Source organism: Gossypium arboreum, chromosome 1, assembly GCF_025698485.1.
Source record: "Gossypium arboreum isolate Shixiya-1 chromosome 1, ASM2569848v2, whole genome shotgun sequence".
Lineage (NCBI taxonomy): Eukaryota > Viridiplantae > Streptophyta > Magnoliopsida > Malvales > Malvaceae > Gossypium > Gossypium arboreum.
The window spans coordinates 21,687,765-21,759,853 of record NC_069070.1 but is presented as its reverse complement, the minus strand read 5'-3'; the positions used below and the strand labels follow the sequence as shown (position 1 = coordinate 21,759,853).

The window sequence follows — 72,089 nt, the reverse complement described above, 5'->3', positions numbered from 1 at the left end:
TTTTTTGGCTCATTTACTTTACCTCTCTACCGCCCCTCTTCCCTGTTTCTTTCTTCTTTCTTCTTTCTTAAATTATCTTTTCTTTTATCTGTTTTGCTGTCCCCTAAACTCTTGTTCAACTTTTTTTGTGCTGCCTATCTCTTCACTATAGCTGCCGAATCTAGCAGTCAATATTGGTCGAATCTAAGTTGGTTTTTTTTTCAAGTGTTCATTCGTTCTCTGTTTCATCATTCGTATCTGAAGCAAAATAAGATTAAGTGCCATTTTTGTGATATTTAAATAGTTTTTCTTCGTTTTTATCCTGTTATGGCCGAAATCTCCATGTGTTGGGTGTGTGTTCGTATCCAAGTTTCACATTTGAATTGGAGAGTTATCTTGGATGATTGTTAGTGTTTCAGAATTGTGTTTCTAGGTATGTATTCTAAACATTTGTGATCGATAGGTATTTTTGTGCTATAACCATTGAAGTGTAGGAAAATTGAGTGTGGAATTTGGACCACATAACTTGTCCACACGGGCGTACACTGCACACGGGCAGTTGGCATGGTCGTGTGCCACTATTTTGTTAGGGTTAAAGTAGGGGCACACGACCTAGAGAGGGTTACACGACTTGGCACATGACTGTGTGACCAGTGTTGGGAAAATTTATCATTTTACATGTAGTAGCCCATTCTTGCCCGGACTTTAAAACCTAAAACCCAAAAACAAAAAATAAATAAATAAATATTTATTTATTATAGTCCATTTACAATACATGACCCACTAACCCGTAGGCCCAAATTAATTGGTCTAAACCCTATGCCCTGTTACAACCCAATAGCCCATACTCGATTATGCCATTACCCGGTACCCATTACACCCTTAACCCAAAACTCAATGGCCCAAGCAGACTCAAAGCAGAGAGGCCTGGATGGCCCAAATGGTTAGCAGAACTTGGAAGACCTTGGATTTTAGAAACCCTAGGCACCGTAGTCAATGTTTCGTTCCATCTCGCGTCGATCCAGCTACCCACCATCAGCGCCGTGGCTCCAGCGCTATATCGCACCATAATCGGGGCATTCACCGACGAGATCTCCTCACGAATACCTGCAAAAGAAACCCACAAGACACAGAGCAAAAAAGGGAACCAAACAGTAGCAGATAAAACCAGTAAGGAAAGAAATATTTCTTTCCTAAACATGTATAATTTAAAGGCTATAAAGCCTTTCTTCCGATTTGTAAAAGGAGGGATTCTTATGTTCTTAGAATACACGCAGAGAATCAATAAAAAGAGAATATAGAGATCCAACAAAAATTTTATTCTTGCATACATATACAAAAAAGCATCACAATCGATTGAAATATACAAAGGTGAGATTTTCTTTTAAATATATGCACATATATATATTGCGAATAATAAAAAGGAAAAGGGAGACGAACCTTTTCTGATCTGTGCTAAAACGGGAAATTTTCCAGTTTCCGACCGCCACGCGTGGCGATGTTCGCTGTGGCGCGTGGGCACATGAACGCTTGAGAACGGAGCCTCGATGGAGCTCTGATGCCGGTCCCAGATCCTCATTCAGAGGATTTCTCTTCTTTTTTTCTCAGAACTGGTTGCAAAATGATTTTAGAACTAAAAGTTTGACTTATATAGTATAAATGAAACGGTGCCATTTTGGTTTAATCCAATAAGCACAAAACGACGTCGTTTCAAGGCTTAGGATCCGCGTGCTGACCCGATGACCCGGGGAGGATCCACGTTTTTCGATAAATGGGCAAATTGCCCAATTGACCCTTCTGTGTTTTCAAATTTTTTAATTTCATTTTATTTTTATTTTAATTTAGCTTCAATCTTTTATATTTATTTCAATTTAATCCTAGTCCCCTTTTAAAAATCAGCTCTAGAGAACGACATCGTTTTGGGATTAGGGTTTAATTACCCAATGAGTCCCTCGGTTTTAGCTTGTGTTTTAATTAAGTCCAAATATTTTTATTATTTTGCAATTAACCCCAGATTCTTCAATTAAATTCAATTTTAATTCCTTTCTTTTTATATATGTTTTAATATTAATTATAAAATAATATATATTATTTTTATTATCCAAAATATTATTATTTTTAAAAAATATTTGTTTATCATATATTTTTTGTTATATTTGCATCTTACTATATGTTATATGTATTTTCATTATATATTATTTATTTTACTATATTTTATCTATTATATTATTATACATTTTAATTTTTATCATATATTTATTATATATTTATTATTTATATTTATATTATATGTTTTTAGTACATATTATTCTATAATTATATTATTCATATTATTATTCATTTTATTTATAAATTTAGTATATACTATGTATTTTCCTATATGTATTAATTATTTTACTATATTTTTATATGAAAATACTTATTAAATTATTATTATTTTATACGTTCTTCATATATTGTATTATATATATTTTATTACATATATTTTTATTGCTATATGATTTATATTATTACATATTTTATTTATAAATAATATTATATTTTACCATATTTCCTTTTTACCTTTATTTTATCACAAAGTATACATTGTTACTTATTAATTATATACATTCTTTTCTAAAGAATAGCAACATCTAGTACACTATTTTTCTTATATACTAAGTTATTATATCTTATAATATAATCTATATATGTATATATCATTTTAAAAAATAAAAAGATTCTCTTTTATTGTTTTTACATCGTTTAATATATTTCTAAATAGCTTATTTTTATATTTCATACATTTAATTTGCTTATTTATTTTTAGATTCTCTTTTATGTTGATATTGTTTAATAGGTTAAATATTACATATCATTTTATTCTTGTTTTTACATATTAGCGTAAAATTAGTTATTTATGATAATTTAGATATATTTACATAAAATGTTGTTATATATATATGTTATACAATTAAATCCATTATGCTCTATGTTGTATTGCGCCTATAACACCAATGCATCAACATTTATGTTATTTAAGATATATGCACAAAGTGATAAATTGTGTAATTTATGTCATTATTTTAAGCCATTATACTATCATATGATAAAGCATGTACATTGTAATTAGATTTATTTAATTCTTTGTAATATGTAAAACACATCATTATTTTTAAAACCAAAAGTTATATCTCACTTAATTCAAAAAAATGAATTTTAAAAAGTGAGGCAATGTTTTGATAATTAGGAATTCGGAAAGTAGTGCCCTAATATGCTGGGTTGCAATTTCTCGTTTGTCTAAATATCTAAAATATCCTTTTAAACAAATGTTATAAATCACAAAGATGACTTCAGTTATGAAAGTTTAAAGATATCGTGTCCAATCATGCTGGATGTGATGTTTGTACTCTTTTAAAACGAAGGAATCTTGTTTCTTTTTTTTTTTATCTCAAAGCATTACGATTTTAAAGAATCTTATTTCTAAATTCTTTCAAATTTCTGACATTAAGACAAAATTATTCAATTTGGTAACAATTTTGGGTGTTACGAGGATGCTAATCCTTCCTCGTACGTAATCGACTCCTGAATCCATTGTCTCGACTTTCGTAGACCAAAATTAATGTTTTAAAACAAAACATTTTATAAGGTGATCCAATCACACCTAAAAAGATTGGTGGCGACTCCCGTTTTCGTTTTTTTAAAAACCCGTTTTTAAAAGGAGGTTTTGACATTACACATGGTCATAGTGAGTTACATAGACTCCCCAAACGGCTGTGTGACCTTCTATTCCAATATTTCCCTCTATTTTGTACTACGTTTCATTTGAGTCTTTAAGTAATTTCCTGCATGTTAGAGGTCCTGTAAGTCGGATTCAGACACTGTTACTATTATTTGATTTTATGATTGTGTTTGACGTGTACTTGCTTGTATAGAAGCATTTGAATTGCTACTATTTATATTGTTTTCTTGAAAATCATGACACTGAAATTGTTGAATCAAAAGCATGCCATTGATAATGTTATTGTACTGTTTAGCATGATATGTGACATTCATGACAAGCCATATTGCATTGCATGGCGATTGGGATGATTGGAGTTGGAGGAGCTATATGGAGATTGGCGACAGTTAAAGTTTGAAATATTGTTGTCAATGCACCGCACTAGAGTGTTGTAGGAGATTGCTTATTGGTGGCTTGACCACATTATTGGCAGCTTTTATCGGTAAAATCATTGTGTATGCTCAAAATTAGCAGCATACTATCCTACTTTATCGGTGGCTTGACCACATGATTGGCATTTTATCTATACATTACTGGACACTAATCTATATTTACACTGGCAGTATATCTACATTACTATGGTTTATTTACATTATCGATAATTTGTTTGCATATTGTTATTGGTGGTTTATCCATACTGAGCTATGGCTCCTAATTGTTTTGGTGATTTGGTAGATAGGTTTTAGGGAATTCGTGGTGTGTAGCTGGTGGATAGGTAGGACCTTTACGCTGATATTCATTAGAACATGCCATGCATAATTGTTGCAATTTTCGAGTACTATGATGCTATAGTCTTCTGTGGTTTTTAGTTATTTTTTCGGGGTTTACTGTAAAATTTGATTGTTTAATTGTCACTACACTATTTACATATTTGTTCTCGACTCAAACTGAGCTTTATAGCTTACTCCCTTAGTTTAACATTTTTTAGGTAATCCACAAAAACTGGGCTTGGACTCAGCATTCGGAGGTCTCATTTGGGTTTTTATCTAAATAACGTTTCTTAAATTATGTAACTTTACATTCATTTGGGACTGTAATTATTTTTATATGAACTGTAGCATGGCGTTAATTTTGGGATATTTTAGAATTATCATGCATGGATATCATACATGTAACAACCCGTTTTTAGGGTTAATCAGAACAGTGGTTTCGGGGCCACTAAATCCGATGAGTAGGTTTGTAAATATTATATTTAATATTTATGAGTTAATTGTGAGTTTAAAAAAGGTTTTTTGATATTGTGATTTTTGTTCTATAAGCGATTTATTAAGCTCAAGTGGTATGACCCTAAGGTCAAGTGGGTTTAGAAAATGAGGTATCGAGACCTCATTTCTATAAACAGAGTCGTAAATATTTTTATAAATATTTACGGAGTGGCAATAAGATGATAATAAAGTTTCGTTGAAAAATTTTATTGTTTTGATAGTTAATTAAGCAAAAAGGACTAAATCGCACAAAGCGTAAAAGTTGTGTTCTATAAGTTAAAGATATTAAATAGCTATGGAATTAAATAGTGGGAGTACTTAAGTGGTAATTATTCCATAATTGTTGATAGTGGAATTCCATGGCTTGGACTCAGCATTCGGAGGTCTCATTTGGGTTTTTATTTAAATAACGTTTCTTAAATTATGTAACTTTACATTCATTTGGGACTGTAATTATTTTTATATGAACTGTAGCATGGCGTTAATTTTGGGATATTTTAGAATTATCATGCATGGATATCATACATGTAACAACCCGTTTTTAGGGTTAATCAGAACAGTGGTTTCGGGGCCACTAAATCCGATGAGTAGGTTTGTAAATATTATATTTAATATTTATGAGTTAATTGTGAGTTTAAAAAAGGTTTTTTGATATTGTGATTTTTGTTCTATAAGCGATTTATTAAGCTCAAGTGGTATGACCCTAAGGTCAAGTGGGTTTAGAAAATGAGGTATCGAGACCTCATTTCTATAAGCAGTCGTAAATATTTTTATAAATATTTACGAGTGGCAATAAGATGATAATAAAGTTTCGTTGAAAAATTTTATTGTTTTGATAGTTAATTAAGCAAAAAGGACTAAATCGCACAAAGCGTAAAAGTTGTGTTCTATAAGTTAAAGATATTAAATAGCTATGGAATTAAATAGTGGGAGTACTTAAGTGGTAATTATTCCATAATTGTTGATAGTGGAATTCCATGGCTTGGTATAATGGAAATTATTAATGTATATTAAGGTTAAATATGGTATTTGGTAATTATAATAAAATAAAATAAAACAAAAGCCAAATTACATGCTATCATCTTCATCAATAGCCGAATGTGAGAAAGAAAATAATGTTCTCAAAGCTTTGAAGGTTCGGTCATGGTTGTTCATGCATGTAAGTCCATGTCGTCTCGGTTTTTAATAATTTTAAGTTTTTGAGATCGTTGCTTCGTAATCTAGCTGGCCCGCACCTCTAATTTTAAAATTGTTAAAGTATTTGGATGATGCCATTATTGAATGTTTGAGTATCTTGTTGTTTGATGATGAGTAATAAATCTTTGATGTTTGATTTTCATGTTTGATTAAGTGATTTTTGATAAAATGTGTATTAAGGACTAAATTTAGAAATTTGTAAATTGAGGGTCAAAACATGAAATAAATAAAAGAAATGGGTTGCTAGAGACCTAAGGTAAATTCGGCCTAACATGGGTTTGATGAAATTTTGAGTAATTTGTGTTATTTTGAAATAGGGATTAAATTGTAAAAATGTGAAATGTTAGGGGATAAAATGCAAAATGCCCAAATTATGTGTCTTTAGATAAAATTTTCTGAAATGTTGAATAATTGAGTTAATTTTGATATTAATTAGATTGGCAAAAGTAGAATTCGGATTTGGATCGGGGGGAAAATCAAAATGGTCGATTAGTCGTCTCGTTTCGATTATCGTCTTCCGAGGTAAGTCCTTAAGTAATTATATTTGATTTGCTGCGCGCTTAAGATTATATAATATGATAAGTAATTATTTGACGTTTACAAGTTCGATTTGCAGTAAGTATATTGAATTTCGGCTATAAAGCCGAATATGAAATGGATGATTTATGTATATAATGTGGCCGAATGACTATTAAGTGATGATGTGAAAGTGTGTAATATGTGTATACAATTTTATAGTACTTGTTTGTATAAAGTCGAATGTGAATTGAATGGTATATATGTGGTGACAGAATAGCTATTATGAAACAAAGTCAAAGAATGGGATATTTGTATAATAGATGAATTGTGACTATTGTTCCTACTTGATCGAGGTTGTGTGTGAAATAATTTGTGAATATGGCATATAGTCGAATGGTTGTTAAAAGTGAAACTAGGATAATGAAAAGATTATGTGTTCCTTGTGTATGATTATTGAACCGAAAGTTAAAAGGTAGGTGTACATTTTGTGCTTATATTCGAATGAAGCAATTAAATTGCTAATGTGAAATGTTATGTGAAATGTGTTAACATGTGAATAAATATGCAAGACACTGGAAATGAATCCGGGCTAAAGTCTCGCAGGCTTCGTGTTGGAAATGTATCCGGGCTAAAGTCCCACAGGCTTCATGCTGGAAATGTATCTGGGCTAAAGTCCCATGAGCTTCGTCTTTGAAATATATCCGGCCAAAGTCCCTTGAGCTTAGGTATCCGGGCCAAAGTCCCTTGAGCTTCGTCTTTGAAATGTATCCGGGTTAAAGTCCCATGAGCTTTGTGCTGATAATATAATTTCGGGTTTTATACCTAGTAGGCCAAGTGCCGATGAATTTGATAAAAGTATACAATTACAAGATCCTACACTAAGTTGACAAATTGAAAGTGCATTACATATTAAGTTGGCCAGGTATGTATCATGTACTCGTATGGGATTTTGATTTGAATTTAAATTATAAATATATAAAGTGATGCATCTGTGAATAAGTGTTATGACTATAAATGTGATTGTGATATATTCGGTAAATGTGTGAAGTTATGTGAAGTGATTCTATGTTTATATTCAAATATAAACACTTGGTCCTTGTGGAAAGGTTTGTGGAAGTATATGATTTTATTTTTAGGTGATTACGATCTTGGAAAATTAAATGTGAATATGATATTTTATTTCATTCGTTTTAATTGAACTAAAGCTGATAGTGAAGCATTTTAATGCCTATGTTATATGAGTTCGATCTTGAATGACATGATATACATGTTTAGATAATTTGAATGCAAGGAATGTGTGAAAGAGCAAATTTGTAATAAATCTGCTTGGGACAGCAACTGTAGCGTGATTTTGGAAAATCACCATAAATTTTGGAAATTGAATTAGAAGCTGAATAAATTATGAAATTAAAGCTTAATGAGTCTAGTTTCTTATAAAAGAAACCGTGTAAGCAAAAGAATTTTTGATAATGAGATATTTGAAGTGGAGTGAAACAGAGTCAAAATGACTTTAAAATCCCCTATTCTGTATTTAGAATATCATTGTAAATTGTACAATGATGATTATAAGATAAAATTTATATTCTTAGACTCCTTAATGAGTCTAGTTTCAAATGAAGTAAACGATAACATATTTTGAATTCTGTATAATGAGAAAATTGATTTGTAGTGAAGAGTGGTCAGAATAGTCAAACAATGAAACAGGGGAAACTTCAATAAAAATATGGTATTGATTGGTCAAACCAAAAATTCTGAAAATTTTATGGATGGAAGATATATAAGTCTATTTTCAGGAAAAATTAACAGAACTTTATTTGGAGTTTCTTATCTCCAGTTATAAATAATTTAGTGACTATTGCTCAGGAAAACAGCTTGTAGTGAATTTGTGATTTTGTTGCAAACATGGTTAAAACTAGTTAATGAGATACTTTTCTAGTTCTTATGATCTTATTTGTGATTTCAATATTTGGTTTTAATTGAGTTTAGATTCAAGTGAGGTGAATTTGCTAAATATGCATTATGTTCATGGATACTTGGCCGAAATGGCAATTACCTAGGAATGATTTCTTGAAAATTTGAAATAATTGATCTATAAGTAAATTAATTGTTTGCATTGCTTAAAACTTACTAAGCATTGAAGCTTGCTCCGTGTTCTCTTTTCTATTCCTTATAGGTTTATCCTTTAGTTCGAGTTGGAAGAGCCGGAGATATCATCACACTATTGAGTCATTATGTGAGTTGAGAAGATGCTATATCATCATGATTTAAGGCATGTATAGGATAGACTATTGGTAGAATGATATTTTGACTTTGTATACATTATAGCCATGCGAAGATGGCTCGCTTATTTTGTTTAGAGAAGCCTTATAATTGACCTAATGTGTTGAAATGTTTTAGTTATAACTTTATAGTAGTTAATTTGTTATTAGATATTCGGTTATGTTTTGATAGTTAGTCATTTTGGAAATTTATAAGAGCTCTTATAAAAAATCAATGAGACAAGTTGCATTGTTGATAATTTATGTCTGGTAAATATCTTTGACCTTATAGAAGTTTTGTTCAGTCAAGTAATACCTCATAACCTTATTCCGGCAACGGATACGGGTTAGGAGTGTTACAATACAACTGAATTGTTTTTCTTTATATAACTAGTCACGATTGATTATAAATTTATGGATTTATTGACGAATTTAAAATGTCAAAATTTTCGCTACAAAACTATTTTTGAAACTCTGGACAATGATTTAACAATTAGAGAAGTTTGTAAAATTAATAAGCTACTTTTTAATCGAACTTTAAATAACTTGGAAAAAACTAAATTTTTATAGAATAAAGAGAAGCCCACTATCGATTTTTTTTAGATTATATAAGCAAATGATTTAGTATTTAAGTTGTTGAGAATTGAACCATTTTCACTAGGCCATTTTGGTGGCCTTGTAACCTTCAAAATCTGGCCATAAGTTCTTGGTTGGGTTAGGGAGGTTACATCATTCGTTCGACTATACTATTTTTCTACGGGGTACTTACAATTCCGCGGTGTCTTTCAATTCCTTCTAGTTTGTAGAAATTATTAAACTTAGTTGAACAAAACTCAAGCATAGTATCCGTTCTGAATTGCTTTATGGTCTTCTCTATTTGTTTTTCCAAGAAAGCCTTCCACTTTTTGAATATCCCGAAGACTTCTTTCTTATGCTTAAGAAAATAAACCCAAACTTTCCTGGAGTGGTCGTCGATAAAAGTTACAAGATATCTTCTACCTCCTTTGGAGACGACTAGAGCTGGACCCTATAAATTGAAATGAATATAATTGAGGGCCCTTTTACTCCTATGCACTATCGAATCGAAGCTAACTAGGGTCTACTTCCCATAAATGCAATGCTCATAGAAATCTAACTTTCCAACTCTGGTGCCTGTAAGAATACCTCATTTGCTTAAAACGGTCATATCTTTTTCACTCATATGACCGAGTCGTATGTGCCACAGTTGGATTGATTTAGAATTCGAAACTAGTGGATTTTATCGTGTCGTTGTAGCGCTAAAGACTTCTTATTGAGACTTTGTCACGTCGTCATGACGTCCCGTGTCTCCTCGTCGAGATGTGGTGACGGCTTCACCTTTGCTTTTGTAATTGCTGCTAAACCTAACACTGTTGACCTTGCAGAACGTATAGGTTGTTGACTTTTTGTCCTATCATCAGTATAAATAAAGGTTCCACGAGATATCTTTGAGCTGTTTGACTTGATGATGACTTTGCAACCAATCGAGTTTAAGATTCCAAATTATATGAAATTTTTCTTTAAATCAAGCACATGATTAACATTTGACAGTGTTTGAATATTTATGTCGTGCATCTTAATTTGAATTCTTCTGACTTCTATTATCTTACGTGGAGAATTATTCCCTATCAGCACAACTCCACCTTTAACTGAACTGTAAATAGAGAACCAGTCCCTGTTGGGACACATGTGATAGGAGTACCCTGAATCACAGATCCACTCAGATGTCGTAGGCACCAGCAAGAAATCATCGCATCTATCTTCAGCTATATTAACATTGGCTACATCAGCTTTCTGCTTTCCTCTCTCATCATTTTTGGTGGCCCTTTTAATTTTATTTTAGAGTTTATAACATTCTGTTTTAATGTGACCCTTCTTTTTACGATAGTCATATTCCTTATCATGATTCGTTGACTTAGATCTCGCCCTTGATCTTCTCTGACTCGAATCTTTAGATTGTTGCCTTCCTCTAGCAACCAAAATCGAGGCTTACCCATTTGATTTGTTCTTCACACCTAACTTGTTGCCAAGCTTTTTGCAAGCAACTTTGTCATATAAAGGGCTTCCAATTTCCTCCACAAGGCTGTTGCCATTTTTTTGAAAGTACCTTATGTAATACATTGTTAGTGAGGCACAACTGAACTATTCATAGAGCATTCTCATCAAGCTCCTCCCACTCTGCCTTGTCTGCATCCACAGGCTTTTTTCCTATAATTACCTTTTTTCAAACAGTTTTAAACCAAAATTTCCATCATTCGAACTTGCCACAAGATGAAATTTGTAATCCCATCGAACTTCTCGATATCATACCTCATTGCCATCTCTGAAGAAGTTGAATGCGGAAACTGAACCAAGCTCTATTACTAGTTTGTTGGGTCGAACATGAATTATGCAACGAACTCGAACAAAAAAAGAGAAAATCAAACATAAATATTCAACATAAAAAAACTCATCCGAAAATGATAAAAAAACCATAAGCAAAGAAAATTTTGACTAAAATAGAAAAAACCGAAAAAGGGAGTACAATATAGAGAAACAAATAAACCTCGAACCCAAAATACAAAGGTTTCCCAAAATTTCCATAAACTCTATTAACTTTGTTGTTATTCTGAACTATCTAGGGTTGCTAAGAGGCCTATTTATAGGCTAAAATTCCTGTACAATTATGACTTATACATCCTTAGAATAATCAAAGTTTAACTAGGAGAGAAACTTGATTGTGTAGGGAACACATCCCTACGTAGTAATGTGGCTATCTGCTCGTCTTGATGCCTGACTTCATGTTGAGGCGTTTCTTCTCATCGGGATATCGTGGTCACATCGTCCTGACAATACCTTTTCCTTGTCAGGACATCAACTCTGTTTCAGCCAAGAATGCAAGACACACTCTACAAGCTCTTTAACCCTCATATGGTCAATATTCGTTTTTTCTTTGATAGTTTTCAGATTGATTGAAAATTTCTCAAGCAAAGACCTTAGCACTTTTCACATAAGCTTTGGATTTGTCTATTAATCTCCTAGTGAATACTAAAGAAGCCTGATTTGAAATATCACAACTTTGCATTGAATTTTTGCTAGGTCTCATTCTCCTGTATCCTTAGAGTCTCGAACCTTGTAGTCAACATTTTAAGTTTTGATTGCTTCATTGTGTTTGTTCCTTTATGAATAGTTTTAAGAATTTCCCAAGCTTTTGTAACAATGGTTCATTTAGAAATTCACTTGAATTCTTAAGAGTCAACTCCATAGAAGATTGCATTAAAAGCCTTTTAATTACCACTGGTCAAATGTTCCTCCTCACTAGTCCATGTAACCTTAGGCTTAAGAGTCATTACACCAGATACATTAACTGGTTGGGGTTTCAAACTCGTTAAAATTGAGTGCTAATCATTTTCACCCATGGACTTTATGAAAGCCGTTCATCCTAGCCTTCCAATAGGCCTAATTTGAGCTATATAACTTAAAGGGTATGAAAACCTATAAACATTGACATAATTTGTTCCATCTAACATAAAGGATCTAGTAATTGATAAACCTTCCATCCCGACTACAAATCAATGTAAGATCTACACTTAGTATGTCAAGTGTTTAGCCTTGATGCATGAAAGTTTGTTGATTTTTGCCTGTCAAATATTCGTTTAGTTGCAATTCGATAAGTTATTACTAATTATTAAAATTGAGATGGACATAAAAAATTGTTCATATAGTTCAAAAACTTGTTCTGTTTGTGAGGCCTTGCCTAAGTGGAATCCATTATAAACAAGTATAATTTAAGTTAAATTCACTCACCAAGTTGCAATTCCACTTCTATACTTCAAACTAGATCATTCCCCCTTTAATATTTACTTCAAACTAGATCATTCCCCCTTTAATATTTTCTCCTTAAAAACATAGATGTAAACTGATGAACACAATTTAATTTACTTACACTTTTTGCTCGCGCACGTGCACACTCATACACACAAAAAATGAAAAATTAATTCCTAATTGAACGAATAAAACACTCTTTCTCATATCTAACCTACATAAGCTGTCAATATATATACATATAATGCTTGTTGAATTACAACTAATATCAATCTCTAATTGCATAAAATAACTTTAAAAAGTCTTAAATAAAATATATATTCAAAGAAAGCTTTTAGTCATCAAATTCCTTTAAAAGTCAAATCTCCTGTTTAAGGAAACTTGAAGACTATATCCAATCTTTATTTGACTTAATTTTTGCACGTAAAATCTTCACTTATCAACTACTAAAATCCTTAAAAGATTAACAATTAAAGGTTCAAATAGATTTAGTCAAAATATGTCATTTAAGCATGACAATTTAAATGATCTATCCTATGTTCTTTTAAGTTGCAATTGACAATTATAACCAACACTAACAAAGATTTTTGACTTGTTTTAACTGTCAAAAAAAATTCTTAGTTAAAACCTTTCACTTAAAGTTGCTTCAAATGTAATATCAGAGCTCGAATTATAAGAACCGAATTGAAAATCTTTTTGAATCAATACTGGAAAATAACATAGTCGAATGTGAATCTTTTGGCTTTGAAATCAAGTGGAACTTTTTGTGGAAAAGTGGGAACTTGTGGCTAAAATCTATAGAAAGTACATCGAAATGGGTTCTTTTTTATTAACAATCTGTTTCTTTCCAAAACACAATGTTTAAATCATTCGAATCTTGATTACGCAACATACTATAAATGTTTCATATACCGGTAGAAACATTGTCAAGATTTTTCCTCCTTCCTAAACTCATAATCTTTCTCAGTCTCAGGATATTTCAGACATTGGAAGTTCATTTTCCTGACATGTTTGAACCCGACATGAAACAAGCATGTTGAAAGTGAGCTCCGGTGAAGATGGTTATCTAAACAACTGGATTCATACTTGTGATTCATGTCAAGCAACCGCCTGCACACTTTACTGCCACACTGACTCCGCTTACCTCTGCCATGACTGTGATAAACGTATCCATGGTGACAATACTACCGCCTTGTCGCACCACCGTGTGTGGATTTGCGATGCCTGCGAGGCTGCTCCAGCTGCGGTCACTTGCAGTGCTGATGCAGCATCACTTTGCATCGAATGTGACATCCAAGTACTCTCGGTTAACCCTTTGGCTAGCCGCCACACCAGGGTCCCTATACCTCCGATCACAGGTCAAATATGTTCGTCCTCAAATGTTCAACAGGATGATCAGCTGCCAGGAACCATGTTCGACACCAAAAACGAAATCGCAGCCCTTACTATGGAGCTGAATCTAGAAATTGATGAAGACGAAACAGATTCTTGGTTATTGCTTGAGCCTGGAAACACTGACAACCAGACCATGAGTGGATTCACCTATGGTGAACAACTTGATGAGTACGTAGATGTTGTCGATACATGTACCGAGTCATTCGGCCCAGAACAGTCCTCTGATCAGCAGCAACTTGTGTGTGTGAATTGTCCAGAAGATAGTGGAAGTGATAGTGTTGTTCCTGTTCAAACTCCGAGATCTAAGAATCAACCACTACAAGAAGAGACACAACTGCAGAAACAGCAATTGCATAGTACTTACTTCAATTCAGAGCAGAGCGGATCAAAAGCTGCATTCACTAATTACCCTTCAAGCAGTCTAAGAGTAAGATCCTAGACATTCTAAATTAACTTTACATTTGCTTTTCCGATAACTTATGATTTGTCTGTTCTGTTCATAACTTTGAAACAAAAAGATCTATGCATATGTGTTTGATTCTTTGTTCCAATGGGAAATGAATTTTTAAGCTTTACTAACAGTTCATTAATTGTTATTGAAAATGTTGTTGTTGGGGGTGAAATACACTCAGGGAGCTCAGCTGCTTCAGGCTAATGGCATTTATCATATACATGTAAGTCCATTCCATTAATTCCGAAGCTCTCTGAAGCTTTCTCACTGGCCAAACACAGCAACAGAATTCAGGATAACGATGACTTTTCATTATTTTTTTCCTCAAAATTTACCGTTATTTCCCCGAATTATCAGCTCATCTTAAGCTTTTTAAACTTATTTGTTGCTTCATTTAGGTTCCCATGCTGATGATCGCTCCTGCTGGCATCCCAAATTCATTCACTGGATTTCCAACAACAACAACAACAACAACGACAACTGAAACCTTCCCAAATCCTTGGCTTCTAATGCCATTGCAATTCACATCAATGAATAGGGAAGAAAAGGTTCTAAGATATAGAGAGAAGAGAAAATCAAGAAAGTTTGAGAAGAAAATAAGATATGCATCCAGGAAAGCTTATGCAGAGACTCGACCTCGTATCAAAGGCAAATTTGCGAGGAAAACAGATAAGGGGATTGAAGATGATCAGATGTTCTCAAAGGAAGATAATGGATATGGTGTTGTTCCATCATTATGAACGAGTACAATAAAATATGAGGCTAGGATTTTAAAAGAAAAACTTTTGATAATGGAGATTAAAGTTATTATCTTTCTTGTTTAGTTCCTGCATCAGTGTATTGCTTTCCATGTAGTTCAATGAATGTGGGAATAAGTCATCAAAGTGAGTTATCAAACATTAAAATGCTAATTTTTTTTTTTAATTTTTATTTCGAAAGATGCTCCTTTCTTATTTGAGTTAAAAGTGAATAATATCTCACGCATTGAATGTGGAGTCCGGCCATGTGCCCGAATATATTTTCTTTATAGGTATGTACGGTCCCTATATAATTTCACTTCAGAGAGAATAAGCTTTAACCCCTTTTATGAATCAAATAAAGAAATATGTGAAAACGATGTTTGATAGATGATGATGTGATTAATCAAACTATATATAAATTTCCAGACTTATATCATTAGTTTAAAGAAAAATTTTGAGAATCCAGTCGTGATCTTTAAGAAAAAGTGATTGCACTTTTATACTTTTTTTTTCTGAGATATATGGACGTGGAAGAAAATTGATAGAAAGTAAAGAAATTGGATAATTGGGAAAAAATATCATGGTTGGTATTAAAAAAGTATGAAATGATTTGAGATGTAGAGGAGGAAGTGTTCATTTTTTTACCCACTAGATAGGTAATTTTTCATATTTTGGTTATTGTCAATTTATTGAACCATATCTATTGACTGAGCTGAAATTGTGGATTATATCTAGCCCATCAATGAAGATCATACCACTTGGATAAATATATTTGGAAAATCAAATCGATCGTGTAGTACCCCAAACCCGGCCCAGACATTAAGGCCGAATCCGACATGCCACTTTGAAGTCAAAAACCCGTGTTCCTTTTTAGTGTTTTAAAAAAGCGAATTTTGTCAAACTAACCAAGTGAATGGAAAGTGGGCACGGTAGGTATCCATAACAGAGGAGGTGAGCCATGAAGGTCGCTAAGTACCAAGCTCTCCGATTGGATCCAATCCTAGACATGTCCACATCCATTGCCACACTTGGTTATAACAAGTTGAAATTTCTTTGAGTGGTTATCTTTGGTAAATTGAATATTCGTGTCATCGTGTTATTTAAAAAATATCGTTTTGAAATCGTGCCCTAAGTCTAGCCCATTTGAATTATTATTATCCATCAATTTAAAGTTGTTTAAAATAATATAATCTCAGAAAATCAAAGAAGAAAATAAAGTTAAAATGGCCTTATTACAACCCAAAACTTAAATAGTAATTAAAAATAACTTAAGAAAACCAGTCTCTTTTTCAAACCCAAAAGTGTTCACAATGGCCACTGAATCCCTCCGGCTCCAAGTCACCCACATCAAGACTCACCTGCAAGGTTAAAGAAGGGGTGAGTTTGGGGAAACTCAGTGTGTAAGGAAAACCCATTCAAAGCCCAAGTCAGCTCAAGCCCATTGGGCCTAAGCCCATTCAAGTAACAGTGGTACTGGCTAGAGCCCTTTTCAGATTACAATAAACTGGGCCTTAGCCCTTATTCAGATAATAAGATGGCCCATAGGCCCATTTCAAAATACATGCAACATCAAGAAACATATGCAAGCCCATTTGGGAGACTACTCAACTCACCAACCACTACACTCCACCCGTACCACCATACACTCCATGTGGGGAATAGCTCAACCCACCCAAATTTAACACTCCACAGATTGCAGCCTTGCTTTGCTCGATTATCAAATAAATTGAGGCAAAGCCTCCAAGACGTGGACAAGCCACTTTCAGTACTTCCTCCGTCAATATCCCAATTCCATGCATCGATAATAACAACATGGCATGCAATAAATAACAACAATCAAACATGCATTTAGGTCAATTTAACCCTAGGGGTATTTGGTAATTTATCTCCCAGGGGTAAACTGTAAATTTTTCACTTTTAAAGGTATTTCAATAATTTATCTATTTTAGGGTTTTTCATGCATATTCCTACCTTTCACGTACTAACAGAATTACTACCGAGGGTTCTTCCAATTTTGGCCCATTAAGCCCAAAAATATCGAGGGCACAGAAATCATGCACTTTGCAGTCCAAACATTGCAGCTTACCAAAAACATTAATCGATTTACCTCACAGGCATTTGCACACTCGCAAATCTACAAAATACCGATTTTCGGCATTTCAGCTTTTCGGCTTTTGCCGATCTAGACTAAGAAAGAGGGTGTTAGTTACACACCTGTTTGCGACGATATGTTGACGAGATCCACACACGAACCGCCTACAATTGGATTACTAGCACGTTAATCTAACTATTCAAATACAAACTACATATTAACCCCTTACAATATTCGGTCAACCACACCTACAGATCATAGTGAGCTTATAAGAAATTAATAAGCAACTCATTAACAAATTTTTGTCAATGTTTACCACATAATCATAATTTCACTGCAAGCTGTCTTCCTGAGCAACAGTCACTAAATCATTTATAACTAGAGCTACGAAACTCCAAATCAAGTGCCGTTAATTTTTCCTGAAAATAGACTCATATATCTTCTATCCATAAAACTTTCAGAATTTTTGGTTTAGCCAATAAATACCAGATTTTTCTCAAAGTTTCCCATGTTTCACTGTTTGACTAATCTGACCACTCTTCATTACGAATCAAATTTCTCATTGTACAGAATTCAAAATATGTTCTAGTTTATTTCATTTAAAACTAGACTCATTAAGCTTTAATTACATAATTTATTCAGCTTCTAAATCATCTCCCACAATTTATGGTGATTTTCCAAAGTCACGTTACTGCTGCTGTCCCAAGCAGATTTATTACCAAATCACTCTTTCACACCTAACTTGCATGCTTGTTATTTAAACATGTATATCACCAATCAATCATCACATATCTATGATTTTACTTAAGTATAATCTCCATTTCATCATTTTAAAGCACAACATGTTAGCCGATTTTTCCCTTTAGCATCTAAGGCACATGCATGCTCATTTGTTTGGCTCAACTTCACCTATCTTCCATTTTTCATCAAAAGAACATGAAACAACAACCAAAAACTAAAATATGCTTCATGAGTTAGGGTAGAATCAAGAAGAACTCATGAACATCAAGATAGAAGCAAAGTACCAAGAACTTACCTTCAATTTTTCCTCCTCCTAGTGACCGAATATTCAAGGGTTTCCTCCCCTATTTACTCTCTCTCAAATTCAGCTATGGAGAACAAAGAATGAACAACAACCTTCCTTTACTTCCTTTTGTTATTCTTATCACTCAACATTTTATGACACATAAATGATATACTAATATTTGTGCCATACTCATGCCATAATTCCAATAAAAATATGCCCATAATGCTTATCATGCCCATCATCCATTAACTATTAAAATGCTAATGCCCATCATTCATTAACTATTAAAATGCTAATGCCCATCATCCATTAACTATTAAAATGCTAAAATGCATACATTATCAACTATCCATCACCTTGGCTGGCCACTACATTAAAAGTGGGGAATTTGACATGCAAATCCTCCTATTTTGCACTCCTATTTATTTGGCCACTACAAATTAGCCTATAGCATTTTCAAACATTTTCACATAGGTCCTATTTCATAATTTCACTCCCTTTTTCTTATGGAACAAAAATTAACTAAAATTACCGGGTTCTATCTTAAGCTTGGGCCTTCTAGAGGCCCACTAACATAATTAAACCTATGCCAACATTCACAGAATTCCCGAAAATTGGGGCGTTACAACTCTACCCCCCTTAAAGAAATTTCGGCCTCGAAATTTACCTAATCCAAATAGTTGAGGGTATTGTTGATGCATAGTCTCTTCTGATTCTCAAGTAGCTTCTTCCCCCCCATGATTACGCCACAGTACTTTTACCAACGGAACCGACTTCCTTCTTAGAACTTTAACCTCTCGATCTAAAATTTGTATGGGTTCTTCCTCAAAGGTCAAATCAGTCCTTACTTCAATCTCCTCCACTGGCACAACATGTGAGGGATTCGATCGATATCGTCTTAACATAGACACATGAAAAACGTCATGGATTCTGTCTAACTCTGGTGGTAACTCTAACTGATACGCTACTTGCCCTACCCGCTTAAGAACTCGATAAGGCCCTATAAACCGCTGACTCAATTTGCCTTTCTTGCCGAATCTCAAGATCTTTTTCCAAGGTGAAACCTTTAAGAAAACCATATCCCCAACCGCGAACTCTATCTCTTTGCGCTTTAGGTCCGCATATGACTTCTGTCTATCAGATGCCTCTTTTAATCGATCTCTTATCAACTTAACCTTACTTTCAGTATCTACCACCAACTCCGGTCCAAGCACTTGTCGTTCACCCAACTCTGTCCAACACGTAGGCGTACGACATCTCCGCCCATAAAGTGCCTCATATGGAGCCATCTGAATACTTGCTTGGTAGCTGTTATTGTATGCAAACTCCGCCAATGGCAAGTAGTCCTCCCAACTCCCACGAAAATCGATGATACAACCCCTTAACATATCCTCCAAAATCAATAACCCTCTTCGTTGTCCATCCATGCGTGGGTGAAAGGCGATCTTGAAATCCAAACGTGTACCCAATGCCTCCTGCAACTTCTTTCGAACCGAGATGTAAACCTAGGGTCTCGATCGGAAATAATCGACACGGCACTCCATGTAGTCGTACTATCTCGCCACATACAACCTAGCCAACTTTTGCGGGAGTAATCAGTCGAACCGGTATGAAATGGGCGATTTTGTTAACCTATCCACCACTACCCACACGTAATCTTTCTTGGTGGGTGTCAAAGGTAGCCCACTCACAAAGTCCATAGTGACTCTCTCCCACTTCCACAATGGAATTTTCACCGGTTGCGATAATCCGTAGGAAATTGATGTTCACTTTCACTTTGCGGCATGTCGACATTTCCCACGAACTCCGTTACTTCTCTTTTAAGCCCGTGCCACCAAGACAGTTCTCGCAAGTCGTGATACAACTTATTCCCTCCAGGATGCATGGCACAAAGTCCCCCATGAGCTTCCTTCAATATTGACTTTCTCAAGTTAGAGTCCTTCGGAACACAAATTCTTCCTCGAAAGCATAAAACTCCTTCAAGATTCGGTCCAAAATCCTCATTCTCACCCTTCTCAACTTGTCAAACCAAGAACCAACGAGTTATCCTTCAACTATTTTTCTTTAACTGCTCATCCAACTAGGCCTTACTTGCAATTCGCTAACAGACTTCCATCATCAAAGCAGACTCAAGCGTGCAAAAAGGCTCTTAAATCGAAACAACCCTTCGACTCAACGCATCACCACCACGTTAGCCTTACGGGTGGTACTCAATCGAACAATCGTAATCCTTAAGCAACTCTACCCATCTTCGTTGCCTCAAGGTTTAACTCCTTCGAGTTAACAGATACTTTAGGCTCTTATGGTCCGTGTATATGATACACTTTTCTCCATATAAGTAATGTCTCCAGATTTTCAACGCGAAGATCACCGCTGCTAGCTCTAAGTCGTGCGTAGGGTAGTTCGCTTCATGAGACTTAAGCTATCGGGAAGCATAAGCGACCACCTTACCCTCTTGCATCAAGACACATCCTAACCCCACATGTGACGCATCACGCATACGTGAAGTCCTTCCTAGACTCGGTTGAATCAACACCGGTGCTTCACCAATACCTTTTTCAAATGGTCAAAAGCTTTTGTTGACTCTCACCCGCATAAATGCTACCCCTTTCTTATGATTTTGTCAATGGTGCAAACAATCGAGAAAATCCTTCTACGAACCTTTGGTAATAGCCTGCCAAACCCAGAAAAATCCAAATTTTCGATACTGATTTTGGTGGCTTCCATCCCAGAACTGCCTCAATTTTTCGAGGATCCACTCCAATTCCTTCAGTAGAAACCACATGACCTAGAAAAGCCACTTCTCGCAACCAAAATTCACACTTACTAAACTTTGCATACAGTTCCTTCTCTCTCAGTACTTGCAGCACAATACGTAAATGCATCTCATGTTTCTCCTCGGTTTCCGAGTACACCAGAATATCATCGATGAAAACTACCACGAATTGGTCCAAGTAAGGTTGGAACACTCGATTCATTAGATCCATGAAAGCGGCAGGTGCGTTCGTCAACCCAAACGGCATAACCAGGAACTCGTAATGACCATATCAAGTCCTAAATGCTGTCTTATGAATATCCACTTCCTTTACCCTTAACTGATGGTATCCAGATTGAAGGTCAATCTTGGAAAATACCGAAGCTCCTCTAAGTTGGTCAAATAAATCATCAATCCTTGGCAGAGGGTATTTGTTCTTTATCGTCAGTTTGTTCAACCGACGGTAATCGATGCACATGCGCATTGTCCCGTCCTTTTTCTTCACAAATAACACCGGTGCTCCCCATGGAGACACGCTTGGCCTAATGAAGCCCCTATCCAACAACTCTTGAATTTGAGCCTTTAACTCCACTAACTCCTTCGGTGCCATCCTATACGGTGTGATGGACATAGGCGCCGTTCCAGGCAACAAATCTATTCCAAACTCAACTTCTCGGTTCGGAGGCAATCCTGGAAGCTTCTCCGGAAAAACATCTTGGAACTCCTTTATGGTCTTAACCTTATCCATTGTCGGTCCCTCCTCTTCTGACTGACTTACAAATGCCAAATAGACCTTACAACCTTTTCGAATCCACTTTTCGGCTCTTAATGCCGACACCACATTGGACAAATAATCCCTTAGCTCACCTATCACCATAACCTCCTCATCCTTTTTGGTCCTTAACACCATTCGTTTAGCAGCACAATCCAGAGTCGCTTTATGCTTAACAAGCCAGTCCATTCCCAAAATGAGATCAAACTCTCCGAATGGTAACTCCATCAGATCTCCAGGGAAAATCTTACCTTGAGTTTCTAAGGGTACATCCCTATACAGTTTGTCTACCCTAACTGAGTGACCCAAAGGACTTAGTACAGATACCCCACTCACAATCTCCTCAGAGTGCACACCCAATGACCTAGATATGGCACATGCAACATAGGAATGAGTAGATCCAACATCCACCAAGGCAGTATACGGCATGCTAAAAATAAAAAATGTACCAGTTATGACGTCGGGTGCATCACCCTCCTCGCGGCGACGAGCAGTATATACCAAAGCTGGCTAACGAGCCTCAGTGTTAATAGTACCCTTGCCAGGTGCCCCACGTCCATGGCCATTGCCACCGCGACCTCGGCCATGACCTCTCAACGGCGATGGTCCACCTCGCGCTGTTTCCACGGGTTGCACAGCCCTTTGTTCAACCACTTGAGCCTGAGCTGGCCTCTTAGGACAATCCCTGATCTTATGTTCCTTTGATCCACAACAAAGACAAGCCCCAGAACGTTTCCAACATTCCCCCAGATGCATTCTACCACAATCTCTACAAGCTTGTGGTCTAACAGTATTCACCGGAACTGCTCGAACTGGTTCTTCCATCCTAGCTTTCTTACCATTCCGGTTTGCAGCACCAGTTGGTCCAGCATCTCTCCTGAATCGATTTTGATCCCTGTCACGGTTCCCTCATTCAGCTTGCTTCACCTCTTCGGCTATCTTAGCCTTTTCTATCAGTGCAGCAAAATCACGCTCTCTTTGCGGAGCTATGAGCACCCTTAGCTCATTCCTGAGGCCATCCTCAAAGCGAACACTGCGCTCGTATTCAGTAGAGACAATACCATTAGCATACCGGCTCAATCGCAGAAACTCTGTCTCATATTCAGCAACGATCTTACCACCTTGGGTCAGGTTCAGGAATTCATTCCTTCGCGCATCCACATAGCTAGCTCCGACATACTTCGCCTTGAAGGATCTGCTTAAACAACTCCTGTGTTACCCTCTCACCGGGTACCTCTCTCACAATGATCCACCACTGATACGCCTCATCCCGTAGTAAGGATACTGCTCCTTTTAACTTTTGCTCTACCGAGCAGTCCAAGTCATCCATAATCCGCTCCGTGGCTTCCACCAAGATTACCACATTTGGGGCTACTCCAGATACACCCCTAAAAACTTCCACTCCGTTGGCCCGGAGTCGCTCAGAAATGGACCCCCTATTCATGGGCCCGATATTAGCTCCAGCCACCCTTTCCAAAACTCTTAACATGGCCTGGGACAGAGCGTCATCCCCTGCAGCCCGATCATACGGCCCATTCTCATCCACCGGTGGTGGTCGTGCTACTTCAGTGGGTATGTGTTCAGAAGACGAAGATCCGACTAGAGTACTACCTCGGCCTCGACCACGGCCTCTTCCCCGAGTAGCTCTCATACTCATATCGATTTATCTGATTACGAATTTTATGCAGTTAGTTTACTGTTTCCACTATTTATTACAGAATATCTTATGAATAGATAAGGTTTCAGGGTTGTTCTCGCGTAACCATAATTTTGCTACTGTCTCAATTTCCTAGGGCTTAGTTTACCCTACAGTCTCAGTTTCGTAGCCTTTACGCTATATTATCTATAGTACTATCTCTGAGGTTTAGTACTAACTACAGTACAGTTTCATAATATAAAAAGAAATAGTACTTACAGCCCTTGGTGTCGGGGATTCATGTGCCACCTCATCGTTTTCAGATAAACTCAAAAGATTTAGACTTTTTGAAATCCATTTTCCAAACATTTGTGTTAAAAAAATAAGTTCGGAGATTATCTCCTTTAAACAGAAAATTTTATTTTCAAAAGTCAGGTTTTTTCAAAAATACCCTCTATTTTTTTTTTGGCATAAAGTTTTGAAAACCCTTTTTGGACCCAATCCACAGTCGAGTTGTTGCAACCTAGGCTTTGATACCACTAAATGTAGTACCCCAAACCCGGCCCAGACGTTAAGGCCGAATCCGACATGCCACTTTGAAGTCAAAAACCCATATTCCCTTTTTAGTGTTTTAAAAAAAAGCCGAATTTTGTCAAACTAACCAAGTGAATGGAAGTCGGGCACCGTGTAGGTATCCATAATGAGGAGGTGAGCCATGAAGGTCGCTAAGTACCAAGCTCTCCGATTGGATCCAATCCTAGACATGTCCACATCCATTGCCACACTTGGTTATAACAAGTTGAAATTTCTTTGAGTGGTTATCTTTGGTAAATTGAATATTCGTGTCATCGTGTTATTTAAAAAATATCGTTTTGAAATCGTGCCTAAGTCTAGCCCATTTGAATTATTATTATCCATCAATTTAAAGTTGTTTAAAATAATATAATCTCGGAAAATCAAAGAAGAAAATAAAGTTAAAATGGCCTTATTACAACCCAAAACTTAAATAGTAATTAAAATAACTTAAGAAAACCAGGTCTTTTTCAAACCCAAAAGTGTTCACAATGGCCACTCTGAATCCCTCCGGCTCCAAGTCACCCACATCAAGACTCACCGCAAGGTTAAAGAAAGGGTGAGTTTGGGGAAACTCATGTGTAAGGAAAACCCATTCAAAGCCCAAGTCACTCAAGCCCATTGGGCCTAAGCCCATTCAAGTAACAGTGGTACTGGGCCGAGCCCTTTTCAGATTACAATAACCGGGCCTTAGCCCTTATTCAGATAATAAAGATGGCCCATAGGCCCATTTCAAAATACATGCAACATCAAGAAACATATGCAAGCCCATTTGGGAGACTACTCAACCCACCAACCACTACACTCCACCGTACCACCATACACTCCATGTGGGGAATAGCTCAACCCACCCATTTAACACTCACTGATTGCGACCTTGCTTGCTCATTAACGATAAATTGAGGCAAAGCCTCCAAGACGTGGACAAGCCACTTTCAGACTTCCTCCGTCAATATCCCGTCCCATGCATCGATAATAACAACATGGCATGCAATAAATAACAACAAATCAAACATGCATTTAGGTCAATTTAACCCTGGGGTATTTGGTAATTTATCTCCCGAGGTAAAGCGTAAATTTTCCACTTTTAAAGGTATTTCAATAATTTATCTATTTTAGGGTTTTTCATGCATATTCCTACCTTTCACGTACTAATGTAATCACTACCGAGGGTTCTTACCGAATTGGGCTGCTATTGGCCCATCATTCCAATTTTGGCCCATTAAGCCCAAAAATATCGAGGGCACGTAAATCATGCACTTTGGTCCAAACATTGCAGCTTACCAAAAACATTAATCGATTTACCTCACAGGCATTTGCACACTCGCAAATCTACAAAATACCGATTTTCTAAGCATTTCGCTTTTCGCTTTTGCCGATCTAGACTAAGAAAGAGGGTGTTAGTTACACACTGCTTTGCGACGATATGTTGACGAGATCCACACACGAACCGCCTACAATTGGATTACTAACACGTTAATCTAACTATTCAAATACAAACTACATATTAACCCCTTACAATATTCGCCAACCACACCTACAGATCATAGTGAGCTTATAAGAAATTAATAAGCAACTCATTAACAAATTTTTGTCAATGTTTACCACATAATCATAATTTCACTGCAAGCTGTCTTCCTGAGCAACAGTCACTAAATCATTTATAACTAGAGCTACGAAACTCCAAATCAAGTGCCATTAATTTTCCCTGAAAATAGACTCATATATCTTCTATCCATAAAATTTTCAGAATTTTTGGTTTAGCCAATAAATACCAGATTTTTCTCAAAGTTTCCCATGTTTCACTGTTTGACTAATCTGACCACTCTTCATTACGAATCAAATTTCTCATTGTACAGAATTCAAAATATGTTCTAGTTTATTTCATTTAAAACTAGACTCATTAAGCTTTAATTACATAATTTATTCAGCTTCTAAATCATCTCCCACAGTTTATGGTGATTTTCCAAAGTCACGTTACTGCTGCTGTCCCAAGCAGATTTATTACCAAATCACTCTTTCACACCTAACTTGCATGCTTGTTATTTAAACATGTATATCACCAATCAATCATCACATATCTATGATTTTACTTAAGTATAATCTCCATTTCATCATTTTAAAGCACAACATGTTAGCCGATTTTTCCCTTTAGCATCTAAGGCACATGCATGCTCATTTGTTTAACTCAACTTCACCTATCTTCCATTTTTCATCAAAAGAACATGAAACAACAACCAAAAACTAAAATATGCTTCATGAATTAGGGTAGAATCAAGAAGAACTCATGAACATCAAGATAGAAGCAAAGTACCAAGAACTTACCTTCAATTTTTCCTCCTCCTAGTGACCGAATATTCAAGGGTTTCCTCCCCTATTTGCTCTCTCTCAAATTCAGCTATGGAGAACAAAGAATGAACAACAACCTTCCTTTACTTCCTTTTGTTATTCTTATCACTCAACATTTTATGACACATAAATGATATACTAATATTTGTGCCATACTCATGCCATAATTCCAATAAAAATATGCCCGTAATGCTTATCATGCCCATCATCCATTAACTATTAAAATGCTAATGCCCATCATTCATTAACTATTAAAATGCTAATGCCAATCATCCATTAACTATTAAAATGCTAAAATGCATACATTATCAACTATCCATCACCTTGGCTGGCCACTACATTAAAAGTGGGGAATTTGACATGCAAATCCTCCTATTTTGCACTCCTATTTATTTGGCCACTACAAATTAGCCTATAGCATTTTCAAACATTTTCACATAGGTCCTATTTCATAATTTCACTCCCTTTTTCTTATGGAGCAAAAATTAACTAAAATTACCGGGTTCTATCTTAAGCTTGGGCCTTCTAGAGGCCCACTAACATAATTAAACCTATGCCAACATTCACAGAATTCCCGAAAATTGGGGCGTTATAGATCGAATCAAGTCTATCTAATCCCTTAAATCAAGAAAGTTGGATCAAATTAGAATGTTTAAGTCTTAGCCGCCAATCGTTCTTGTTTACCTTGTTTGTTAATATTATATTGTATTTAGCTTGATTAGGTATTGTTTAATAGGGATTGTGAGATCTTTATTATGTTAGTAAGTCTCAAAAACTTTATATAATTGAGAGACTTCTATAGGTTTATGGAATGATAAATGAGAGCACTTAATTTATTCATGTGAGGATCATTATTTTTGAGAGTGCATTTGATTGTAAGACCTAAGTGTTGTGGTTTTATAAACAAAGTTCTCAGGGAAGTATTTAGTAGTGAGAGTGCTAGTTTTTAGAGGTTCAAAAGTGAGAAAGTTTTCACTGGTGTGTGATAGATTTAGGTTCACTTGTTGTAAGTGTTTGACGGTAGTTTATATTTCTTACTGAGTTAGGATTCGCAAATGTAAGGAAACCAAACTACGTAAACAATCTTATTGTCCCTTGTTTTTGTTTTATGTTTCGAAGTGCTTGGAGAAATGTTGTCTTCCCAGTCACTTTTATCAGTACTTAGCTTGTTACTTAGCAACTACTTCAAGCCAACAATCGGTATCAAAGCCTCCCACTTAACATAACTAGTAGAGATTTCTGGTGTTGTTGTTCACAAGCTATGGAAGGATCATCAACCTCTCGAACCCTATGTTGGTGACTGGCCATTACCCTTATTGTAAGTCTTGTATTAAAGCCTATATCGAATCCATTGGTGAAAAAGCTTGGTATTTAATTCTTACTAGATTGGAGCCACCAATGATGGAGAATGAAAAAGGAAGAGTTCCTAAACCTACGGGTTAATGGACAATTGAAGAAGAATGCTTGACCAATTCCAACTTTAAAGCATTGTTTGTAATGTTCTATGGAATTGATATGCAAGAATTTAAGAGACTAGAAAAATGTAGTGTTGCTGAAATATCGTGAGATATACTTCAGACTACACATGAAGGAACGACCACTTTCAAATAGTTAAAGATGTAAATGTTGACTTCCAAACTCGAGAACCCAAAGATGTAAGAATTTGAAACTATTGGTGAGTTCTATTCAAAAATTTGTGATTTTTTAAACCAAGCCTTTGCTATGGGTGAAATGTAACGCTCCGATACCCGACCCATCATCAGGTTCAAGCTACAAGGTGCCACTTTTGTTGTCGGAGAAACTAGAATCCAATGTCATTATACGTATAAATACAAGTAAACCATACATAATAAACATTTCATTATCCTTTCCGAGTCTTATATGAACCTAAGAAAGCTCTTTTACTAACCCAGGGTCGAAATGGTTCAAATTATAAATAGTACAAAGTTTCAAGTTGACTTTACAACTTCAGGGGTTTTCTCTTTGCAACATGACTCTTTGATTTCATCGTGACCTCGAGGCTACATCGTCGAAAATTGAGCCTTAAACTAATTCTCACCGTGGCATTAGAGGCATGTCGCCGCGGCGTGGTCCTTGTTGTTCAACAACTTCAATTTGGTAGCTAAATAAATCTTACCAAAATTTCATCATTCAAATAAACACTAGTCTTGGATCTCCAATTTTAGCCATTTACCATAAAAGCAAGCTTAATATACAATGTTCAACCATTGACACATTGATTTATAAACCTAAACACTAATCAATTCATATGATCATCACATATACATTTACAACTTAACCATTTGTGACATTAAAAAAAATGTCCCTAAGTACATGACATAAAACCAAAATGAAACACACTATACACAATTTTTTGAGTCAAAAATGATAGTCTATCTGTTGACTTCAAGTCCTAGGGCTTTAAGGAATAATTGAACCTGCGCATGGAGAAAACAAACAACATGCTAAGCAATAAAGCTTGGTGGTACTTTCATGATTCAAGATATTATATATTAGTATAAATATCATGACACAAAGCATGTGAACTCAAAATGAAACTTGCATATGTTCATATATATACATGAAAATGTGCATATCCCATTAGGTAGCCCAATTTACTTAACATTTCAACATTATCATCAATTCTATACTTTTTCTACTCACTTTTCAATTACATACATATCAAAGGCATTACTTAAATCAATTCATCATGATCTATTCATTTACTTACCTTATTCTTACCTTTCAATACGTTTCTAGAGTCTATCGAGTCATTCACATTTGTTTCAACCCATATTGCTCGATTTCACTTATTTTGCATGATAACATACGTACTTCTCATTTCAAACTCATATATGAACATATTCAAAATCTCAAGCATTATATTAATTCATTTCTGTATAAGTTATCAAACTTATTATTAATGACCCCTATTTACCTATCTCGGACTCGGATGTATACACGGATTGTCTAACCAACACATCAAATTTGCATTGAAGTGCAACAGAAAAATCAAGTAAGGGAAACCGGTACGTAAAGTGAATATTGGCACAAGAAGCGCATTTTGGAGCACAAAACGCATACTAGCACACGTAGTGCATCATGGCGCATAAGCTCATAAACCTGTACAATCCAATTCTATTGTTTGTCAACTATATCCGACTTAGTTGGACTAGTTAATAGGGTATTAATGTTCAATTCACATTACATTATTTACAATTCATCATCAATATATCATGTAACATAGCATATTTCAGCTTAATTGCTTATCAATTATGATATGCCAATTAAATCATACTATCTATTCTATTCAATTTAGTCCCTATTTCGACATTCAATCTCAACCATAGCAATTCAATTGAAATATTTCATATTATCACAATAGACTCATCCCAATGACTCATCAATCAATAAGCATGCATACACAATCAAATATTTTTATCTCAAATCATTAAAGTACAAACTGAGGTTCCGTGTGTCACTAGTCGATGTTTTTTTCTTTTCTTTTCCCTCTTAGCTATTCGGTGTTGTTGTTAGCTATGAATAATCAGAAAACATATCATATAATCAATTTCCAACCAAATCAGAATCAAATAAAAAGTTATCAAAATTTTGTAATTTATTCAATTTAGTCTTTAATAGCAAGACAAGCATAACTTTTAATTTAGGGCAACAGATTAGAATTTAATTTCACCATGACTCATTTGGGGCCTTCTATTTTCTATCTCTACCAACAGTTCATGATAGTTTTGCATTTTATTCAATTTGGCACCTAATGTCGAGACCATTTTTAAATCGACTTTTGGAAAATGGGAATCGACTTTAAAAAAATGAAAACGAGAGTCGCCACCAATCTTTTTAGGTGTGATTGGATCACCTTATAAATGTTTTGTTTTAAACCATTAATTTTGGTCTATGAAAATCGAGAAAACGGATTCGGGAGTCGGTTACGTACGAGGAAGGGTTAGCACCCTCGTAACGCCCAAAATTGGTACCTAATTGATTATCAAGTGTCTTTAATGTCGGAAAATTAAAAATTTTAAGATGCAATCCTTTTTTAATATTTTTAATTTTGAAAATTAAGGTTCACTTGTATTAAATAAATCAAAATATTATATCCAATAAGTTAGGACATAATCTTTTTAAGATATCTGACACTAAGTTAGCCTTGTTAGAAATCCCTATCTCGAAACAATGAAACGCCATATCCAGTAAGTTAGGACACAACGTCTTGAAATTCCGAGACAGTTGCTTGCACTTAGAAAACCTTAAAAACTTAGAAGGGTGCTTGACTATTCGAACTCAACGAGAAAAGTTGCAACCCAATAAGTTAGAGCACTACTTTTCTCGAAATTTCCAAACACCAAGTATTGCCTTTATTTTTGAAAACTTTAAAGTCTCGTTTTTTAGATCAATGCATGAAGGAGCATATTAACATAACATACGGGATAACATGTTATAGTAATAGGTAAATAAAAGCACAATAGCATAAATATCAGACATTAACTAACATATACATATAAGAAACATGACAAATTTTAAATAAGTAAAATATACATAAAACACGATATATATTTAAGAAGAATAGGTAAAACACATAAACATGTAATTCATCGTATATTTAAATATGTTGATAATGAAAATGATGCATGATATATATATATAAAAATAACATAAAATAATAATATGTCAAGCACTCAACATTTAATAAAATTATGAGACCAACATCTAATGTATTGACATAATATAAAGAAAGGTTCAATATACATATTAAAATATAAAATAAAGTAAGTAATTATTGATAAAAAATACCTACAATATAAATTAAAAATGTTTAAAATAAGTTATATATAATAATATAATATGAATAAAATATAAGGAAATATAATATAAAATAATAAAAATATAATAAGTAATTTGCATATAAAATATAGTAAAATAAATAGTATAAAAAACAAAATAAATAATATATAAAAATATAAGAAAGATAGATACTATAAGGATAAATAATAAAATATAGTATGTAATAAAAAGTTCATAAATAATTATAATGAAATATACTATGGTATACGATATTATAAAATAAATAGGATATGAGTAATTTTCATAAGAATGTTGTAAAATAAATAATATACATATATAAAATATATAAATAAAGAAAAGGTGTAATATATATAAATGGAATATGAATACTTTTATAAATAAGGATAATATATACTATTATTTATTAATAATTTTTTGAAATTTATTTGCCATTTACAAATTTAGTAAATAGTAATACAATTTTATAAAAATATATAAAGAAATATATAAAAAATATATAGTATAATATAATTTATAGATAAAATATGTGATAAAATAATGTATTGGATAATAACAATATATAACTAATATTAATAAAATATATAAAGTATTTAAAGTAAATTAAAATATAAAAAGGATTAAAATTGAATTTAATTAGAAAATCTAAGGTTAGTCTGCAAAATAGTAAAAATTTTGGGCCTGGTTCCAAATGCGCGTTAAATTCGGAGGACTCACTGGACAATTAGCCGTAATCCTAAAAAAACGACGTCGTTTCCCAGAATAAATTCTACTGGCCATTGGGACTAAATTGAATTAAATGTAAGAAGTTAAGGCCAATTTGAATAAACATAAAATGAGATTGTAAATATTAAAAAGGAGGAAGGATCAACTGGGCAATTTACCCAATTCACAAAAACACACGGATCCTCCCCAGGTAATCGGGTTAACACGCGGATCCTCTCTGTTGAAACGATGTCGTTTTAGTGCTTATCAAGCTAAGCCAAAACGACACCGTTTTCATAGGACTATAAATGTTAAAATCTTAACCCAAAATTCATTTTAGTACCCCACTTAAAAAAAAAAACTTGAAAATTCTCTGAAAAGGAGAGAAGAAGTAGTCCAGCCTTCGGTCTCCGACTACAGTGCAGTGCCTGTACACGCACCTCACACGCCGTCGTACGCGGTGGTCTGAGGGTTTAAAAACCTTCGTTCTTCCACAGGTAACTCCTTTTCTTTTGAATATTACTAGTTTTCAAAAAAAAAAAAACAGTTTGTATATTCGTCTAAGAAAAGAGAAAAGAAACGAAATATGAGATAAAAAAAATCACATTCGTTTCTTGTGAAATATCTCTGATATATTATTGCAAAATATTTGATGTACAATATCTTTGTGGTATTTTTTCTCTCTGTATGTGTGTATCATATCCTTTTTTATAGATTCTCAGAAAGGCTTTATAGCCTTAAACTGACATATTTTAGGAAAGGAATCACAAGATTTCTTTCCATATCCTATTCTAATCTGCCTACTAATTTCTTTCCTTTTTCGCAGGAAAATCGCGAAGATCATGGTCGTAAACTCATCAGCGTTGATGGAGGCATGAAATCTGGTGGTGAGGAGCCCTGGGTATGCTGAAAAGTCCCGATTGGTAGCTGAGGAGTCGTCTGGGCTGTGCTGAGAAAGTACATTAATGGCCTCGATTTGGGGAGCTGAACAGACGCTCCCCGAGGCTTCCAGAAGATGTTGCGGCACTAGGAGAAAGAGAGCTAGGGTTTCTAACCCTATCTGAAAGTCATTTGGGCCCCTGCTGTTTGGGCCTTCAGGTTTATTGGTATTAAGTGGGTCTGTTTGGGTCTGTTGTAATGGGTCTAGTTTAAGTTTGGGCTACGGGTGTATTTGGGTACACGGGTGGTGGGCTAGTTGGGTTTTAATTTTTGGGCTGTAAAAGGACTTTAAAATAACTGGACTTTATTATTTATTATTTTTATTTTAGTTTAAGGCCCGGACGAATTTTTGGCCTACCACTTTGCTTATTGCTGTGTAATAGGAATCGAGCAAAGACTCATAGAAAGGCCAAATTTGCCTGGCCTTATCGGTTCATGGTCCTCAAGACTGTCGTGTTGATATCTTCAATCTGCTCTCCGTCAAACAAAAATGCCAAATCTGCTTCTTCGATTTGTTTTCTAACAATACAGAAATGCCAAATCATCTTAGGTCTGCTTCAGCCAAATTAGCTATGTCTTCGATTTGTTCCTTGTAAGCACAAGGATGCCAAACCATCTTGGATCTTGCTTCAGTGTAAACATCTGAAGGCCAGATCTGTTATGTGTCTGCTCTCCGTCGAACATGGAGACGCCAAACTTCGATTTGTTCTCTGACAATATAGAGATGCCATATCATCTTAGATTTGCTTCATCGTAAGCACGTGAAAGCCAAATTAACTATGTCTTCAATTTGTTCCTTGTAAGCACAAGGATGCCAAATCATCTTGGATCTTGCTTCAGTATAAACATCTGAAGGCCAGATCTACTATGTGTCTGTTCTCCGTCGAATATGGAGATGCCAAACTTCGATTTGCTATCTTACAATATAGAGATGCCAAATCATCTTAGATTTCCTTCATTGTAAACACATGAAAGCCAAATCAGCTATGTCTTCGATTTATTCCTTGTAAGCACAAGGATGCCAAATCATCTTGGATCTTGCTTCAGTATAAACATCTGAAGGCTAGATCTGCTATGTGTCTGCTCTCCGTCGAATATGGAGATGCTAAACTTCGATTTGTTCTCTGACAATACAGAGATGTCAAATTATCTTAGATTTGCTTCATCGTAAACATGTGAAAGCCAAATCATCTATGATTTCGATTTGTTCCTTGTAAACACAAGGATGCCAAATCATCTTGGATCTGCTTCAGTTTAATCATCTGAAGGCCAGATCTGCTATGTGTCTGCTCTCCGTCGAATATGGATACGCCAAACTTCGATTTGTTCTCTGACAATACAGAGATGCCAAATCATCTTAGATTTGCTTCATCGTAAGCACGTGAAAGCCAAATCAACTATAATTTTGATTTGTTCCTTATAAGCACAAGGATGCCAAATCATCTTGGATCTTGTTTCAGCTAGATCTGCTATGCTGCGGCCTATTATCCTACCGCTTAGGGTATTAAGGCGCGTCGTTTTTTATAACCTGTAGAATGATTATGGCTGAGGATTAGGATGCCATGATCGAAGTGAGTCAAATGTTTCTAATTAAACATGTTATGATGCAAAATGTTGTAAACATGACCCCTATCCTAGACGTCACCACTCGTTCCTTCATTTTTCTTTTCTTTTCTTAAAGTATTTTTCTTGCTTAGCCTGTAGGCCTGTACCCTTCCTCCAATGCTACGATCCACTGAGGATGTCTGTAAGATAATCTTTCCTTAGAATTGAATCGTTGGTTTTGTCCATTTTCCTTTTGGACTGGAAGAAAGAAATTCTTCAAGTTCCTTCATCCCTTACTTATGTGAATTTCTCGAACAACTGTCCTGTTTTAGTTTCTTGTATTATCAAGAAATTCCAGAGTAATGTGCAAAACTTTGTTTGTGAACATATTTAGTTCATCTATTATTATTTCAATGTAACATACTTAAAGAATAATGGAAGATAAATAAAACTCTAAGAATAATTGGATTTGAATGAATTATCAAAAAAGATACAAAGGAAATTAATCTGAAAGCCTATCTTTGAGAAGAGAGAGAAAAAAATCTAAAGATAGCAAACAGGCCAAAAATTAGATACTCTAGATATCGCCGCTTGAGCGCTTATACAACAATTTCATGAAGGCATGTGTTTAGAAGATTCAAAGTACTCTGTCGATGCCCCAGTATGCAACTAAAAAAGGCATGGTTATCCCCGTAATGATCATTAATTTCTTCCAAAAGGTAGTGATGCAAGCAGCTCGAGAATAGATCCTATCACTCTGAAACCTGGGACAACGAAGGAAGGTAGTGTACTCCTCCACGGTTGGTACCAAATCTACTTCCCCAAAAGTGAAACAACTGTACGCCAGGTTCCAAAACTGAGCAAGGGCTCGGAATAAGTGCTCATCTACCTGAATATCGAGCAAGTAAGGTAAATCTCCGTAATTATCGTAGAATAACTGCTTGGTCTCATTGCCCCATTGATCCCAAATTTCCTTAAGCTCTTGGAGATTATTCTGTGTGACACTAATACGAGTATAATCCGACAGCTCCGACACATATCCCATAGTTATACTGCCTCCCTTTTCTAGCTGAGTTTGCTCTGACCATCTATGAACATTGGTGTTGCCCTCCACTCTATCAAGAAGTCCGTTCTCCATAATAAAACTTCCTAACTTAGAAACTGACCGTAAATCGATACCTTTGTAAATGTAAAATGACATGCAAACAAAAGAAAAGAAATAGTCAGTATCACATGATATCAATAAATCTCAACGATAATTTATAAGGATAATATCTAAAGTTTAACTCTAACTAAGTTGGGTTCTTACGGTTTTTCTATATGAGGTTAGTTCTAAAGTTTGAGGTACTCGAACCAGTAGATTCCTCGATTCTCACCCATTATAGGCTCATTTGAAACGAGTTCATTTCAGGGGAATACATTTCCCTATGGCTACACGGAGATGAAAATCTCACGAAACCATAGGTACGGATGTATCCCGAAAGTGATCCACTATCCTGCACGGAGGCGAAAACCTCACAAAGGCGTAGTTTTTCACTCCCACTTAAGGATGTGACCACAACGGTCATGCAAATACAATGCGTATCAGAATATATAACATATGCAATAATACAGACACAAGTAATGCAAAGAGGATTGAATTTTAAAATTTTTCAAATTTCTGACATAAAGACAAAAGGTAATCAATTATACGGCTTGACTCTCTTATTAATCCCTAGTGGAGTCGCCAAGGTGTCGAGACCATTTTTAAATCGAGTTTTGGAAAATGGAAATCAACTTTAAAAAAATGAAAATGAGAGTCGCCACCAATCTTTTTAGGTGTGATTGGATCACCTTATAAATGTTTTATTTTAAAACAATAATTTTGGTCTACGAAAATCGAGAAAATGGATTCGAGAGTCAGTTACGTACGAGGAAGGGTTAGCACCCTCGTAACGCCCAAAAATTGGTACCTAATTGATTATCAAGTGTCTTTAATGTCGGAAATTTAAAAATTTTAATATGCAATCCTCTTTTAATATTTTTGATTTTGAAAATTAGGGTTCACTTGTATCAAATAAATCAAAATATTATATCCAATAAGTTAGGACATAATATTTTTAAGATATCTGACACTAAGTTAGCCTTGTTGGAAATCCCTATCTCGAAACAATGAAACGTCATATCCAGTAAGTTAGGACACAACGTCTTGAAATTCCGAGACAGTCGCTTGCACTTAGAAAACCTTAAAAACTTAGAAGGGTGCTTGACTATTCAAACTCAACGAGAAAAGTTGAAACCCAATAAGTTAGGGCACTACTTTTCTCGAAATTTCCAAACACCAAGTATTGCCTTTATTTTTGAAAACTTTAAAGTCTCGTTTTTTAGATCAATGCATGAAGGAGCATATTAACATAACATACGGGATAACAAGTTATAGTAATAGGTAAATAAAAGCACAATAGCATAAATATCATACATTAACTAACATATACATATAAGAAACATGGCAAATTTTAAATAAGTAAAATATACATAAAACATGATATATATTTAAGAAGAATAGGTAAAAACACATAAACATGTAATTCATCGTATATTTAAACATGTTGATAATGAAAATGATGCATGATATATATATATATATATATATATAAATACAATAAAAATAATAATATGTCAAGCACTCAACATTTAATAAAATTATGAGACCAACATCTAATGTATTGACATAATATAAAGAAAGGTTCAATATACATATTAAAATATAAAATAAAGTGAGTAATTATTGATAAAAATACCTAAAATATAATTAAAAATGTTTAAAATAAGTTATATATAATAATATAATATGAATAAAATATAAGGAAATATAATATAAAATAATAAAAATATAACAAGTAATTTGCATATAAAATATAGTAAAATAAATAGTATAAAAAACAAAATAAATAATATATAAAAATATAAGAAAGATAGATATTATAAGGATAAATAATAAAATATAGTATGTAATAAAAATTCATAAATAATTATAATGAAATATAATATGGTATACATATATTATAAAATAAATAGGATATGAGTAATTTTCATAAGAATATTGTAAAATAAATAATATACATATATAAAATATATAAATAAAGAAAAGTGTAATATATATAAATGGAATATGAATACTATTATAAATAAGGATAATATATACTATTATTTATTAATAATGTTTTTGAAATTTATTTGCCATTTACAAATTTAGTAAATAGTAATACAAGTTTATAAAAATATATAAAGAAATATATAAAAAATATATAGTATAATATAATTTATAGATAAAATATGTGATAAAATAATGTATTGGATAATAACAATATATAACTAATATTAATAAAAATATATAAAGTATTTAAAGTAAATTAAAATATAAAAGGATTAAAATTGAATTTAATTAGAAATCTAAGGTTAATCTGCAAAATAGTAAAAATTCTGGGCCTGGTTCCAAATGTGTGTTAAATTCGGAGGACTCACTGGGCAATTAGCCCTAATCTTAAAAAACCAACGTCGTTTCCCAGAATAAATTCTACTGGCCATTGGGACTAAATTGAATTAAATGTAAGAAGTTAAGGCCAATTTGAATAAACATAAATTGAGATTGTAAATATTAAAAAGGAGGAAGGATCAATTGGGCAATTTACCCAATTCACAAAAACACGCGGATCCTCCCCGGGTAATTGGGTCAACACGCGGATCCTCTCTGTTGAAATGATGTCGTTTTAGTGCTTATCAAGCTAAGCCAAAACGACACCGTTTTCGTAGGACTATAAATGTTAAAACCTTAACCCAAAATTCATTTTAGTACCCCACTTAAAAAAAAAACTTGAAAATTCTCTGAAAAGGAGAGAATGAGTAGTCCAGCCTTCGGTCTCCGACTACAGTGCAGTGCCTACACATGCGCCTCACGCGCCGTCGTACGCTGTGGTCTGAGGGTTTAAAAACCTTCGTCCTTCCACATGTAACTCCTTTTCTTTTGAATGTTACTAGTTTTAAAAAAAAAACAGTTTGTATATTCATCTAAGAAAAGAGAAAAGAAACGAAATATGAGATAAAAAAAATCACATTCGTTTCTTGTGAAATATCTCTGATATATTATTGCAAAATATTTGATGTACAATATCTTTGTGGTATTTTTTCCCTCTGTATGTGTGTATCGTATCCTTTTTTACATATTCTTAGAAAGGCTTTATAGCCTTAAACTGACATATTTTAGGAAAGGAATCACAAGATTCCTTTCCATATCTTGTTCTAATCTGCCTACTAATTTCTTTCCTTTTTCGCAGGAAAATCGCAAAGATCACGGTGGTAAACTCATCGGCGTTGATGGAGGCATGAAATCTGGTGGTGAGGAGCCCTGGGTATGCTGAGAAGTCCTGATTGGTAGCTGAGGAGTTGTCTGGGCTGTGCTGAGAAAGTGCATTAATGGCCTCGATTTGGGGAGCTGAACAGATGCTCCCCGAGGCTTCCAGAAGATGTTGCGGCGCTAGGAGAAAGAGAGCTAGGGTTTCTAACCCTATCTGAAAGTCATTTGGGCCCCTGCTATTTGGGCCTCCAGGTTTATTGGTATTAAGTGGGTCTGTTTGGATCTGTTGTAATGGGTCTAGTTTAAGTTTGGGCTACGAGTGTATTTGGGTACATGGGTGGTGGGCTAGTTGGGTTTTAATTTTTGGGCTGTAAAAGGACTTTAAAATAACTGGACTTTATTATTTATTATTTTTTATTTTAGTTTAAGGCCCGGGCGAATTTGGGCTATTACACCTAATGTACTAAACTAACAATTAAACTTTGCAATTTAGTCATTTTCATATACTAAGCTTAATTTCTAACAATTTAACACCAAATTCATTCAATTCTCAACAATTTCATGTAACACCCTATACCCAACCCAATCACCGGGTCTAGGTACTAAATGTCACAATTAAACTGTATTAATTTACAAAATTTTTAACGTGATTTATTCACGCACTTAGAATATAACAAAATTTCAAAATTTAACTTCTACCCTATTAAACATAATAGTTATTTACAAATTTAAATTTAAGACTTTAATATAGATACATCAAATCTAATTCTTGAGGTGTGGCCTCTAAGGGTGCCCCTCTGTATACAAGATACAATTATGGCATCGCTCGTGGAACTTGGCGGTGTTTAGCTTGGTCCCTCTATGATCCTTGAATCCTTCCTTGATTCTGCATTTAGAGTAATACAAGAGTAAGTCTAGATGAACTTAGTGAGATTTTGTACAACAATAAACAAATGACTCTATACTTCTGGAAATAAGGTATGTCACATCCCAACAATCGGGTTAGTAGAATTGGGTTAGTGAACCAAGAGTTGTTACACCCTGACTTTTAAGTTTTTCTTTGCATATTTAAAATAAGAATGTATAATTGGCCTAATGGTTAAAATTAGTGAAGTTTTCCTTGAGACTCGAGTTCGATTCCCTTTCCCTCGCATAATTTTTATTTTCTATAACTTTGCCCAAAACACTAGTATAAATATGTGTTTTTTTCTCTTTTGTTCAGCTTTTTGGCTCATTTGCTTTTCCTTTTTGTCGTCCCACTCTCTTCCCTTATCTAAAATTATATTATTCACTTTTCTTCTCACTCATCTTTACCATCTTTACTGTCGCCGCCATTGTTTTTCTTCTTTTCCTCCCATTGTCTTATATTGTTGCTGCCGAGAGCATCATATCAGCCTTAAGTCAAACCTGAGTTGGCCTTCTTGCAAGTACTTATTTGATCTCTATTTTCATCATTTGGATTTGAAATACTGGAAGGGTAAGGGATAGTAATCAAGAACTGATTTCGTGTTCCCTCTTTCTTCTTTTGGTAATGGGCGAAATTCTCATGAGTTTTCTGTTTATATAATTTGTAACCAAGTTTCAGATCTGAATTGGAGTGGTGTCTCAGACAATTGTTAGTGCTTTAGAATTGCATTTCTAGGTCTGTGTGTTCTAAACATTTGTGACTGATAGGTGTTTCTATGCTCTAACCATGTGAAGTGTAGCAAAATTGAGTGTGGATTTTAGACTACATGGCCTACCCATACGAGTGTGCGCTGCGTACGAGTGGTCGACATGACTGTGTGCCACTGTAGATGTTAAGGTTAATTTTTTAACACAAGTCCTAGTGTGAGTTACACAGTCATGTGACTACTTTTAGGGAATTTATCGATTGACACATGGCCTCAGAGAGTTACACGGCCAGTCCACATGACTGTGTACCTTAGTAACATGGTTTATACCCTCTCACATGGCCTAGCCACATGGTCGTGTGACCCCTATTTCACTATGTTTACCTCTGTCTTGTTAGAGATCTTATAGGTAGAATTGAGACACTATTATTGTTATTAGATTGTATGATCATGTTTGACATGTAATTGCTTGTATGGAAGCAAGTTATGGATTGCTACTGCTTATACTTTTTTCTTGAAAGTCATGACATTGAAATTGTTGAATTGAAAGCATGTTGAGCATGCCATTGATAATGTTATTGTATTATTTAGCATGATATGCAACATTCATGACATTATATATTGCAGTGCATGGGGACTGGGATGATTGGAGATGGAGGAGTTATGTGGAGATTAGCGGTATTTAAAGTCCGCAATATTGTTCTGATTGCATTGCACCGGAGTATTGTAGGGGATTGATTATTGGTGGCTTGACCACATTTATTAGCAATTTTTCTACAACATATTAGTGGATTGGCCACATTATTGGCAGTTTATATGCACATTACTAGCAACACTATCTACACATTATTGGCAACTCGTCCTCACTTACACTAGCAGTATATCTGCATTATGTGGTTCGTCCACATTACCAGCAACTTGTCAGTATATTGTTATTGGTGGTTTATCCACACTGAGCCATGACTCCTAATTATTTTGGTGATTCAATAGATAGGTTCTGAGGCACTCATGGTGTGTAGCGGATTGATAGGTAGAATCTTTGCATAGATATTCGTTAGAACATGCCATGCATAATTGTTGCAATTATCAAGTACTGTGATGCTATAGTCTATTGTGGTTTTTAGTTATTAATTTTTTTTTGGTTTATTGTAAAATTTGATTGTCTGATTGTCATTGCACTATTTACATATGTTTTCAACTAACACTGAGCTTCATAGCTCACTACCTTAGTTTAACATTTTTTAGGTAATCCAAAAAATTAAGGCTCTGACTCAGCATTATGAGGTCTCATCTTTTTTATTTATCTAAATAATGTTTTTTATATTATATTATTTTATATTTTTTTAGGACTGCAATTATTTTTATATGAACTATGGCATGGAGTTTAATATTGGGATATTTTAAAATTATCATGCACGAACATTATACAATTGGACAATTTTTATATATTTGGTCACGAATGAATTATAAATTTATGGATTTACTAAAAAATTTAAAACGTCGGACTTTCCACTACAAAATATGACTCCCTTATTAGTTCAACAACTATCTTCTTTTTACTTAGCCCTTGCATTGACCCTCCTTTAAGGAAGACCCAATTTTAACATTTTTCACTTGTAGTCTCGTATATGACACATAGCTTATAGATATACACCCCTTTGCTTGCGGACTTGTACTTCGTAGGATAGTCTTGTAGGATCTTTCCCCTTCAAAACATTTTACTATGACATTCTCCAAAGCAGATAACCCCAGAGGACTATCTATTTCTCAGATTTCTTTAGAGGATTTTCCACTACGGACAGTCCCACATGGACTCCTCTTACTAAAATAGACTAACATGTATCCTATTCTTTAGTTAAATTTTGACAGATTCTCTACTAAAGATAATCCTTGGCGAACCTTTCTCTTGAGAGAATCTTTGGCGGACTTACCCGTCTTTGGCTACCTCTTATCTGCAAACCCTTAGGGTTAAAATCCACTTGTTCGTCTCACTATCATAACCAATAATACTTTATTGCCAAACACTGGTGAACTTTTAATAGCAAATACTTAAATACCTCGAAGAAGGTATCCCTTCCATTACCACTACAACATTGAGACTGTTTATACTAATTCCTCTCACCGTCAAAAATTGGCGGATCCCCTTATTAACAGGCTTCCCATATTCTCAAACACTTCTACATTCTGAATTAGACATTTTATTCACTTGACTTAATTATGACAATACTAATTATGACTTAATTATTAGATTTGACTCTAATCTGGCAGATTTATATTGTCTTCTCTCTAGGATTGCATGCAACTTCGCTTAATTATGAATGATATACTCTTAAAAAGGGACTTTTGCTCCACTGAATAATCACATCAAAAACCTGAATTAATATCCTGGAATATTAAAGTAAGTGTTAAAACTCACAATTACGAATAAGAACAAGTATTTATCATATAATTCAAATAGTAATAAGATTCTTCTTAGGTTTCATCTCCCTTACGTATTTAGGGAGTTCAGTTCAGAATAATGGAAAGCATCTCAAGATTGGGAAAATAACAAAACATAAAGAACCCAAAGAACTTCTAAGGAAATTGAATGGAGATCTTCAGTCTTGAAGTAGATCCTGCTCCTAAACTGATTCCGATGGCTATCCTTGAGTATTTTCTGCCTTTTACTCTCTGTTTCCCACTTTAATCCTCTTCTAGGGTGTTTATATAGACTTCAGACTGCTTTAAAACCCTCAAAATTACCCTTTTCTGAGTAGAATTAGACTTGGGCTAGATAGGGACACGGCAGTGTGCCACGCCCATGTGAAGGTCCTCAGGCTGTGTGCAATTCTAACTTGGTTTTTAGTCGACATGGCCATGTTGTACGGCCGTGTAGCTTTATCGCAGGCCGTGTGGCTCGATACTTGGGGATTTTTTTTAGCCTTGTTTCTACACGGCCAAGGACATGCCCGTGTGTCCAGGCCATATGGGCCACTGTACCTGCATTAAAATATGAAAAATAGCTAAAATAAACTAATTAGTGGTGTTAGTGCTCGGGTTACCTCTCAAAAAGCACTTATTTAGAGTCTAAGCTCGACTTACCTCTTCATTTGCATGGTCAAGATGGATCACGGAGTCGAGACTCCTCTTTCTCATTATTAATTCTATTATCCACATAAAGTCTAAGTCGAGTAACATTTACCTTAAACGTGTCAAATTGAGAATGATTTACCTTGACTATACTGTATGGGAAAACATTCAGTACCGTGAAAAGAATCGCTCATTTTGTATTAAGCTTTGAAGTAGCAATTCGGGGGTCCTTTTCATCTAACGATACTTTATCCCTGACCTTAAATTATTTTATTTCATCCCTACGCCAATCATGGTGTCGCTTTAATTCATCGTTTACTTTTGGTTCCTCCTTGACATGTGTTCGTCATTCGTCTAATTCATCGATCTGAAGCCGTCGCTCATCGTGAGTCACTCTATTTTTGTCACATGGATTAGAATGTGGCTCCATCACGTTCTTCCTAGGAGTTCCCTGAAAAGAAGTTTGAGCCATAATGTTATTCATATCAACAGAACTTGTATAGGCATCTTGCTTACCAAATAATTTAGTCCAATTACAAGCTTAGAGAGGAATTGTGTCATCTCCTACACGAAGTATTAGTTCTCCTGTGCCAACATCAATGATAGTTCTGGAAGTTGCTAAAAAGGGTCGTCCTAAAATCAAAGGCACGTCACTATCCTCTTCCATGTCTAGAACAACAAAATCAATTGGGAATATAAATTTATCAAGTTTGACTATCACATCTTCAATGATACCCCTGAGAAACCTAATTGTTTTATCTGCTAGTTGAATGCTCATCCTAGTTTGTTTTGGTTTCCCAAGACCTAGTTGTTTAAACATTTTATAGGGCATAACATTAATGCTCACCCCTAGATCAGCCAACGCATTATTAATATTTAAACTACCAATTAAGCAAGGAATCATAAAACTCTCTGGATCTTTCAACTTGTTAGGTAGCTTATTCTTTAGAATGTCTGAGCAAGCTGCATTTAATTCCACATGCGACACATCATCTAACTTCCGTTTATTAGCCAAGAGCTCCTTTAAAAATTTCACTGTGTTTGGCATCTACGAAAGAGGTTCAATAAACGGTAAGTTAATATGTAATTTTTTTAATAATTTAAAGAATTTACCGAATTGTTCATCCGTGTGGTCTTTCCTTGTCGCCTTAAGGTATGGCACACGAGGTTTATACTCTTTACTTACCGGCTCCTGTGTACACTGATTCATCTTATCCTTACCATTACTTACCACAGCCTCGTGCCTCGTTTCAAATTTAGATTCAACTAACCTTTCTTCGTCATGCACAGCGATGGCATGGAGTTGCTCCATTGGGTTAGTTTCTGTGTTACTGGGCATGCTACCTTGTGGTCGTTCAGAAAGCAACTTAGTAAGCTGTCCTATTTGAGTTTTGAGCCCTTGAATTGATGCTTGTTAGTTCTCAAGCACTGTTTCAGTATTCTGAAAATGAGTTTCTGACACCAAGATGAATTTTGTGAGCATCTTTTCAAGGTCCAGTTCCTTCTCTTGTTGGTAAGGTGGTTGTTTAAAACCTGGAGGATGTTGTGGTCTTTGATTTCCTTGACCATTGCATGAGAAATTGAGATGGTTCCTCCAACCTGCATTAAACGTGTTACTATACGGATTATTTTGAGATCTAGAATTATTACCTATATAGTGGACTTGTTCCTCCTTGGTGCTAGGGTTGAAGGATGGATAGTATGTGTTATGCACTCCTCTATTTGAATCACACCTCATCAGTGGATGTACCTGAGTAGAACCATACAAACCATCAATCTTTTTATTTAAAAGTTCTACCTGGTTAGATAGCATAGTGACCGCGTCGAGGTTGAAAACACTAGCTGCTTTTGTCTGCTTTGTTCTTATGACTTGCCACTGATAGTTATTCAGCAACATCTCTTCAATAAATTCATAAGCCTCTTCAGGTATTTTATTGTTTAAAGTTCCGCTGGTAGCTACGTCGATAAGTTGCCTTGTTGAGGGGTTCACACCGATGTAAAAAGTCTGAACCTGCAGCCATAGAGGTAACCCATGGTGAGGGCACCTTCTCAATAAGTCTTTGTATCTCTCCCATGCATAATAAAGAGTTTCTAAATCCATCTGCACAAAAAAAGAGATATAATTCCTCAATTTTTCTATTTTGGCCGGCGGAAAGTATTTAAGTGAAATTTTTTTGGTTATTTGTTCCTAAGTAGTGATTGACCCTCGTGGTAAAGAGTTTAAGCACTGTTTAGCCTTATTCCTTAATGAAAAGGGAAACAACCGAAGGCGAATGGCATCGTCAGAAACACCATTAATCTTAAAGGTGTGGCAGAATTCCAGGAAATTTGCTAAATGAGTGTTTGGATCTTCGTCCTGCAAACCATCAAACTAAACAAACTATTGTATCATTTGAATAATGTTAGGTTTCAGTTTAAAATTATTTGTAGCAACAACAGGTCTAACAATACTCGATTCAGTTCCTGTTAAAGTATGTTTAGCATAATCATACATAGTACGAGGAGCAGGATTCTAGTCTATTGGATTTGTAGCAACTACAGGAGGCAGCGGATTATTTTGATTTTCAGCCATCTCTTCGATTGTAGTATAGATATCATCCTCTCACTCTTCCTCTATGTATTGTAGACTTCACCTTATTTCTCTTCGGTTTCTGTGAGCTGGGATCTCTATCTCACTATCAAAAAGCAAAGATCCAGAGGGTTCCTCCTAGTCATAAACTTGAGACACCTGCCAGAGGCAGACAAAAGAAAAATTAGAAAAGAAAAATTAGACTAAAAACAATAAGTAAATTACAATAAAAGTAAAATGACTAAAGTAATAAAAATCAAATGTTCCTAATATCTTAGTCCTCGGTAACGGTGCCAAAAACTTGATGGTTGTGAAACTAACTAAAAATTCGATTAAGGCAAGCGCACCTATCGAACAGTAGTATAGTTATGATGAGACCGAAAATATCGTATCCACGAGAACTAAAAGTATTAGTAATTACTATCTTTTTATTATCTAGCCTAAGAATTAAAGGATGTTTTTAATCTAAAACTAATTATCTAATTAACTAAGATTACGAAAAAGATTAAAATTGAAAAATACTTTTTAGAAAACCGATGGAGAAGACAATACCCAAGGAAGAATCCACCTAGACTTCACTTATTACTTCTGAATTAGACAATTTATTCACTTAACTTAATCCGTAGAAGTCCCTGATTTATGTTAATATCTCTCTCGAGACTAAGAACAACTGACTCTAAGTTGATTAATCGAAATCTCTTTCTAATTAAAACTCCTATTGTCGCGTTAACTCGATCTATGGATCCCCTTATTAGATTTGACTCTAATCCTGCAGATTTATGTCGTCCTATCTCTAGGATTGCATGCAACTCAGCTTAATTATGAATGATCTACTCTTAAACAAGGACTTTTGCTCCACTGAATAAGCACATCAAAAACCTGAATTAGTATCCTGGAATATTAAAGCAAGGGTTAAAACTCACAATTAAGAATAAGAACAAGTATTTATCATATAATCAAATAGTAATAAGATTCGTCTTAGGATTCATCTCCCTTAAGTATTTAGGGAGTTCGGTTCATAATAATGGAAAACATCTCAAGATTGGGAAAATAACAAAACATAAAGAACCCAAAGAACTTCTAAGAAAATTGAATGGAGATCTTCAATCTTGATGTAGATCCTACTCCTGAACTGATTCCAATGGCTATCCTTGAGTATTTTCTGCCTTCTACTCTCCATGTCCCACTTTAATCCTCTTCTAGGGTGTTTATATAGACTTAGGAATGCTTTAAAACCCTCAAAATTAGCCTTTTCTAAGTAGAATTAGACTTGGGCTCGATAGGAACATGGCCGTGTGCCACGCCCGTGTGAAGGTCCTCAGGCCGTGTGCAATTTTGACTTGGTTGTTAGTCGACATGGCCGTGTAACACGGGTGTGTGGTTTACCCATGTGGAAGTGCCTAGGCCGTGTGAAACACTAAATTAGGCCCATTTTGTCCCATTTTGGCCCGTTTCTTGCTATTTTCGCCTTCCTATGCTCTCCTGAGTATAAAACATTAATTTAAAGGATTAGGAGCATCGAATTCAATGAAACTAAGGAAAAATCATCCATAAATATGTTAAACATGGGGTAAAAATATGTATATATTATGGTTTATCACCTATAATTACATATTCACTATCAAACAATTAGCTAACATTCGATCATTCGAATAACTTCAATATGACTTTTAAAATTTTATTCACTCATTGATATTCATGACTGAACCTAAGTAGCTAATTCATAGGTAAACATGTCGTAAGCATACAACTTTATTTTGACTAGGTTTAGCCGTGTATAATCATGCATTAAACAACATACCATGAATACATATTTTTAATATAAGCTAAAACATGACCGAATTATCATTATGATTGACATCATTAATAAGCCACAACCTAAAATACATCCATTGTCCATATATCAAACTTACTTAAAGCTATTTATAAATTATTCATATCATTAACAAAATATAAGCATATAACCAAAACAGAAATCATTCATACCATTCAATATGCATACCAAAATAAACTCCAACCATGATTGAATACAACCGAATTTAAACATGAAAATTAAGTCATTTTTGCATAGCTATATATATACACTTTCAAAACCAGCCAAAACAAGTGCTAGACTATACATGCCATAGGTTCAAAATTCATGCTTTTAAAGTACAGAGACAATGCTCGATAGTGTGACGAACTTCCTTCACGATCCTCGAGCTCGTAACTAGCTTACAAAATCTATAAAACAACAAATGAATACATACAGTAAGCTTAAATAGCTTAGTAAGTCATAAGCAATTAAATCAATTCTATTCAATGACATTCATCATTCAGCTTAATTAAACCTAATCATAAAAACCATAACAACAAATATAATAATCAACCTTGCAACTTCAAATATCCATACATATACTTCAACATTATTTTTCCACTTGGCCGAATACACTTATAATTCTAAGCATATTTAACTCTCACTTCCAAAATACACATTTCATATATTTATATAAGTATAAACTCACTTTACTATTCAATCATTTAACTTAGTACATACCTGACTTTTTAGCTCGATTTCACATTCGATCTTAACTCGATATTGCCCGTTGAACCATTCGAAATTAATAAGGATACTCAGATAGTCGAAAACTCGTACAACACCAATGCCCCAAACGTGGTCTTACATGTAATCACATAACGATGCCACTGTCCTAGACAGGGTCTTACACACAAATCAAAAATTGATGCCAACATCCCAGACATGGTCTTACACGATATCACATATCGGAATACTATGTCATGAAATATGTATCCTAACTATTCCTAAGGTTCATAAGGGACTTTCGAACGTCGTAACTCGATCGATTCAGGCTTACAAATACTTCTCCATACTTAAAAAAATTCGGCTTGAACATATATATACAAGCAATAGTTCAATTCAGCACAAATATAATATATACAATTGAATTTAAAGACATATATTTACTTATGAACTTACCTCATACGAAGACGAACAGACTGGGTCGACTATTGAACAACTTTAGATTTCCCCCGATCCAAATGCGATTTTCTCTTTTCTTGATCTTGAATCAAGCTTGGACAAGGCCGAACCTATCTTGTTCTTTTTCTTTCTTTTTCTTTTGAAGTTTCGGCCAAAGATGAACTAAAATGCATGGCCATTTTATGTTTATTTTATTTAATAACATGTTATTTTACTTTTTACTATTTTAACCTTAAGTATTTAATTATAAAACTATTTAATGGTTGTCAATATTTGTCCATGCATTTTTCTAATGGTTAAATTACATCATAAGAACCCCACATTATAAAAGCCATAACAATGTAGCACTTTAACAAATAGCTAGCCACTTTTACATTTTACGCGATTAAGTCCTTTTAATTAAATCGAGCACACAAACGATAAACTTTTCACACAAAATTTTCACACATATAAATTAACATGCTGTAGACACGAAAAATAATATTAGAATATTTTTTTGACCCAAATTTGTGGCCCGAATACACTATTCTGATTAGGGTCTAAATCGCGCTATTATAGTCAGCTTCCTGGTTCACCATCCCAGCGTACTTCATTTATTGCCAAAGCCCAACTATGGTCTTACATAATATGGTGTCATGTTTACTATCATAGGGAACTTTATATGTTGCCATAGCCCAACTATGGTGTTACACAATATGATGCCATTGTTACTCATGGACTTCTGATTTTGAGGAATCAATAAACCTCTTTCAAGGTGTCACCCTAAAAGACTTATAAACTGTTTACACGGTGTCGCCTGAAGGACCAGTCGATAACCACTGTTCTAGTGTCGCATCATAGAGTCAATAAACCATCATCACGGTGTCACTCTAACGAGCAAGTAGATAGCCATTCCATGATATTGCCCAACTCCCTTGTCTTCTACAACAATCTGTCCATTCCTTCATTACCCCATCTTTCCCTATCTTTATCTACCTCGTCAAGGTAATTCTCTTCGCACTCCATATATAACATAATCATGTATTTCATGCAAATCAAAATACTTATGACATATAGTTTGCCACTTATTTAACATCATATCATAATCACATGATAGTCAAAAATCATACATACAAACGTTTGCATACTTGCACCAAGTGCGCATTCACAACATACTCATTCATCATTATCATACACAAGAATGGATTCAGACAACTCATGATAGACATAACTCAAATCATTCAAGCAGCACAGTTTCATTAATGACCCAAAGGTAGAGTACAGAAACTCACCTAAACTCCTTCATCCTCGTTAGCTTAGCTTTTCCAAATTCCAGAGCCTCCATCTTCTAAGCAGCTAGGCATGATAACCGTAGATCAGTTAGGTTGAAGGCATTCAGACCTTAAAACCTCGAACGCATGAGTATATAGAATCCTTTTAGGAATCCTTACATCTCTTATCTTCTAATTCACAAGTACAATAAGGATTAGGGTCTTACTAGCTCAAGAAATGCTCTACTTTCCACACTTGAATCTCACATTGTAAATGAAATTGTAAACGATGTAGATGAGAAGATGTAACACCCCTTACCCGTATTCGACGTTGAGACAGTGTTCGAAGCATTACCGAATTTAAACATTCACAAACATGCAAAACCGGCCCATAAAATTTTGTCCAAAACTAAAAACATTCAATCACATGCATAATGTCCCTTACATGACCTACCGAGGCTCTAAACATGCATTAAAGGTGATTTGGGACTAAATCGAGAACTTTAAAAAGTTTTGGGAAAACTTAAAAAAAATTTCCTAAAACAAGGCACATGCCCGTGTGGACACAGGGACATGCCCATGTGTCTCCAACACGCCCGTGTCCTTAGGCCATGTAACTCTCTGTTTATGACGTCAGCAAAAAAAATTTAACCACACGGCCAGGCCACATGCCCGGGTGCTAGGTCGTGTCCTCCATACGGTTGAGACACATGGCCATGTTTCTACCCGTGTGACTAGTACTTAGGCTATTTTCCAAGCCTTTTGTTATCATTAATCTCTCACATCTTTACACACATCAAAGATATACATCATTGCATCATTTTAATGATTTAACATATTTTACTAAGGTATATTCTTAACTTTAACATGCTATCATCCACTTATTATACGTACTCATATAATATCAAATCTAGACACAACAATTCTATATTCATTGACCTTATCATTTGATGACCACTTTTACCAAACTTTCATAACCATAAATTTATCATGTAGCTTCAATCAACATCAAGTATTCATGTTCAAACATTATCAACTTATTTCCATATTATACATTTACCACATGGCTATGACCATTTCGATCAGTCAAGAAGCACCCATCATGCATATATGTCATAATACCAACCATACATATCCCACAAGCATAAACACATCATCGCATCACAAGCATTAGAACTTATCATGGATAATTAGGCTTACAAGCCACAATCATTACACGCCACATCTCATGGCTATATACAATGAATCCATATAAGCCAATACATATGGCTAATCATAGTAGCATCTATCATAAAACTAAGTCCCTATACATGCCACTCACTTGAAGACATTAAGATTCATCAATGCTCCAAAGGAGGTGGCTTGATAGTGTGAGGTTGCCTCTGACAATCTCCAACCCCGAGCTAACCTGTCAACACTAAAGAAATGGAAAGGAGGGAGTAAGCTTAAAGCTTAGTAAGTCCATATGAAAATAATAAGCAAATTATCAGCATGATTCCATGGAAATATAATCATAATTACACTTTTACTTATTTTCTGGTCATGCTATTTTCTCGAGTCATAGTTACTAAATTATTTATATCTGGAGCTACGGCACTCCAATTTAATATCGATAAATTTTACCTGAAACTAGACTCAAATATATTTTTACCATAAAATTTCCAGAATTTTTGGTTTAGCCAATAACTAGAGTTTATTCTTTAAAGTTACCCCTATTCTGCTGCTTGACAGCTTCGACCTCTCTTTACTAAAAACCGATTATCTCATAGTACGGGTTTTGATTAATGTTTCCATCTATTTCTCTTAAAAATAGACTCATTAAGGATTTATTCATCTAAATACTAGCCTATAATAATTTTTGAAAATTTTTTAGTGATTTTCCAAATTTGAGACAGGGGAGTCCGAAATCACTCTGACTTTGTCTTACAAAAGTTCAAATATCTCATAGTATAAAACTCTTTTGCTTACAATATTTCCTCTATATGAAACTAGACTCAATAAGCTTTAATCTCATATCTTATTCAGTTCCTATTTCAATTTCCACAATATTTTGGTTGATTTTTAAATTCGCATAGGTCCTGCTGTCCAACACTATTATAGTGCAAATTCATAATAACTAACATAAGTTCATTGTCACATTGATCATGGACTTATCATTTCATGGATCCCTTATTCAATTACACAATGTAAATTAGCATGATATTGCAACAAATTTCATAATTATAGGCATAAGGATGGTTTACCATTCAACCCTTTTTACTTGTTTATCATATATATACACATACATATGCTTCCTCATCACAAGTCATCATTCACCGAAGTATTACTCATGAATTTAAGTACATACCTATGCTCATCGTAGTATATCATATAACCATACCTCTTAACATGCCCTTCTTAGGACTTTCATCACATTCATTACATATCAATACCCGTTTGAACACTTGGAATACTATTGGATACACGGAACCTTGCACATATAGTAACCAATCTAGGTGTAACTACACGGGCTGCTCATAAAAGCTGATAGGTATCCGACTGCTCAAGGATTACCTAGCCACTGGTAGAACACTCAAGATCGTTTCCCAGAACTTAGTCACAGACATCGCATCCACAATGAATTCAGACCACTCAACGAGCTCAGATACTCACATCCATAATGAACTTGGACCACTCAACAAGCTCGGATGCCACATATCTCATGAACTTGGGCCACTCAACAAGTTCAAAATCTCATACATATCATGAACTTGGACCACTCAACAAGCTCGAATAGATTAATTCTTAGCGACATGTCACTTGTATCCTAAACTATTCCTAAGGTTCAAGTGGGATTCTTTCTCACTTGCACATGGCATACTTGCTCGTGGTGTCGTATTTAATGGCCACATGTCATTCAAGCTTACAATAGTACTAATTTCCCTTTCATAGCATCAACCACATATTCATGGGAGAATCAAAACACATTCCATAATAAAAATTTAAGCATTAAACACATGGTACAACATTACATTAATTATGTATACTCACCATAGTAAAAGCTTTCATTTCAATCAATTCATCACAACTAAATTAACATACCAATTTAGATTTTAGCCATAAACAACAATAACATTAACAACTTGCTTATTTCATCATACAAACTTACCTCGGGTTCGGGTACAACTACTTATTTCGAATTAGTCCATAACCTTGTTAAACCTTGTTCTAAGCCCGAATCTTGCTTTCCTTGATCTATAATATCGCATTTAGCTCACTAATTAGTCACTTATTCATATGGGTCCAAAAATCATATCTTAAAATTTTGTATTTTGACCCTTAAACTTTCATATATTTGCACTTTTTCCCCAAGGCTCGTAAAATGATGTTTATTCAATTTTCCCATTCTATAGGCCTAGCCGAACCATTTTCATAACTATAGCAAACTAAAATTTTCATCATAACACCCTTTTATACCATTTTTACAACTTTTACATTTTAGTCCTTTTTAGCTGTTTTCATGAAAAATCACCGAGTAAAAGATGTTTATCAAACTTTAATCTTTCATATTCTACCATTAAACATCAAAATACTAACATGTCATGAATGGGTAAATTTTTCAAACATAAACCCTAGCTAAAACTAATGGTAGAAATGAGTAGATTATGTTCTCGGGACTTCAAAAATGCATAGAATGTTAAAAACGGGGCTCGGGAGTACTTACTATTGAGCTTGAAAGCTTGTAAACCCTAACCATGGCTTCCCCCTTGTTACATTCGACCATGAGGAAGATGGATGAGCAAATTTTTGTTTTTTTTCCCTTTTTAATTCATTTAATTACTAAATGACTAAAATACCCTTAATGCCTTTCTTTGAAATTTTACCTAACCATGTCCATTTTTGTCCAAATTTTTAGAACTTGGTAAAATTACTCTTTAAGGACCTCTAATTAATAATTTAATTCAGTTTCATACTTGAAGCTTCTAGAACTCAAGTTTTACAATTTATTCAATTTAGTCCTTAAAGTCCAATTGAGTACCTTAGACATAAAATTTCTTCATGAAATTTTACACAAGCATATAAACATGTCATAGGCCTTATAATAATCATAAAATAATTATTAATAATTCAGATTTCTGGTCTCAAAATCACTTTTTTGACTAGGCCCTACTTCAGGATGTTATAGAAGAAAAATTGTAAACGAAATTGTGAAGCAATCCATGTTAGGAATTTTCCTTCTCACCTAAACATATAACTATTTTTGCACGTACTCCAAATCTCAATCATCCATCCACCGACAATCATTGTGTCTCCCATTATGGAACCAACCGATTCTGTCTTATCCAAACCAGAATTGAAACCCAACTAATTTTCCAACAACCAATAAAATTTCTAACTATCCTAGTAGAGCCCATCAACTTACTGTTTATTCAATTTTTTCCCTTCTCTTCTCTAAATTCGAAATCTTAAAGAAACTCGAGTGTGAAAATTCCCTCACCCTTAAAGAAAATTTCATCCTCAAAATTTCCTCTCGTGACTAAATTTAAAAGCGGACTTCATGAAATACTCTCTTAGTCCTTCTTATCATAAAGATAGGCGCCTCAACTTTTCCCTGGTTCTGTAACGTTGTTTAGTTTATCACAAATTCACCTTAAACCTGTCCCGCTTCAATGGGAGTTCATCTCTACTCCTTATATGGCGAATAACTACACAAAGACAACCTTACCGTTATCCAAGCAGAGCCTCTGGCTTACACCTTGTGCCAGATTGTGCTCAAAATAAGGCTACTTAGTGAATTCTTATTGTCGAGCATCAAATTGGTCGGTACTCGCCAGAAATATAACTCTGGTGGGTACTCCCACTTTTTTTTATTATTGAGGGGTTTAATAAAAACCCTTACCTTGGTCAACAATTGTCAAAAGTAAATTTGAAGACCTAAACAATTTATTACTTTTTGAACACAAAGCTTCCCTTGGATATTTTGTTATTTAAATCGAGACACAAGGGTAGGAAATCCTTCCATCCAAAATCATTTTTCCCCCAAATTCCTTATTGTTTAAGTTTCTTTCTAGACTCTAAGTCTCATTTCTCCCATTCATTTCTTCTTCCTCTGATTTTCCTCATCAGAGTTATTCTTTCTTTGTGAGCCTTTCCAAATTTCTAGGTAATCCTTCATTTTACTGTCTTACTTCTATATCAGTATGTCCAAAATTGTACCAACGTTAGAAAGGATGGCCAAAGGTTCTCAGCCTGAGAGTTAGAGGGGTCACCAGAAAAGTTCTATGGTTTTAAATGATAATAATCTACAGTCCCAATAGACTAATACTTCAGTTAGAATGCCATTGTATAGATGCCTAACTACTCAGGAGAAGATGGTAAGCTACTTGGCGCCTGTGGTATTCAGTTGTTGAACTTTGCATAACACTTCGAGATCGTTGTTGGGAAGAGACATTTAAGTGATTCCAGCTACGGCCTGATACTACCCTTTTACCTATTAGAAGCTGGCTTCCACTTTCCTTTACACCTTTTCTTCTATACAACCCTTGAAAAATATAAGATTGCTCCAGGGCAGTTGACTGGTCTATCCTAGTGGACCTTGGTGGTGTACTTCCTGAACTACAGTAGTCAGAATGAGCCATCCATGCTCAGCGTCATCCAACACTTCTATTGTTTAAAGGTCATAACTTAAGGGCCCTCAGCTATGATGGTTTACTTTCATGTTCGCGAAGTTCGCGAACCCATACTTAAGGATTGGGCTCCAAATCTTCACTTGGATCACAACAAATTAATTTTGTTGAAAAGGAAACTCACCAGCGGCTTCAGTTTTCCCACAAGATGGTCAATTCCTAAGGATTTTACTTACCTCCAGGCTCAAGCCCTAGATACTGAGATCATGGTAATAGAAGTTGAGAGGTTAAAACTTGGGCACACTGTAACACCCTGCAAACAGGCATAGAAGTTATGGCATCTCAAGTGAAGTGATCGCCAGTGTATCGATGAATTGGTGTTCGCCACAGAGTGTGCGAGCAAGGTGTTGGCTAGAAAAGTAACAGTATTCTCCAAAAGTTATGGTAAAGGGGTTCACCAGTTTCTTTGTGAGGTAAGTTCGCTAGTGTGTTGGCAAATCAGGGTTCACAGATCAAAGATACGGGCAAACTTAAATTAGGATAAAATTATATAGTGTATCTAGGAATATTTTACATGCAAGTAAAAACTTTCCTAAGCCAATTAGGGTATCCTAAGACTTTCAAGACTCCTAGGTCTACAAATAAGACCCTTAATTTTTGTGAATTCTTCACTGAATATTTTGTTGTTAAAGTACTTGTTCTTAGTTCAGTACGTATCTATCAAGATAAGTCTTTTTCTTGTTGGGTGTGATTGTCTTGGTTTGCATTGGATGAATTATGTATGTTTTGTTTTGTCTAAGCAATATATCTGTGTTTTGTTTCGAACCACCCAGACCGTCTACCAACAAGGATAAGGGAAAAGTTAAAATTGTTTAATGATTTTCATTTTCTAATGAGTGATCGGGATCTATTATGATTATGTTCTTTGCTAAGCTTTTAAAAGTGTGAGTAGTTCAGAATTATTTGGAATATGGTAATTGCTATGATTTTTAGTTTAACTAAATATGTTTTTTAAGAATTATGTTTTCAAAACAGTTTAATGGTAAGTTACTGAAAAGCTATGTTTTAAACTGCGATACTCTATTTTCAATTACGATGTGAAAATATGATATTAGCACAGTTTGTGTATACTCCTAAGGAAGCTAAGGCTTTCAAAGAATGTTTTAAGAATGTTTTTATAATTTTGTATCAGCAAAACTCCTCTGTGAGCTAAGGATAAGTTGTGTATTAGCAAAGCTCTCCACATGAGCTTAAGTGATGAAGTTGTGTATCAGTGGAGCTTCCTGTGTGAGCTTAAGTGAAAGTGCTCTTCAGTGAGCCCATCTCTATGCGAGCTACGTTGGATCATGTCCACCAAGACAAAGTGACAAACCAATCTTGCGACCTAAGACAGACTTTATTCATAAGTGAGAACTAGTCTTGTGAGCTAAGGCAGACTTTGTTCTAAGAAAATGGTTTCTAAAAAAGTACGAGCTAGCTTTCCAATTTAAAGGTGAACCCAGACTATGGTTTTTAAAGGCTTTGTTAAGAAAAAATAGGCTCGTGAAGCAAACCTTGCCAAGGACATTTTAAGAAAAAATAGTGAGTTTTTGGAAACACAAAAATTTATATACTTTTTCATACCCTTTTTAACTTAAAACCAGGCTATTCCGGTTAAATTCTTGTCGAAAAATAATTAAATATTATAAAATAACTAAATTATGTTAAAAATATGAAAAATATGAATTTTAATTAATTTCATAGTTAATTTTGATTAAATTTGGTTATTTTTGACAGAATTACACAATTGGAGAAAAAGGGCCCGGTGAACACTGCGAGAAGAACAAAATCGAGAGTAATTTGAAGTATCGAGGCCAATTAATTTCCAGCCCAAGGTGGTCCAAAAATTTGTATTAATTCATAATTAAATTAATTTAAATTTATTTCCTATTTAATTTAGGTTAAATGAATTAATTTTAATTAATTATGAAGAAAGGGCCTAGTGAACTGCACTGGTTGAACCGAATGGAGTGAGCCGAACCAGCCACTAATTGGGCTGACCAGAACTGTCCATTGGCTGACCAAAATCAAAAAATTAGCTGATAAAATATGCTTGCAAAAAGGCCCTTGAAAAACCTCCATATTACGTTCAAACCCCATCTTTATTTTAGGCTTTGTAGATTTGCCCCAGCCTATTTTTAGCAAGGTTGAAAGCTTCAACCTTGCCATGTGTGTGGCCAGCCATGGGAGGGCTCTCTTGGCTGATGAATTTTATGTTTTTAGCAGCCCCCTTCAGCTATAAAATCCACCCTATGCTACCCATTTCAAAGCATCCCTCAACATCCCTCATTCCCCAACATTCTCTCATCCTCTTTTCACTTCTCTCAAAGTTTCCTCTCCATTTTTCATCCCATTTTCCCTTCCTCTTGTACCGATTTCCTCTCTTGAGAAAGAGGTGTTCTTCAGCCATCTTGGGCAGCAATCAATGACTCATAGAAGCCTTGCTCGGCGAAGACAACGGAGACTAAGAACGGAGCAACAGTCAAGCTGCAGAGAAATACTGGATTTGCTTTCTGTTCCCTTTCTTTTTAATTTCTGTTGTTTTTATGATGAACATATCTATGAAAAATATTGTTGTTGAAATGGTTATTTTAATCAATTTAGCTTTAATTTAATTCGTGTTGGGTTGATTATATTTTGCCTACTTGAATTATTAAATTAGTGTTTATGCTGTTATAGGCCTCAGTGAAATGCTTGATTAAGTAAAATCATGCTTAGGTTATCTGGCATTATAATTGTTTAGATAACTAAAGAATTAATTGTTTAAACGGATTGAAATTGCAATTAATGGACTCAGTACTTAATCAATGCATGTTTAACTGAAAATTAAATCAGCATTATATTTGGTGATACATATGCCTTGCATAACTTGCAAGATTGTTGTGATTAAATTGTTTCAAGGTATGGCTACTTTGTTACTTCACATGATCTTTTACATGTTTATTAAGTTGAATTAATCGGTTGAATCGACATAGGAATATGCGAGAGATAATTTAATTCAATAAGTATGTATGTACGATAGCATGTTTACTTTATTAAATCTGTTTAGTTGGTTGAATTGGCATAGGGATATGTTCAAGAGATAAATGGAATTCTTTTAATTAGTAAATATGTTCATAAGTTAGCAAGTTACTGGGTTGCCGTGAATTTATTCATAACAGCATAAGCACGAATTTATTATTTCTAAGTTAAATAGGTATAATTAATCCAACACAATTATATCATCTTGATTAAATCTTAATTGAAATCGTGCACTAGAACTCTTTTATTTTATTTAAATTATTTGCTTAGTTTTAAAATCTTAGTTTATAAATCACTCTTTTCAAACCAAAATTATTTTTACCTCACCAAAGTGTTTTAATTAATTTCATAAATATTGCTTTTTATAGTCCCTATGGGTACGATAACTCGACATTTACTTGTCACTTTATTACTTGTTACGATTGTGTACACTTGCACATTTCCACCGTTCCAAGTCTTCAAACTGATTTCAAAAATATATGTTTTCTGAAAAAAAGGGTGAATTGGGTCTCGCAACCTTGCCTGCGAATCTAGCACACAAAACATTTTCAAACTATGTTTTTCCACTGCTTTCAATTATTGTTTTAACACATATTCCAAGAATTCTAATTAGTCACTGAGTTATTAATGAACTCACCACTCTTCCCTTACTCCTTATGTAAGTAGGTCACGAATGGCATAGGTGAGGTTGATGATAGGCAAGGACGTTCCTAGCAGATATTGGCGAACCTAGATTAACAGCAATGGGATTTCTGTTATGGGTTTTACATATGTTTATGATTTTGTGACTCTGACAATTTGATTCAAAAATTGATTATTTTATTTTGTTTAGTTTTCTTGTTTATATGAACCATGTTTTAAGTACTTAATAAATCATAAATAAAATGTTATTTATGCATGAGATTATTGTATTTGTATATGCTTAAGTTAGAGTTCCAATTTAAGTTTATTTCATACTTTGTATGTTTTGTGCTATATTTACATGCAAAACCTTGTAATGATTACTAAATCTATATGCGTGCCCCTAACTCAGCGAACCCAATGATGCATGCTACCTCGCGTATGTATTGTGACCCTTGATTACATGTGTAGCCCTGTAGTGTTTGTCTTATTACTTGTGAACCATTAGTAAAATATGCAAACCCATAAGTGTGTGAACGTGTGTATTTGCATGAACCCTACTAAAGTTTAATAGCCTTGCATACATAATCCTTTTAAACTCCAAAGCTTGTTTATTTGTAAAATCATAATATTCCTGTAAAGTGATGATTTTATGACCCTTAGTTTTATGTGAAACTCATACCTTAAGAACTATGCAAACCCTTATGCCATGTGTTATAATAAGCTATGAACTCATATGTTCTTTGTTATACGAAATATGATGACGTTTGAGAAAAGTCTAATTTATACTGAGAAGTCTTCAGTATATTGTTTTGAGACATATGAACTTGCTTATGATGTTTATGTAGCTTGCATGTTTGCTTTCTGTTTCTAATGGTGTGTTTTGAGTTAGTACAACTTTTGGTAAGACATAAGTGGTGTGTTGGAGGTTAGGTTGGGAGTTTATGGAAAGTCACTTCAGTGGCCAATGTAGCTCGCCAAATTCACGTTGAAACATTTAGGTTGGGTTTGGGGTGTTACATGCACTCTGGAGTTAAGAAGGCTCCTCATAGTCAGGAACATTTTTCTCTTCTATTTAGAAGGAATAAGCCCAAATGATTGGTGGACAATAGATCTCTATATTTTTCTCTTCTATTTAGAAGGAAGAAGCCCAAATGATTGGTGGGCAATAGATCTCTATCTTGGCATGAGCCCCAAGATGGTGCAGTCGACCGAAGAAGCATAGCCATTTGAGACCGATAAATGAGTTAGCCTAGGTGCTTATTGGAAGAATGAGGGAGCCCCTAAATTTTTTTTTACATCATTTGCATTATTCCTCCTTGCCACTTGTTTTCCTCAACTTCGAGAATCATGAGTGAGTCATCGGGTAGAAACTTAGTTGAGAATGTTACTGAGCCCGCTGTTCATACTACAGGTCCTACTCCTCCTTTAATCTTATCATCACTTTCGTAACTCAGATCCTAGGATGTATATTCGTTGATAGAGAGTGCATAACAGGCCATGGATGTGGCTGACTCTAGAGCACGAGCTGCAGTAATAATCGCAAGAGGCTGAGAGTTGAAAGAGGTTCCTCTAACACCAGAGAGAGAAACATCAATAAGTTAACCTGCCACAAGCTTTGCAAGCAGCCAATCATTCTTGAAAGTGAATCCCCTACTCTACCTCCACCCATCCTTAGGCTTCCTGCTAGCTCTGTCAATGTAACAAACCTCTTCATGGCTTCTTTGGTACCACTCCCCATAGGTTCAGATTTGAACACTCCTCACCAAAGCACCCTCTACTGCACCCCTTTATCCTCCGAGGTCCTAACCTTTTTCTCCTAGAACAAGCATATAAGTGTGAGGTAATACCCTTTTTCTCCTTTTGCTATCAAACAAATACAAGACGGGGAGTTGTCCCAAGAGTTAGAGGATTTAATTTATCCTTCCTCTCCCTCTCCCTCCATTAGCATTCACAAACCTACTCATATCTAACTGGCAAGTTCTTTCTCTATGTTGGCAATGAAATGTGGCCCCGCAACTTAGGCCCTTCAAAAGGCTTATGCTGAAACTGAAGTCAAGAAATAGAGTCTAAGAGGGCCCTTCTCTTTGGCAACCAATCTCTTAACCAACTCCACTGATCATATGAAGCCTATGTCTACCAAACTTGTGAGATATTTGACCACCTATAAGCAAGTTATCATTTGTAATAAAAGTAACACACCAAAAATATAAGAAATTAAAATGATGGTGTCTGCAAGTGCACGAGTCAAATTGTAATATAGTATAGTTTACAACGGAACACTTGGAAGTTTTTTGAGGATCGTACCTAAGGGAGGATGGAATAAATCTATAAAAACATTTTTATAATAATAAGTCTAAATAATAATTAATTCCTATATTACGCCAAATCATAAAATAGAGTAATAAGATAATTAAAATAATTAAAATAAAGAAACAAGAAAAATGAAAAGCGACTAAAATCAATAAACCAATTAAGAAGATTAACTCATTTCAGGGATTGTAATTAACTTTAGATTAGGGTTTTAGGGTGTATTAGCTACCTATTAACCAATCATTACCTCTTAGCCTCTAACTAATTAATCAATTGTTTGGTACTCGCTTATCTCCCGACCTCACTTTCTCAACCAGGATAAACTACTATTTACTCGATTTAACTTATCTCTCAATCTCGTCTAACCTATGATAACTTCTTAGGGCTATCAAGCCTAAGGTTTAAAAACACGTAATTAATAAAAACTAACCCTCTCGAGAAACTCTAAATCCTTCATTAATCACATCCCCATCCACTCATTAATCTCCCCTAAAGGATTTAACCACTCATATTATTCATATTCTCTAACTTAATTGAATAAATCATGTAAAGAACATGATTGGATCAGAAGAGAAATGAGATTAAAATAGTCATAGATTGATACCAAATGGAGAATGGAGTAGTAAATCAATTGATCGGAATAATAAAATATGTCGATTACAAAGAAGAAAGAAACTGAATACTTTAATAATATAAAAGAACTCTTAGATCGAAACTAATTCCAAGAGGGAAAAAAATAATATAGAAAAGATGAAAGAAAACTAATCTAATCCTACTCCTAAACTATTAGGGTTTTTTATTGTGTCTAAGATGACTTAGTTACATCAAACCCCTACGGTCTTATTTATAGGAGTGTTGGTAGCCCAAATTAGGTCTTCGACACGTCTTGGGACTTTGTATAAAATAGATTATGCAGAAGAAACTAGCCTTGATATTCTTGGGTAGCATGTAGCACCCCAAACCCGGCCCAGAAGTTATGGCCGGATCCGGCATGCCACATCAAAAACGTAAAAAACAATTTCATTCTAAGTCCAAAAAATCGTACTTGATGTTCAAAAGATTAATTCATTAAGGGTTAAAGTGAATGGAAGTCATGCACCGGTAGGAAACCGGAAAGAAGTGGTGAGTCCATCGGACCGCTTAATACCAAGCTCCTTCGGATCCAATCCTAGACATGCATACCGCCATTGCCACACCTTAACGTCATGGATATTTCTAGGAAACCGATTTGATTAAGTCATTTTAGGAAAAGTGATTAATTTTGGAAAATACTTTCATTGCGGAAGCTTTGCTTGTTGTCGTGTTATTTTGAAATCAATTGTTGTTTTTGAAAACGCGCCCTAAAGCTATCCAATTTCAACAGTTAAAATAAGTAATACCTATCTTAGTAATACATATTAAAACCATCAAAAATAATTAAGCGGCCTTATTACATTTAAAAACCCAAAACTTCAAACGTAAATAAAAGGATGTCCAGTTCACCAGAAGAAAATCAAACTTTCAGAACGGGTGGCCACTCCAAATTCCCTCACAGCTCCAAGCCCACTATGGTTGGGGATTTCCTGCGTGGATGAAAATAAATGGGGTGAGTTTGGGGAAACTCAGTGTATAAGGAAAACCCATTCAAAGCCCAAGTCAGCTCAAGCCTATTGGGCCTAAGCCCATCATGAAAAATGAAACAACAACCATTTCCTTCATTTTAATTCATGACCAAATGCTCACAACACAACCAAAAATCAAAATATACTTCAAGAGTTAAGGTAGAATTAAGAAGAACTCATGAACCTCAAAATAGAAGCAAGGTACCAAGAACTTACCTTCAATTTTCCTCCTCCTAATGACCGAATACTCAAGAGCTTTCTCCTCCCCTTTCTCTTCTCTAACTTTCAGCTATGATGAACAAAGATGGACAAAACTTTGTTCTTTTCACCCCTTTTTCTTTTAATAAAATTTCATATTTCATCCATTTAATTCTTTAATACAAAAGACATGAAATTATTATCATGAAACATTTACCTACCCCATTATCATGAAACATTTACCTAACCTATTATCATGGAACATTTACATAACCTTTTATCAATTTGTATCAATTTGTACCATAAATTATGGATATCAAGTGTACATTTCGTCTACAACTACATGATGGCTGGCCACTTCATGTAAAATGGGAGGTTTGTCATGCAAATCCTCATATTTTGCACTCCTATTTATTTGGCCACTTCAATTTAATCTATAGCATTTTCAAACATTTTCACATAGGTCCTATTTCATAATTTCACCCCCTTTTTCTTATGGAACAAAAATTAACTAAAATTGTCGGGTTCTATCTTAAGTTTGGGCTTTCTAGAGGCCCACTAACATAATTAAACCTATGCCAACATTCACAGGATTCCCGAAAATTGGGGCGTTACATAGCAAGTCGTGTAATAGCCCGTTTATGGGTTAAATAGGAATAGTGGTTTTGGTACCACAAATCCGAAGTAAAAATATTTATCTTATTGTTATTTTAAGGTCTACAGCATGATAGAATAATTGTGTGAAAATTTCGTTAAGAAATTTTATCGATTGAGTACTCAATTTGACTAGAAGGACTAAATTGCAATAGTTGCAAAACTTGAATTCTATAGATTAAAGATGTCTAATTACTAAGAAATTTTAATTGCAAGTCCTTATGTGGTAATTAGACCATTGTTTAAATTGGTGGACAAACATGGACATGGTTAGGTGAAATTTTAAAGTTATACATTAAGGGTATTTTAGTAATTTGGTAAATAAAGACAAAATTAACTAAAATAAAAGTGTCCATCTTCTTCAATTTCATCCCCCATAGCTGAAAATTTCAAGGAGACCATAGCTAGGGTCTGGCAAACTTTCAAGCTCTATTGTAAGTCCGTTCTTGTTTGTTTTTAAAGATTTCTATATTTTTGAGGTCGTGGTAACTTGATCTAGCTATTTCAAGGACTAATTTGAGAGAAAGTTAAAGTATAAAATTTTACCCATGTTGAATATGTTTATATTTTGATGTTTGATGGTAGAAAATGCATGTTAGTTAAAAAACATTTGTAAAGTGATTTTCGGTAAAAATGTCAAATAGGGACTTATTTGTAAAAGGTTATAAAATGTATGAAAAAATGTGAATAAATGAAAATTTTGGGCTATTATGAGTAAGGGTAAGGTTCAACTAGGCTTGGGTTGAGAAGAAATTGATAGAAATTCATTTTACGAGCCTAGGGACTAATTTGTAAAATGATGAAATGTTAGGGGTAAAAATGTATTTTTTCCATAATGTGTTTTTGGACTATATTGAATATTGTGATGATTAAATAAGTTAAATTTGACATTATAGATCAAGAAAAATGAAGTTCAGATCTATATCGGGGGAAAAATAAAATAATTGACGAATAGATTCTTTTGTTGTTTTTGCATCCGAGGTAAGTTCTTATGTAAATAAGCTTTATTATAATTGTATTTTAAATGTTTTAATTTTTGTATACATTGTGTAAACGACTCTACGAACACGTTCGACGACATTTTGGCAAGCGAGAAATCCTAATTGAACCTTAGGAATAGATTCAAATACAAGTGACATGTCACTAGGGTATTATGTTATGTGATCCGGGTGCTAGTTCTGTACGTCCTACCAGTGGTTGAGTATACCGGCATATGTTGCAGTTACTTGACAGCTTGTCTGAGCAGCACTATGTAGCTACGTCTTGACTGACAGCTTGTGTGAGCAGGCCTGTTGATGGTTCGAAAGCAAGCATATATGTGTTATGAGATAGAGGTAGCAATGGCTACATATGTGACACCTTGTGCAAGGTTTCCCAAGTATCCAATATTATTATTCTGAGTGGTTCATTAAGCATGCCAATGATGAGAATAAGTATGAAATTATTACGAGATGGTATAGGTATGTACATGAAGCTTATGATTATTAAATTCGTGAAATGATGCTTTCAAGGTAAGTTTATCGTGGAATGAATTATGGTAAATTACGTTATCTTATATTATATTACTTGAATGTAAAATGCATGGTAAGATTTGCTTATTTCTTTCATACAAGCTTACTAAGCTATATAGCTTACTCCATTTTATTTTTCTGTGTTTTATAGTGTTACCAAGCTAGCTCGGATTGGAGATCATCGGAGATCGCATCACACTATCAAACTGTCATTTTGGGTATCAATGATTTTAAACATTTTGAGTATATGGCATGTATAGGGACTTGGTCATTTTGGGTAAATGTGTCATTACGAATTTGGCCAAATGTGTTGGCTTATATTTGTTTAAGTTGATTTGGTATTTAGCAATGTAATTGGCTTATTTTGACTAAAATGGTTGCATGCCTATTTATATAAGTATACGTGCCAATGCATTTTGTTTGTGTATTTTGTAATGGTTCGCTATATGTTTATTTATGGCTATATAGCTTTGTTGTTGAATGATTGAGTTTGGTTCATTGGTATGCTAGAATGTGAGTGGTATGATTAGTTTGGCAAAATATGATGTTGTAAGTATGTTAGGTATTGAAATGACATGTTTTAGCCTTGATTGTGGATGTTTTGGTTGTCTAAGTATGCTATGATTTGTTCCATTTGATGTTGTGTATGTATGTGCAAATGTGGGTGGCAAATTGGCTTAGTAGAAAGCCTTTATTTTTGTCCACACGGATAGACACACGGGTATGTGTCTGGGCCGTGTGTGACACACAACCTGCCCCATAGGCATGTGTTTTGGCTTTGTGTCCCCTAGACATTAATTTTGAGAAACAGAATGCTCATAATTGAACACATAGGCAGAGACACAGGCATGTGTCTCAGCCATGTGAGGGACATGGCCCTAAACATGGGTGTGTGTCCTGGCCGTGTGAAGTCTGCACCTATTTTATGAAAATTAATTAATACACGACCTAGCACATGAGTCTGTGGCTTGGTCGTGTGACTTCAATTTGTTCATGCCTTTCAAAACAAAGAGTTACACTAGTTAGGGACACGGGTATGTCCCAAACCCCACAGGCGTGTGACCCCTGTACATGACAAAAATCTTTTAAGTTTTGTAAAAATTTCCTAAGTTCTCGGTTTAATCCCAGACCATTTCCAATGCATGGTTTGGGCCTCGTATGCTCGTACTAGGGACTTTATGACTAAAAACAAATGGTTTTAATTTGGTCGAGATTTATGACTCAAAATTGTATGATTGTTGTGATGTAAGTCCGGTAATGCCTCATAACCCTATTCTAGTATCAAAGATCACTCGCCCTTTGCTCCCACATTAATTGGGCCTATAAATATTTGATGCGGGTTAAATACCCCCACACTTATGTCTTTTCTTGTCATTAAGCAAACTAAGCAAAAGAAAATAAAAATTGAAAATAAACTAAACTGAAAATAAGAAAGAAACATGCAAACAAAAGAAAATGTACTTGAGCTAGCTTGATAAAGGAAATTGGATTAAAATATATTAACAAGACAATGTAAATAAATATATAACTCTAGAGTGATATACAATTGACTCACAATTTCTAAATCTAGACGAGTTAGTTCGATAAAAAAGTGAACAAATAAAAGAATGTTAAGTATAGGTTTCCATCAAAACATACATACAAATATACATGTATGTTTAGATTAATATAAGTGGTAAAAACATCAAAACTTGGCAAATTTTATCCACATAAGGTACTACCTAAGTTACATAGGACTTTTTGGCTTGTAACGTGCTGTGATTTAGGTTGGTTTGGAAATCAAATAATAGGCGTGATAGAACGGTTAAGCACGAAAGCAGTTTGGCACATGATATTGTCCCCGATACCCCAAGAGCATACATGTAGCTCACCACCCTATATTCACTTCTCTCACCTTCCTTATTTCTCCATTTACTAAAGCCTAGTATAGTATTCATGAGTACAGTCATTCGAGCTCATAAATTTTTTTTGACAAAGGTGAGTGCACTTTTTTTCCAACTCACTTCTTTTCTTTTGTAGCTGTAATAGCCCAAATTTACCCGGGCCCATAAAATAAATAAATAAAAAACAAAAACAAAAAATTATTAAAAAAATCCATTTACAGTCCATTTACAAAACCCAAAACTCGTTTAGCCCAAAATCCATTAACGCTATACCCGGTTACACCCAAGCCCGTACTGTAGCCCAGATACCCAAATGCTGCCCAAAATTTGTTAAACCCAAAATACACAGGGCCCAAGCGGCCCAATTCGTTAACAGAAGACAGAAAGCCTAGGGTTTTCTAAAACCCTAAGCGCCGCAAGCACCCCAACCGTCACGTTGTTTCATCTCGCATTGACGCCGTGACTCTGGCCTCGTTTTACTCCGTAATCGGCGTGCCAATCCCGCCACCGATAGATATGCATCATCAGCACATGATCGTCGCTGGATATCTCGTCATCACCTGCAAAAGAAGGAAAGAACCATAGGAGCAAAAGAGGCAAACTTAGAAAGAAATCAAAAGATTCTTTCCCTAAAAATGTAACCGAGGGTTATAAAAACCCCTTTCTTTTAATTTGTAAGACACGATTTTTTCAGTGGAATATACAAACAGTTTATACACACATATAAAAAAAGAAACATCAACAGATTATCGAAGAGCACAGAGGTGATTATTTCATTTTTTTTCTTCTTCATTACAAATACATACTGGTATCATAAAAATAGAAAGAAGGGGACGTACCGTTTTGATCTACATTGGAACAGGAAGCTTTCCAGCTTCCGGCCGCCGTACGTAGCGACGTTGACAGTGGCGCGTGAGCGCGTGCAAACCTCTGAACGGAGGACCGATAGAACTCTGAGAACTCCTCCCCAACCCTCCTTCAGAGGGTTTCTTTTTTTTTTTTAAATCAGATTTCAAAATGATTTTAAAGTTGAAATTTGGCTTATATAGCCTTATGAAAATGGTGCCATTTTACTTAAAACAAATAGCTTCAAAACGACGTTGTTTCAGAGCCCAGGATCCACGTGTTGACCCGTGACCCAGATAGGATCCGCGTGTTTTCGTTTAAAGGGCAAATTACTCGATCGATCCTTCTGAATTTTTTAAATTTACAATTCTATTTTATTTTTATTTTAAATTGACCCCAATCTTTTACGATTAATTCAATCTAGTCCTAATGGTTATTAAAGCCTATTTTGGGAACGACATCGTTTTGGGATTAGGGCTAATTGCCCAGTGAGTCCCTCTAAATTTAACGCACATTTCAATTAGGCCCAAAATTTTTCATTTATTTGTAATTAACCCTAATTTTTAAATTAAATTTTAATCTTTTTATATAAATTCAATTTATTTTTTAAATACTATATATTTTTATAAACATTAGTTATATATAAAAATATATATAGTATTTATCTTTGTATATTATTTATTATATTATTATACATTATTATATATTATATTACATACATTTTACTATATATATTATTTTATATATTATCTATCATATTGTTCATATCATTATATATTTTGTTTATAAATTTTATTATATGTTACATATTTTACCACGTATTATTCCTTACATTACTTTTATTTTATTATAAAATATACATTGTTTTATTACTCATTAATTACATATGTTTTTTTAAATTTTTATTATTAAATAAATATGTGTAATATCAATATTTAGCACATTGTTTTTAATATATTAAGTTATTATATCCTATAGTTTATATATATTAAACATTTTAAAAAAAAGGTTCTCCTTTATCATTCTTATATTATTCTAAATATTTTTAAATATCTTTATTTTTATTTTATTTGATTTATATTTTATATGTTTATAATTTGTTTATTTATTTTTTTAGTATTGTTTTAGTAGGTTAAATTTTATAGATTACTTGTTATTTTATGTTATTGTTTTTACATATTCGCATGAAAATTAATTATTTATGTTGATTTAAGTTACATTTGCATGAAATATTATTGTATATATATTATGCAATTTATATTGTTGTATTCATTATGCTCTACGTTGTATTTTGCATGTAACGATAATGCACGTATATTTATGTTATCTATGATCATATATGCATAAAATGATAACGTATATTGTGTGAATTATGCCATTATCCATCATTTTTATATATTATATTTGCATGGAATGTTAAAGTAGGTATCATGTAGGATAATTTATTTAATATTGATCCTTTGTAATATGTTAAATGTATCATCACTTAAAAAAACTTTCTATTTCATTCGATCCAAAAAGAATTTAAAAAATAATGCAATGTTTTTGGTAGTTAGGAATTCGGGAAGTAGTGCCCTAATATGCTGGGTTGCGATTTCCCGTTTGTCTAAATGCCTAAAATATCCTTCTAAATAAGTTTTGAAAATCACAAGATGATTTTAGTTACGAAAGTTTAAGAATATCGTGTCCAATCATGTTAGATGTGATATTTATATTCTTTTGAAGCGAAGGAATCTTGATTCTTTTTTAACTCAAATCATTACGATTTTAAAAGAGATCTTATTTCTAAATTCTTTTAAACTTTTGACATTAAGGCAAAAAAATTCAATTTGGTACCAATTTTGGGCGTTGCGAGGGTGCTAACCCTTCCTCGTACGTAACCTACTCCTGAACCTGTTTTCTCATAATTTCGTAGACCAAAATATTTTATAAGGGGATCCAGTCACACCTAAAAAGGTTGGTGGCGACTCCCGTTTTCAAAATACCTCCCTTTTAAAAAGAGGTTTCAACAGTAATCACCGAGATATATCTACCTAACTCCTCAATATCAATGGCTAGACATTTAAATCTGTGCATCAAGAAGTAAATGATCAAATAAATTATACTTTAAGCTTAAGGTTTCATTTTTTGTTCATCTAGAAAATTGATTTAGGCTAAAAATAGGTTCCAGGAAAAAATATTTACGAAATAGCTTTTTGACTCAAAAAGTTGTCTAAAAAACAATGCCTTAGGTCGTCCTTAGGTAATTATATACATGGATTAAATAGGCCAAGTCTATCAATTTCTACAACCTATAATTTAATTAAACATTCATGCTATTTATATACCTATTTATCATGTCGTATACTTAACACCTTAAATCTATTCACAATTTAATAAATTGAACTAAGTAGTCAAAAATAAAAAATTAGAACCAATTATTATCAAACTAAATTTATAATTTATTCACACCATCCTATTAAAATACGCCTAACCAATTACTTGTATTTATACAAGCTCAAGCACATAGAAAACATGCAAAAATTAAAATATTAAAAATATTAATAAAATATAATAAAATAATAGAAAAATAAAATTTTAAAATCTTCCTAAGTCATGCCACACTTTATTCGACACATTGTCCCTAATGTGAAATTAAAAAATTATAAAGAAAGAGGTTAACCGATTGGCGTGATGAGTGCAACAAAAATGGTGGGATTACTCTTTTTGGGTTTGGCTCGCAATTGTAGTGTCATAAAAAAATTATGGGGTTCCTACAAAGAAAAACTAAAACATACAATATACATAAACTACTAAATATTAACTAACTAAAAACTAAAACAAAAACAAAAAATCATCCCAAATAAAATACAAAACAAAATCTAAATAAAGATAAAAATGTTCAAAAATAGTTAGAATCAGATCCCAACTCCTACATTATTGGTGCCTTGTCACTCTTGCGCCTTACCAATGCTTTAGTAGCCCGCCTTCCTGAAGTCTGGGTTAAGCTGTGATACATGGGTCATGGATAGCCACGCCCTTCGTCAATGATCGATTTGGTCGAAATATTCTATCATAATTCGGTGGCACGACTAGGGTTCCTCATCATCATCATCCTCATCATTGATGTCCTCCTCACCTGGCAATAGGAATCTCTTGAACATGTCCGAGAGTGGTGTTGGTGTGGGCTACCCATTCTGTTTCGCAATGCGAATCAAAATGTTTCCCGTGTCTTGCGTTAATTGTGTTTCCCACTCTGAGATAAGCATATCTATGAGTCCCGCCATCTTCGACATGTGAGCTTTACTCTTACTCTTCGTCGGCCTTTAGCTATAGCTCTTTCTCTCAATTTTGCTTTTGTTGGAGCTCGATAAACTAGCTATATGGGTTGTCTTCAATTACATTCCTCGTAGGTCTCGTGAATGGGACATGGCAACATTAGCTCAATGACATAGAGCATAAT

General features: G+C 34.5%; 1 protein-coding gene, 1 long non-coding RNA gene and 1 other non-coding gene across 4 annotated transcripts; 2 read left to right on the top strand and 1 right to left on the bottom strand.

The window, feature by feature from the left end:
* Window positions 1-13,473: 13,473 nt before the first annotated feature.
* Window positions 13,474-15,510, top strand: LOC108482478 (zinc finger protein CONSTANS-LIKE 2-like). Of its 2 annotated transcripts, XM_017785611.2 has the most exons (3): window positions 13,474-14,562; window positions 14,768-14,809; window positions 14,985-15,510. In XM_017785611.2, the coding sequence occupies exons 1-3, from the start codon at window positions 13,774-13,776 to the stop codon at window positions 15,324-15,326; spliced, it is 1,173 nt and encodes a 390-aa protein (XP_017641100.1). In that variant the 5' UTR covers window positions 13,474-13,773; the 3' UTR covers window positions 15,327-15,510. The 2 variants fall into 2 exon arrangements, with proteins under 2 accessions (XP_017641100.1, XP_017641102.1); XM_017785613.2 differs by lacking the exon at window positions 14,768-14,809 and having other exon boundaries at window positions 13,477-14,562.
* Window positions 15,511-16,498: 988 nt separating this feature from the next.
* On the bottom strand, window positions 16,499-63,917 carry LOC128295127 (uncharacterized). The gene is made up of 4 exons (XR_008285454.1): window positions 63,772-63,917; window positions 63,437-63,516; window positions 17,541-17,582; window positions 16,499-16,684 (listed from the first exon to the last, which is right to left on the bottom strand). It is a non-coding gene; the product is annotated as an uncharacterized LOC128295127 (long non-coding RNA).
* LOC128281805 (small nucleolar RNA R71) lies at window positions 45,583-45,689 on the top strand. The gene has a single exon (XR_008272077.1). It is a non-coding gene; the product is annotated as a small nucleolar RNA R71 (small nucleolar RNA).
* Window positions 63,918-72,089: the final 8,172 nt, after the last annotated feature.

Coding starts and splice junctions, on each gene's coding strand:
- LOC108482478 (XM_017785611.2), top strand. CDS start 13,774: ATGTTGAAAGTGAGCTCCGGTGAAGATGGTTATCTAAACAACTGGATT. Junction 14,563..14,767: donor ACCCTTCAAGCAGTCTAAGA/GTAAGATCCTAG, acceptor AAATACACTCAG/GGAGCTCAGCTGCTTCAGGC. Junction 14,810..14,984: donor ATGGCATTTATCATATACAT/GTAAGTCCATTC, acceptor TGCTTCATTTAG/GTTCCCATGCTGATGATCGC.